We start from the raw sequence: 72089 nt of genomic DNA on the forward strand, positions 1-72089 counted from the left end.
TATTTATTCCTCTCCTGCTTGAACCTCCCTCCCATCCCCATCCCACCCTGCATCCCAACCCCCTAGGTCATCATAGAGCACAGGGCAGAATGGATGAACAAATTGTGGAATATTATTCAGCAACAAAAAGGAACTCCTATTACAAAAGAGCACCATGAATCTCAAAAATATGCTGAATAAGGCAATCACAAAAGAATACACACCATTTATTTTCACACATATAAAGTTCTAGAGCAGGCAAACCATATCTTTAGAGATATAAATTAGATCAGACGGGGGAAGGGGTTTGACTGAGAAGGGGCACAGAGAATTTCAAGGTTGTGGAAATGTTCTATATTTTGATTGGGGTGGTGGACATGCTATTGTATACATTTGGCAAAACTCAGGAACAGTACTTTTAAAATGGGAAAGTTTTGTCTAAGTTAAACCCCAAAGTGTAGACTTTTAAAAATAATTTTTAAATAAAAAGCAAGGTGAAAGTTTTAAGGAGAGGTAGATAGGCAAAATGCTACAGAAAGAGAGAGAACACTGAGAAATGAAAATAACTTCGATCCAAGAAAATCGTTACTGATTTTAGAAAATACTTCATTGAAAAAAAATGAGTAGAACCCAAGATGTAAGACATTTCAATCATATTTACATAAAATGTGAAATTCAAATAGGTAACACAAAGACTTTTCTATTTTAATCTGTTGTTGTTCAGTCAGCTAAGTTATGGCTCACTCACTTGAGAACCCAAGGACTTCAGCCCACTGGGCTCCTCTCTGTCCATGGGATTTTCCCAGGCAAGAATACCAGAGTGGGCTGCCAGGGATCCAACCCAGGGATCCAGCTGCTTGCATCAGCAGGCAGATTCTTTACCACTGAACCACCTGGGAGGCCCTTCTGTTTCTATTAGTGCTTCTCAAATTCTCATGTGTACATTAATCACCTCGAGGTTTTGTGAAAAGTAGGTTCAGATTCAGGATGTCTTGGGTGAGACTTTATATTCTACATTTCTAACAAGATCAGTCAGTTCAGTTGCTCAGTCGTGTCTGACTCTTCGCGACTCCATGGACTGCAGCATGCCAGGCTTACCTGTCCATCACCAACTCTCCGAGCTTGCTCAAACTCATGTCCATCCAGTCGGTGATGTCATCCAACCATCTCATCCTCTGTAGTCCCCTTCTTCTTCTAATAAGATACCAGGCCAATATTGCTGACTCACCTCCTATACTTCAAGTAGCAAAAATACAGATCACTTTTCTGGGGCACTGATAGTTTACGTTAAGTGCCAGTTTGGTCTAGAAGTTCGCCAAGTTCTACGGAATCCATTCCTACCACCAGTCACCTGTGGACTGACAACCTAGTCCTGTCTGTGTAAACAGTACAGGTGTTTATGATGTTCTGGAAAATAACAGCTAACCCCTGTGATCAAGTCCCCACCTCTGTTTCTAACCAACAGATAATCTGGGTTAGTCATTTTTAGGAGGCAAAATAAGAACTCTTCTGGTTTCTCTTCTCTACACTATTGCTTGAGTCTTACAATAGAAAATGTAAGTCAAAGTGTTATATGAATCATAACCTTAAAAGAAAGAATGCCAAACAGAAACCAAAGAGCGGCAAAAGAGATCTTGAGTACCTCGGTTTTCTAAAGGGGCGGAACCTAAAATAAGAGGTGGGGCTCCGGGATTATCCTCGTGGGCGTGTTAGGAATGCGCCATATTACAGGGGAGGGGAGCCCCATTTCTACAACAATCTTAAAAATAAAACTTCTGGATTTGAAATTACCCCTAAATGACGAAAACTTGAAACACAAACTTTTCTCCCATTAAACTCGTCAACCGGCACCTAACTCAAAAGTTCAGCGATACTATTTTGCCTCGGTCTAGCGATTTCACCCAAAGTTCTCCCCGCGTATCTCTGGCCGTGTCCCCCAGCCCCGTCACTTTGCGGCCCACGCGGCCCCCGCCCGGAGGCAGTAGTTTCCCCTACGCTAAAGGGGGAGGTGATAACGGACTCCTGTATCTACTTGCCTCGAGGAGGGGCGTGTGAGACACCGAACGGTGAGACATCCGGGCCAGGAGACGCGGGATCAGGAGGAAATCCGAGCCGAGGCCGCGGCGTCGATGCAGCCCGGGAGCTGCGGGGGTTGGCGGCCGCCGATCGAGCGCGCGGCTTCGCCCTCCGCGCCGCCCCTCCGTTCTCCCCTCAGAGCCTCGGAAGGATGGCACCGGCGGGAGGGGGCGGGGCTCCCGGGAGGGGGCGGGGCCCGCGCGGGCTTTCTGCTCGGCTGCGGCCGGAAACAATAGTGAGGAGCCCGAGCCGCGCGGATCGGCGGTGGCTTCGGTGGCGCGCGAACCCGGACGGTAAAGCTCCCGCTCCCCCTGCCCGCGCCCTGGTTCCCGACCCCGCAGTCCCGCCGCCTTTCCCTCTGAGCCCCGCGGCCCCCGTCTCTGTTGCGCGCTTGGCGCCCCGACGGACGGTCGGGGAGAAGGACGCGGCACCCTGAGGGGCGGGCGCGCGCCCCCAAACGCCGGAGGCCGGGCGGGAAGCGCTGAGTCCGTACGGACCGGCTGCTGGGGCTTTCGAACGCCTTCTCCCCGGGTGGGAGGAAGCCGCAGGGCGAGAGGACGCGACGCTCCCGCCGGCCGGGCTCTCTGGGATCCAGCACCACCCGCCCCCAATCCCCGGCCGGGCTTGGCCATCCCAGCTCCTCCGGCCGTGCCCGAGCCGCTCCGCTGAGCCGCTGCCCGACCTTCCGTGCGGATGCCGGGGACACGGCTGGACCCCCTCCCTAGTGTTCACTTTTTCCACGTGCATTTTGCCTACCGCGGACCTGGAATAACAGACCTCGCTGCGCCGAGCTAGCGAGACGCATCTAAGGTTCCCACAATGAAGTAAGGAGAGCGGTGTCCCGAGCGCGTCGCTCGTCCTCCCTTCGACAGCGTTAAGTAGGTTGACAGACCCCGGTAGCTGAACAGGCCGCGCTGCTAAGCTCTTTCCGCGCCTGGTCGGGGATGGAAGCGGTCTAGAATACCCGAAAATTGTTCTTCATCAGCTCCCCTCAACTAAATACAACACAGGACCAAAAAAGGCGTTTGGGCACAGTGTCACTTGCGGCTGGACTTTTTTACTAGCTTTGTGTCCTTGGACAGTAAAAGTATTAGTGTAGCGATGCTTGTTTCGTGCGGCTGTTGCCTTAGATAAACTGAAAAGCATCCTTCTCTTTCCTAGAAGTTCCTACTGTTGCCGTGATGACAAGTACTTGAAATTGTGTAACTTTGTTTTTGTGTTTCTTAATAGGGGCATTATGAACGAAGAGGAGCAGTTTGTAAGCATTGATTTGAATGATGACAACATCTGCAGTGTTTGTAAACTGGGAACAGACAAAGAAACACTCTCCTTCTGCCACGTTTGTTTTGAGCTAAATATTGACGGTAAGGACACAGGATAAATTCATTTTATGCCGTGAACTTTACAGAACTACTTCATGCTGAACTCTGGTTATAAGGTAAAACTAAAGTTTCTTGAATGATTGTAAATTGTGCCAAGCGGAAATCTGTTAAAGGTTTCTGGAAATGAAACTGAAGGTAGCACAGCTATGAATTTAAGAGAAACTTTTTTTTTTACTCCCACAGTATTAACTCAGTTTTACTAATATAAAAATGAGTATTGACTGCTAAACTTTTCTGTTTTGAGAGCTTATTGAGTTGTCAGATTTTAACAGATCTGTGTGTTTTGTTTTGGTTTAATATTAAGAACTAACATAACCAACCATTTACATTGATAGGCAAATATAATTTTGTTGTTTTGGCCGTACCATGCTAGTACATAATTGAGGTGAGCTGTAATTTTTTCTCCAGTGCTCTTATTATCTGAAGCACATTTTTAAATTTTTAGATAACTTTTCAATGATCACATACACCTTTAATAATTTTTAAACTTTAAAAAAGCTTTTAAAATGTCTCAGTAATATCTCTAACAGTACACAAATGAGTTCTCCGAATACTTTTTTTTAAATCTCTATTATTAAAGTTTTTAGGTTGATGCACAGCTAATGTGCACAGCAAATGTGTCTGTGGATATCAGTAGTTTGCCTCCAAGAAACATGTGGGGTACGTTTCCTTAATCTTGATGTTACCTTGATAAATTCTGATTTTTTTAAATATTTATGTCACACAAAAAAGGATCTTAATATTTCTGATAATAAGTTTGCCTTCCATTTGAATTTTGAATTGTAATATACCAGTAGAGAGATTTTATTAGACCTTTAGATTAATTTTTATTCTTTACTGGTTCTGTTTATTAAGTAGGAGATAACAAATGTTCTTTCCATTTGAAAAAAATAGGATTATCTACCTTGAGATTCCTCTAAGACTTGTTTTTCAGAAATTGTTGGAGGCACCAAATTAATATATTTAGATACTCTGTAGTAAAAGTCAAAATTATAACTATAAATAGACTATTAAAAACATGTAGAGTTAATTATATGACATTCATTTTCCATCTAAGATATTGGTTGTGACAGTTTTGTCATTGTACTCTCAGAAGTGTAGTTGCTAAACATGACAATCTATGGAAGAACATGGATTTTCTGTGGCTTCCATAAAACAATATTGGCCCTGTATATTCTTTTCCATTGAAAATTTTGGTTCTAGATGGACAGAAACAGTGGAAATGACTCAGCCCAAAGTTGTGTTTACATTGAGGAAAACTGACAGCCAGGTAGTGGGACTGTTCAGGGTTGCTCTGGTGGTGATGGCAAGCTGTTGTTTTGTCCCAGGCCCTGCACTAAGCACCTTATGTGGATTATGTTATTCAACTCAGAATAGCTCTGTGATGGCTACTGTTATCCATTTTAAAGTTGATGGAGCCTAACCTTTAAGACCTAGAAACTGCACTTTGAGGTTGCTCAGCAAAGAATGACAGTGCTCGACTACGGAAGCCTGGCAATCTAGTTCTAGTATATGTCCTTTTAATTCCATTGATCTACTGTCAATAGTTATTTTAGTTGATGGGGTAATATTAGAAACCTATTTTCCTGAATCCTAATTGCTGTCCTTGATATTCAGCCAGCCAACTTTTAAAATGTTTTTGAACATTTTTGTCCCCTACCAAATTCTAAGCACAGTACCAATCAATAAATGTTTGATAAGTAAGTGGGGCTTTAAAAAGTGTGACATTTAACTTTCCTACTTTTGGTATAACCTTTCTGTAGTGTGGTAATGTTGCTCTCACTTGGTTTCTTAGCTTTCTAACTGCCAAGTTTCCTCTAAAGCCTTCTATTCATCTTTCACCTAAGAGGCTAGTTAAAAGTTTTCTTGGAATTTTTTGAGTCCACAGATTCATAGTAAACAAAAATGTTAATATCTTACACCTTCTGGATTGTAGCTTATGTCAAATCAAAACTAGCCTAATCAAATGTTGCTTGCATAAAATTAAAATTAAGCTAATCAGATTTTTAAAACTGTGCATACATATATTTATAAAATGAAAATGAAGAAAGAAATAAACTAATCTTGTAGGAAAGATTTCATATTCTGAGCATGGCTCTAAGTTGCCTTTTTTCTGTATCTTTGCAGTACTTACAAAGAAATGAGTACCTACATTTTATATACTTTGAAACCAGAGATGATATACTTCAAGAACCTAAGAAATACACTTTAAGAAAATTGATTTGGGCAAGGGGTGGGGAGGGACACATAATTCACCATTGGAATTACTTGTCTACTTCTAGGAGTAGGACAAAGATGCATAAACTTCTTAATACTTATGACCTGTCCTTGGCACCAAGACACTATATACATTTTATGCATGTATAATCAAATACATTAATGTGCATCATAGTTCATGGTACTCAAATCTTTCTAAAGTTCTTTACTGACTACCATTCCCTAGGCTATTAAGGCTGGGAAGAAGGTAGCCCAGGGTAGTCAGGAGCCAGTCATGAAACTCAGCTGTAATATAGCGCAGTCAGAAATGAAACTAAAGATGGGGGGTGGGGGAGATCCAGGGCTACAGTCTGTTACTTCATAGTATCAGTTTTCATTTTGTGCCAAAATACTGTGCGAGTAATTAGTATTTTTGTGTATATATGTGTTAGTCATTCAGTGGTGTCTGACTCTGTGCGACCCAGTGGACTAGCCTGCCAGGCTCCTCTGTCCATGGGATTCTCCAGGCAAGAATACTGGAGTGGGCAGACATTCCCTTCTCCAGGTGTTCACCCTGACCGAGGCTTGAACCCAGGTCTCATGCATTGCAGGCAGATATTTTACTGTCTGAGCCTCTAGGGAAACCCTTAGTATTTTTACCTTCCTCCTCTAATAATTGACTTCCTTTTCATTCAGTAAAGAGGAGCTTTTTATAAGACAGAGATCAATTCCTCTTATGCCAAAGTTTTCAGTGTGAGTTGATCTTGCTAGTTGATTAAGCAAGCATTTCAAATAATTACTAGTCCATCCTAGACTGTAAAATCCATCTCAGACTTCATTCTTCCCTAATTGGTTGAACCTTCTGGAAACTTTTTTGAAAACAGACCCAAATTGAGATCCTTAGTAATCTTTCCAGCAAGAAGTCTGTAGATGTTTTCTCTTAGTTAAGGCACTGGTGAACCCAGTGCTCACTTTTAATCTCATTTTTCCTTGATTCTCTGAGTCTTTGACCAAAAACATTGTTCCCATGGCCAAAAGTCATGGAGCATTTTGAATCTCATATTAAATCCCTGATTTAGCTTGGAAGTCAAGACTGATTATTAACTACTCAAAGCCTGTCAACAGCTCTTCCCTTTGTCTTGGTTTTAACACATCAGCATCTTTCCACTTGAGTAAAGGCCCACCACTTTACTTGTGATAGGGAGGCTGTATGTTGCTAACTCCATCTGGCATTAACCTCTTTCTCTTGCTTCGCATAATGACAAACATCATGCCTTGCTATTAGCTAAAAGAGCACTTTTAAATATAAAGCCTGATGTGACTTTTGAATTTAGCTTAGCTGTCTTTATGCTTAGAAGTACAGATGAAGAATTAATTTTTTAACTGCCTTTTAATGTCACTTTAAATAAATTTGAGCACTTTTAAAATGGCTCTAACGGTAGAACCTCTTTATTTGGACAGGAGTTAGGAGGGATGGAAGTGAAATTGTAGGTTTAATTGGTGATAACTTTATAGAATCTTTCTTTAAAAAGATAAAGCTAGGCTAAGCCACATCTAGTAAGCTAACAAGCCATATCTGAGGAGCCAGGTTCCAGATTCTTTTCCCTGTCCTAATTTTATGATGGCCTCATTTTAGTTACTTCCAATTTTTTCTCTTTTTAACTTCAAACTTTCTAATTCTAAAGTTTAGGATGAATTTAAAATTGAGATCATATATGAATTTTGGTTGGAAAGATATACCCATTAGAAATTAAGTCTGGCTATATGTAATAGAAAATCGAAATAATAATGATGAAATAGTATAGAATGGATATTTACATATCTCATAGTAAAAGAAGTTGAATCTGGAGTCTGGAGTCTGGTAGCTCCATGATCAGAAAGACTCAAGCTGCTTCTGTTTTACTAGTCCACTTTCTTTAACACATATTTGCCATCATCAGTCATCTCATGAGCCATGATGGCTGCTGGAACTCCAGCCATTGCTTCCTTATTCTCAGACAGAATAGAAGGGGCATCTGACAAAAGGTACATAGTAGCCTTCTCTCCTGAATCTATAAAGGAGCTTTTCCTAAAGTCCTCCTTAACAATTTGTTATACATTCCACTGCCCTTTCAAGAGAAGCTACTCCAAATAAAATCAGTATTTTACAAAGAAAGGAGCAAAAGACATTGATTGTTCACCTAACAAGATCAGCCATAGAGAGGCCTCCTAGTAATTGAAGGTTACCATGTTGAAAGCAAACTATTTGAGCTACAACTAAGACCAACAAGTAAAGCTCCGGTGATTCTTCTAACCCAGGAGTTTAAAATGGAATGGATTTTTACAAAGGAAGCATTGTATTCTGAGGATAGGCATACAGCCAGATCTCATATGAACCTGTTGCACAAAAGCTATGAGAATTTTCAAGTTTCTGACCCATCTCAGTACATAAAATATAATGGTTAATGCTACTGCTCATTATACATATGTTAGATACTATAAATTTAGGAAAACTCCCTGCTTTCTCCCAGCCTCTCTTCTTGATACACTAACATGGTAATTCCATCTTCCTCACACCTTTCCAGTTCAGTTCAGTTCCTTAGTCATGTCCAAATCTGCGACCCCATAGACCACAGCACACCAGTCCTCCTTGTCCATCACCAACTCCCAGAGTTTACTCAAACTTGAATCGGTGATGCCATCCAACCATCTCACCCTCTGTCGTCCCCTTCTCCCACATTCAGTCTTTCCCAGCATCAGGGTCTTTTCAAATGAGTCAGCTCTTCCCATCAGATGCCAAAAATATTGGGAGTTTCAACATCAGTCCTTCCAATGAATATTCAGGACTGATTTCCTTTCAGGTGGACTGGTTGGATCTCCTTGCAGTCCAAGGGACTCTCAGGAGTCTTCTTCAACACCACAGTTCAAAAGCATCAATTCTTCAGCACTCAGTTTTCTTTATAGTCCAACTCTCACATCCATACATGAGTGAAAAACCATAGTCTTGACTAGACGGACCTTTGTTGGCAAAGTAATGTCTTGGCTTTTTAATATGGTATCTAGGTTGGTCATAACTCTTCTCCCAAGGAATAGTGTCTTTTAATTTCATAGCTGCAGTCATCATCTGCAGTGATTTTGGAGACCAAAAAAATAAAATCAGTCACTGTTTCCATTGTTTCCCCATCTATTTGCCATGAAGTAATGGGACCAAATGCCATGATCTTAGTTTTCTGAATGTTGAGTTTTAAGCCAGCTTTTTCACTCTCCTCTTTCACTTTCATCAAGAGGCTCTTTAGTTCTTCTTTGCTTTCTGTCATAAGAGTGGTGTCATCTGCATATCTGAGGTTATTGATATTTCTCCTGGCAATCTTGATTCCATCTTGTGCTTCCTCCAGCCCAGTGTTTCTCCTGATGTACTGTGCATATAAGTTAAATAAGCAGGGTGACAGTATACAGCCTTGACATACTCCTTTCCCAATTTGGAACCAGTGTGTCATTCCATGTCCAGTTCTAACTGTTGCTTACTGACCTGCATACAGATTTCTCAAGAGGCAGGTCAGCTGATCTGGTATTCCCATCTCTTTCAGAAATTTTCAGAGTTTGTTGTGGTTCACACAGTCAAAGGCTTTGGCATAGTCAATAAAGCAGAAATAGATGTTTTTCTGGAACTCTCTTGCTTTCTCGATAATCCAGCGGATGTTGGCAATTGGATCTCTGATCCTCTGCCTTTTCTGAATCCAGCTTGAACATCTGGAAGTTCTCGGTTTACATACTGTTGAAGCCCGGCTTGGAGAATTTTGAGCATTACTTTACTAGTGTGTGAGATGAGTGCAATTGTGCAGTAGTTTGAGTATTCTTTGACATTGCCTTTCTTTAGGATTGGAGTAAAAACTGATCTTTTCCAGTCCTGTCAGTTCTGAATTTTCCAAATTTGCTGGTATATTGAGTGCAGCACTTTCACAGCATCATCATTTAGCATTTGAAATAGCTCAACTGGAATTCCATCACCTCCACTAGCTTTGTTCATAGTGATGCTTCCTAAGGCCCACTTGACTTTGCATTCCAGGATGTCTGGTTCTAGGTGAGTGATCACACCATTGTGATTATCTGGGTTGTGAAGATCTTTTTTGTATAGTTCTGGGTATTCTTTTTTTTTTTTTTTTTTACTTTATTTTACTTTACAATACTGTATTAGTTTTGCCATACATTGACATGAATCCACCACGGGTGTACATGCGTTCCCAAACATGAACCCCCCTCCCACCTCCCTCCCCATAACATCTCTCTGGGTCATCCCCGTGCACCAGCCCCAAGCATTCGATTCTTACATGATAGTATACATGTTAGAATGCCATTCTCCCAAATCATCCCACCCTCTCCCTCTCCCTCTGAGTCCAAAAGTCCGTTATACACATCTGTGTCTTTTTTGCTGTCTTGCATACAGGGTCGTCATTGCCATCTTTCTAAATTCCATATATATGTGTTAGTATACTGTATTGGTGTTTTTCTTTCTGGCTTACTTCACTCTGTATAATTGGCTCCAATTTCATCCATCTCATCAGAACTGATTCAAATGTATTCTTTTTAACCGCTGAGTAATCCTCCATTGTGTATATGTACCACAGCTTTCTTACCATTCATCTGCTGATGGACATCTAGGTTGTTTCCATGTCCTGGCTATTATAAACAGTGCTGCGATGAACATTGGGGTACATGTGTCTCTTTCAATTCTGGTTCCCTCGGTGTGTATGCCCAGCAGTGGGATTGCTGGGTCATAAGGTAGTTCTATTTGCAATTTTTTAAGGAATCTCCACACTGTTCTCCAAAGTGGCTGTACTAGTTTGCATTCCCACCAACAGTGTAGGAGGGTTCCCTTTTCTCCACACCCTCTCCAGCATTTATTTCTTGCAGATTTTTGGATCGCCGACATTCTGAGCATCTTTTCATGTGTTTGTTAGCCATCCGTATGTCTTCTTTGGAGAAATGTCTATTTAGTTCTTTGGCCCATTTTTTGATTGGGTCGTTTATTTTTCTGGAATTGAGCTGCATAAGTTGCTTGTATATTTTTGAGATTAGTTGTTTGTCAGTTGCTTCATTTGCTATTATTTTCTCCCATTCAGAAGGCTGTCTTTTCACTTTGCTTATATTTTCCTTTGTTGTGCAGAAGCTTTTAATTTTAATTAGATCCCATTTGTTTATTTTTGCTTTTATTTCCAGTATTCTGGGAGGTGGATCATAAAGGATCCTGCTGTGATTTACGTCGGAGAGTGTTTTGCCTATATTCTCCTCTAGGAGTTTTATAGTTTCTGGTTTTACATTTAGATCTTTAATCCATTTTGAGTTTATTTTTATGTATGGTGTTAGAAAGTGATCTAGTTTCATTCTTTTACAAGTGGTTGACCAGTTTTCCCAGCACCACTTGTTAAAGAGATTGTCTTTACTCCATTGTATGTTCTTGCCTCCTTTGTCAAAGATAAGGTGTCCATATGTGTGTGGATTTATCTCTGGGCTTTCTATTTTGTTCCATTGATCTGTATTTCTGTCTTTGTGCCAGTACGATACTGTCTTGATGACTGTGGCTTTGTAGTAGAGCCTGAAGTCAGGCGAGTTGATTCCTCCAGTTCCATTCTTCTTTCTCAAGATTGCTTTGGCTATTCTAGGTTTTTTGTATTTCCATACAAATCTTGAAATTATTTGTTCTAGTTCTGTGAAAAATATGGCTGGTAGCTTAATAGGGATAGTGTTGAATTTGTAAATTGCTTTGGGTAGTATAGTCATTTTCACTATATTGATTCTTCCAATCCATGAACATGGTATATTTCTCCATCTATTAGTGTCCTCTTTGATTTCTTTCACCAGTGTTTTATAGTTTTCTATGTATAGGTCTTTAGTTTCTTTAGGTAGATATATTCCTAAGTATTTTATTCTTTTCATTGCAATGGTGAATTAAGGAATTGTTTCCTTAATTTCTTTTTATACTTTCTCATTATTAGTGTATAGGAATGCAAGGGATTTCTGTGTGTTGATTTTATATCCTGCAACTTTACTATATTCATTGATTAGCTCTAGTAATTTTCTGGTGGAGTCTTTAGGGTTTTCTATGTAGAGGATCATGTCATCTGCAAACAGTGAGAGTTTTACTTCTTTTCCAATTTGGATTCCTTTTATTTCTTTTTCTGCTCTGATTGCTGTGTCCAAAACTTCCAGAACTATGTTGAATAGTAGCAGTGAAAGTGGGCACCCTTGTCTTGTTCCTGACTTTAGGGGAAATGCTTTCAATTTTTCACCATTGAGGATAATGTTTGCTGTGGGTTTGTCATATATAGCTTTTATTATGTTGAGGTATGTTCCTTCTATTCCTGCTTTCTGGAGAGTTTTTATCATAAATGGATGTTGAATTTTGTCAAAGGCCTTCTCTGCATCTATTGAGATAATCATATGGTTTTTATTTTTCAATTTGTTAATGTGGTGAATTACATTGATTGATTTGCAGATATTGAAGAATCCTTGCATCCCTGGGATAAAGCCCACTTGGTCATGGTGTATGATCTTTTTAATGTGTTGTTGGATTCTGATTGCTAGAATTTTGTTGAGGATTTTTGCATCTATGTTCATCAGTGATATTGGCCTGTAGTTTTCTTTTTTTGTAGTATCTTTGTCAGGTTTTGGTATTAGGGTGATGGTGGCCTCATAGAATGAGTTTGGAAGTTTACCTTCCTCTGCAATTTTCTGGAAGAGTTTGAGAAGGATAGGTGTTAGCTCTTCTCGAAATTTTTGGTAGAATTCAGCTGTGAAGCCGTCTGGACCTGGGCTTTTGTTTGCTGGAAGATTTCTGATTACAGTTTCAATTTCCATGCTTGTGATGGGTCTGTTAAGATTTTCTATTTCTTCCTGGTTCAGTTTTGGAAAATTGTACTTTTCTAGGAATTTGTCCATTTCTTCCACGTTGTCCATTTTATTGGCATATAACTGCTGATAGTAGTCTCTTATGATGCTTTGTATTTCTGTGTTGTCTGTTGTGATCTCTCCATTTTCATTTCTAATTTTATTGATTTGATTTTTCTCTCTTTGCTTCTTGTTGAGTCTAGCTAATGGTTTGTCAGTTTTATTTATCCTTTCAAAGAACCAGCTTTTGGCTTTGTTGATTTTTGCTATGGTCTCTTTCGTTTCTTTTGCATTTATTTCTGCCCTAATTTTTAAGATTTCTTTCCTTCTACTAACTCTGGGGTTCTCCAATTCTTCCTTTTCTTGTTGCTTTAGGTGTAGAGTTAGGTTATTTATTTGACTTTTTTCTTGTTTCTTGAGGTATGCCTGTATTGCTATGAACTTTCCTCTTAGCACTGCTTTTATAGTGTCCCACAGGTTTTGGGTTGTTGTGTTTTCATTTTCATTCATTTCTATGCATATTTTTATTTCTTTTTTGATTTCTTCTGTGATTTGTTGGTTATTCAGAAGTGTGTTGTTCAACCTCCATATGTTGGAATTTTTAATAGTTTTCTCCTGTAATTGAGATCTAATCTTAATGCATTATGGTCAGAAAAGATGCTTGGAATGATTTCGATTTTTTTGAATTTATCAAGTTTAGATTTATGGCCCAGGATGTGATCTATCCTGGAGAATGTTCCATGAGCACTTGAGAAAAAGGTGAAATTCATTGTTTTGGGGTGAAATGTCCTATAGATATCAATTAGATCTAACTGGTCTAATGTATCATTTAAAGTTTGCGTTTCTTTGTTGATTTTCTGTTTAGTTGATCTGTCCATAGGTGTGAGTGGGGTATTAAAGTCTCCCACTATTATTGTGTTATTGTTGATTTCCCCTTTCATACTTGTTAGCATTTGTCTTACATATTGCGGTGCTCCTATGTTGGGTGCATATATATTTATAATTGTTATATCTTCTTCTTGGATTGATCCTTTAATCATTATGTAGTGGCCTTCTTTGTCTCTTTTCACAGCCTTTATTTTAAAGTCTATTTTATCGGAAATGATTATTGCCACTCCTGCTTTCTTTTGGTCTCTATTTGCATGGTATATCTTTCCAGCCCTTCACTTTCAGTCTGTATGTGTCCCTTGTTTTGAGGTGGGTCTCTTGTAAGCAGCATGTAGAGGGGTCTTGTTTTTGTATCCATTCGGCCAGTCTTTGTCTTTTGGTTGGGGCATTCAACCCATTTATGTTTAAGGTAATTATTGATAAGTATGATCCTGTTGCCATTTACTTTATTGTTTTGGGTTCGGGTTTATACACCCTTTTTGTGTTTCCTGTCTAGAGAATATCCTTTAGAATTTGTTGGAGAGCTGGTTTGGTGGTGCTGAATTCTATCAGCTTTTGCTTGTCTGTAAAGCTTTTGATTTCTCCTTCATATCTGAATGAGATCCTTGCTGGGTACAGTAATCTGGGCTGTAGGTTATTTTCTTTCATCACTTTAAGTATGTCTTGCCATTTCCTCCTGGCCTGAAGAGTTTCTATTGAAAGATCAGCTGTTATCCTTATGGGAATCCCCTTGTGTGTTATTTGTTGTTTTTCCCTTGCTGCTTTTAATATTTGTTCTTTGTGTTTGATCTTTGTTAATTTAATTAATATGTGTCTTGGGGTATTTCGCCTTGGGTTTATCCTATTTGGAACTCTCCGTGTTTCTTGGACTTGGGTGATTATTTCCTTCCCCCCTTTAGGGAAGTTTTCAACTATTATCTCCTCAAGGATTTTCTCATGGTCTTTCTTTTTGTCTTCTTCTTCTGGGACTCCTATAATTCGAATGTTGGAGCGTTTCATATCATCCTGGAGGTTTCTGAGATTGTCCTCATTTCTTTTAATTCGTTTTTCTTGTTTCCTCTCTGATTCATTTATTTCTACCATTCTATCTTCTATTTCACTAATCCTATCTTCTGCCTCCATTATTCTGCTATTTGTTGCTTCCAGAGTGTTTCTGATCTCATTTATTGCATTATTCATTATATATTGACTCTTTTTTATTTCTTCTAGTTCCTTGTTAAACCTTTCTTGCATCTTCTCAATCCTTGTCTCTAGGCTATTTATCTGTGATTCCATTTTGATTTCAAGATTTTGGATCATTTTCACTATCAATATTCGGAATTCTTTCTCAGGTAGATTCCCTACCTCTTCCTCTTTTGTTTGGTTTGGTGGGCAACCCTCCTGTTCCTTTACCTGCTGAGTATTCCTCTGTCTCTTCATCTTGATTATATTGCTGCGTTTGGGGTGGCCTTTTATATTCTGGTAATTTGTGGAGTTCTCTTTATTATGGAGCTTCCTCACTGTGGGTGGGGTTGTATCAGTGGCTTGTCTAGGTTTCCTGGTTAGGGAGGCTTGTGTTGGAGTTCTGGTGGGTGGAGCTGGGTTTCTTCTCTCTGGAGTGCAGTGGAGTGATCAGTAATGGGTTATGAGACGTCAAAGGTTTTGGAGTAACTTTGAGCTGCCTGTGTATTGAAGCTCAGGAGTGTGTTCCTGTGTTGCTGGAGAATTTGTGTGGTATGTCTTGTTCTGAAACTTGTTGGTCCTTGGGTGGAGCTTGGTTTGGAGGTATGGAGGCATTTGATGAGCTCCTATTGCTTAATGTTCCCTGAATTCAGGAGTTCTCTGATGTTTTCAGGCTTTGGACTTAAGCCTCCTGCTTCTGGTTTTATTTTTACAGTAGCCTCTAGACTTCTCCATCTATACAGCACCGATGATAAAACATCTAGGTTAAAGATGAAAAGTTTCTCCACATTGAGGGACACCCAGAGAGGTTCACTGTTTTTGAAGACAATGGTCTGCTTTTCTGGTTGCCTGATGTCCTCTGCCAGCCTACAGAAGTTGTTTTGTGGAGTTTGCTCAGTGTTGAAATGTTCTTTTGAGGAATTTGTGAGGGAGAAAGTGGTCTTCCCGTCCTATTCCTCCGCCATCTTAGGACCGCCTCCTTCTGTGTATTCTTGCCACGTCTTCTTAATATCTTCTGCTTCTGTTAAGTCCACACCATTTCTTTCCTTTATTGAGCCCACATTTGCATGAAATGTTCCCTTGGTGTCTCTAATTTTCTTTCAGCTTTCCAGGGAAGATTGCTTTTCTACAGCTGGGTACATCTACCACTGCTCCCCTTTTGCTCCATGTGGGCCCTGGACTCAGACCTGGCCTTGACTCTTGACTCTGCCACTTACTAGTTGGGTTTTCTTGGCAAGATACGTAAGTTCATTGTGTCATACTGGCTCTCAAATGTTACCAGTAAGAGCAATTTTGTGTTTTCATTTCTTAATCTTGAAATTATTGTGCCAGAATCTAATTCAGAAGGCTGAACTCCAGTTGTTGCCGTTTGTTCCAAGAATACTTGGCAGTATAAGCAGTGGTGCTCAGATGTATTTGTTTGCTCTTGATACTCAGAACGAAGCTGCAGAGTGTTTCTCCCCACTCCTAAACTACACATCTGTATATGCAGCTAATCAGTAGACATCCTCACTTGTATAGCCCATAAGTACTTCACACTGCATGTCTAAAAGTAAAGTATTATCCTAAATACTGCATGTATTTCTTTTCAAAATGAATGAATAAATAAGCAAATTCCCCCTCCATCCCTGCAACAGAAAATGTTGGGGTTGGAAGTGCACTATGGAAAAGGTGAAGACATACATGCCTGGCTAAAATACTGGAGAGGTGGTGCCACAGCAAGAACCTGCCTGCCCTAATTTTTAAAAAGTTGTTAATACTTCTCAGAGCAGCCTTCCCTGCCCCCCAGCCCCACTGTCAACCCCCGTGTTCTTTTCCTCCTAGCACCCTTTTCTTCATGGCCCTTGCTATAATTTGTTGCTGTAACTATTGGTTTATTTCTTTGTTTCTTTGTGTTCCCCCTCCTCCATTTCTAGCTCCATAAGGACTTGAGTTTGAGCCTGCTTTATTTACTAGTGTATAATTAGCAGTACCATGGGGATTGGCCAGAAGTTATGAATGAGTATTTGAAATCTCTGATTGATGAGTGAATTAGCCTAAAGGAGACTGTAGAGGACTGTCTTTTTTTTTTCTGTTTTTCCCTTAATCTTGCCCACAGTGAAATTCTTCTGCTATTTTTCTGCCCTTCCACAGAATTGTCTGAGATCTTTCTAGAGTCTCCTAAAAGCTTTGTGACTCTTACTAATAGAACTTTGTATTATATTCAAAAGAAAAATGTAGCAAATAATATTAACAGTGATATCTGGTTATTTTTTTGCCATCAGGAGGATAGAAAACAGTATTTTTTCCTCCACAGACCAATAAGTCTTAAACAGGACTGTGCTTAGAGTGGGAGTGTCTACATTCATTTACATGCTGCAAATCTTATTATTCTGAACACCTCAGCAGAGTGGTGTTTGCTCATGATGATGACTCCTTCAAGGTGTTTGATGATCTGGAGTGCTTGTTAAGTCTGTGATAAAAGTATGCTCTTTAAATCAGTGATTTAAAGTTGAAAACAAACAGTATACTACCCTGCATATCTTATTAATAGAAGCATCATGATTATAAATAAAGCATTTGTTACAATGGATAAAAATGACATTCTGATTCAAATTCATTATTCATTTCCACCCAGTGTGTTGGCAGAGATGAAGAGAAATGTTTTATGAGTTATCCAGAAACAAATTAAATCGAGATTGGAAATCTTTTAATTGTTAGGTCAAAATTATCTATCCTCAGTAAAGGGATACACTTTTCATGATTGAAATAATTTTATAATAACTGTTACTAGAAAGCTGATAAAGAGAAATCAGCTGCCCAGAAATAATTTTTCTGTTGCATACAAAATAATACTGCCTGTGAAGAAAGAAGACAAAGGTAAATTTCTCTACTTAGGAAGAAATAATGACTCTCTGGTTGGAGAAGCTAGTCCAACTGTCAAATACTTAAGGGATTTACGCTTTTAGGTAAGTGACTTATCTAAATAATAGGTATTTATCAGCTATTCTGTGTTCCACATGCATTATTTCATTCTTAATACAGCTATATGAGATAGGTGGTAGGTTATCCCAATTTGATAAATGAGGGAAGTAAGGAGAGAGTCTGGGAGGCTAATCTAGAATCACACCGCTTGGAAGTCCAAACCTGATCCCAAAAGTCCAAGTGCCTAAATCATTTCTGCTTCCAACGAAAATTACATGAACTCTTAAGAAATCTCAGAGATACTAAGTAACTTGTAGGCAAAGTTACAGATGAATTACACCAATGTTAATGTTCAAGCAAGGAACAAAATTTGGGTCCCGAGAAGTGCTTGCTTTTTAAAAGCTATTTCTACCTGTGATGCTGTTTAATTAATACACATTTGGTGGAATATCCAAAAGTAGACATTTTTCATGACCTAAGAGAGTAGGATGATACAGTCTCCATATAGGTTGTAATCTAAATAGTCTGTCAAGAAAATGTAGTCTTCACAGCACGTAGATTAGATCATCAGAGAAGAGGGAAGGACTGGGAAGAAGAGACACACACGACAGTCATGCTGCCCAGAAGACACAAGGAGGCTGAGCTATAGACTGACCTTTGCTCCGGAATCGTACAGGTGTCAGCTCGTCATGAGGCAGTGTTCTGACGCTCCTCTCCATCCTTCCAGCCATTCAAGTAACAGAGGCTAACATACTTAGCCTGATTAGCATTCCTCTCGAGAGGGAATGAATTCTGAGTAAGTGGAGGCAGACAGTACGAACTAACGTAAAATTATCAGCACCGATCCTGGAATCGCACGCTGTCTCCTTCGGTAGGTGAGCCCGAAATACTTCCCAGAAAGAGAAGCAGCAGGCGGTGAGACAGCATAACTTCGCACGGCACTTTAGATGTTCACAGGCGCTTTTGCAGCGTCTTAAATTTAATTTTTACCTTTTAAAGAATGCTAACACCAATCATGAATTTCAAATAAGGTGTTAACATGGAAAATGTAACAAGTAATTGAAATCTAAGTGCCTAAGTAACATTGCAGAAGTATCAAAATGCTGTCACTTAGAGTTCTAGTTAGAATGAATTTAAATCATTCTAAGCCAGTTTGGCACGCCATCTATTAGGATTTTGATAAGGGGAATAAGCCCATTAAACACCAAGCCTTGGATTTATAGTTTGTAATAAGGGAAGACAGTGTCTGTTTACAAATAATTTTAAACTAGTGTATCTATTTCAGTTAGCTTTTTGGCATTACTGTCTCAACTGTATAACAGCAAGGCAAAATAATGGTTTGTGGCACCCATGAAAATCTGAATCTCAGAGTCAAAGCTATGTTCATAGAGATTTTTATACACATTCATTCAGTAAATGTTAATTAAGCAACTACTGTGTGCCAGCAATTGTTTGGTAGCTAAGGATAATACAGTTAACAAGAATAAGTTATATGGTGTATTAGAAGGCAATATAGAGTCATTTGCCTTTTATGAAGGATAAATTTAGTCACCGTTACATTTTTCCAGGTATTACCTTATTTAAAATTCACACTTAGTGTTCATTTTCTACATGAAATGGAGATTAAATTTAATAGTAAAAGCACCTTCCAACCACCAGAGTGCTATTCAAATACACTTGAATGACATCCTCAATGTCTAAAACTCATGATAACTGATTAAATAATATTGCCATGAATTTAGTGAATGATAATTGCTAGTCTGTTGTGAAAACAGCGTTCACACATAGAGGAAGTCTGGTGGTATTAAAGTATCCTTTATAACCTTGACCATGTTACTTTGACTCATTGGAATAATTTCAGCATGCCAACAATCAAGTTCAGTTCAATGTCAGTCAACATTTTGGCTGTATTTATACTGCAAAGTAGAACAAATACAGTATAATAATTCCTATGTAATGTATAAAACAGTTCTTAAGAAAACTTAGTTTTTGATTACCAACGTATTTACTAACCAAATGAAATAGCAGTCATAAGTATCTGAGGAAAGAAATTAAAATATCACAATTCTCAGTCGAGACTAATTAAAGCATACTTTAATTTCATGTTTCTTACACCCTGTCTCTCTTTTCTACCACCCACTCTTCATTTATTCTTGCCTTCATTTGTTTTATCGTATACTGACACATCATCTTGAATACTTACACTTATCTGCTCCGTAACCTGACAGATTGACCAAAAAGATTATTAGAATGGCAGAAATGCTCCTGTCTCCCATATTTATAAGAAAAAAAATCAAGGGAGAAGTCTTCCCTCTCTGTCCCTTACGCTATAGTTCTCACAAGAGCAGTGTCCATTCAGTGTCTCCTCTGTCCCTCCTCCCCACTTCCTCTTCAGTGCCCCTGTAATTGGCCTCCTCTTTTGCTTTCACCAGTGACTTCCTAGCTGTCAACACAATAAAGAGTTTCATGTCCTTGCCATTTTCAAAATCTGACATTTAACATTTCCCTCTTTTTTGAAACACTCAGCTCCCTGGATTCTCTTTTAAAATAGCTCTGGCCTCTTATTTCTGCCTTCTTTTCTTCTTCTTCAGTTCATTAGCTATTGCAGATCCCTGAAATACTACTGTTTCATTGAATTCTGTCCTTGTTTTTCTTTTCTTCTCATATTTCGCTATCTATTTCTTTCATTGCATGAGCTTCAGCTATACCTTTATAAGCTAACGGAACTCCATAAACATATCATAGGCCAATTTTCTTTTAAATTCCAGACCTATTTATCCAACCACCTTATAGACCTCTCCATTTAGATATTCTACAGGTGTTTTAGACGCTAAAAGACACTTGCTCCTTGGCAGAAAAGCAGTGACAGACCTAGACAGCATATTAAAAAGCAGAGACGTTACTTTGCCTACAAAGGTCCATACAGTCAAAGCTATGGTTTTTCCAGTAGTCATGTATGAATGTGAGAGTTGGACTATAAAGAAAGCTGAGTGCCGAAGAACTGATGCTCTTGAACCGTGGTGTTGGAGAAGATTCTTGAGAGTCCCTTGTTCAGCAAGGAGATCAAACCAGTCAATCCTAAAAGAAATCAACCCTGAATATTCATTGGAAGGACTGATGAATCTAAAGCTCCAATGCTTTGGCCTGATGCGAAGAGCCAACTCACTGGTAAAGACCCTGATGCTGGAAAAGACTGAAGGCAGGTAGAGAAGGGGGCGATGAGATGGTTGGATGGCATCACCGACTCAATGGACGTGAGTTTGAGCAAACTCCGGGAGATGGTGAAGGACAGGGAAGCCTGGCATGTTGCAGTCCATGGGATAGCAAAGAGTCGGACACAACTGAGTGAACGACAGCACAGGTATCTTGAATTTAAGTTTCTCAGACTAAATTTATCTCCTCGTTTCCATATACACATGTGTTTTTATTTCCTTCATCTTTGGTTCACATGGAATTCCAGGTCCAATACCCCAGAGATTGTGTTTCAGTAGATCTACAGTTGAGTCCCAGAATTTGCATTTTAACAGGAATCCCAGCTGACTCTTAAGCAGGTGGTCTCGGGACCAAACTTTGAAAAACCTGTGAATGAATGGTTCCAGTTTCTTCAGGACTTCGCATGTAAAGTTGTGCAGTTGAGGTGATGGGTTGTGGCTGAAGTCTTACCTAAGCTCTGCATTTCGAGCTGTATACCTTGATTCCTTCTACACTACCACCTCAAGACCCGCTTAGGTTTATAGACTTGATCCCCCTTCCCTGTCACTACCCCACACCCCTGGTTCTCTCAGTATCACCAGAAGGGTCTTTAAAGTGCTAATCTGATATGCCATTAATTTTCTTAGAACTCTTCACTGATTCCTTACCATTTTCTTCTGGTTAGACTGTTAACTCCCTAACATGACACATGAGACATTTCATGACCAGGTATCTACTTAACTAGCTACCTTCATTACCTCTTCAAAGGCACTCTACAAGCCAATTATCCATGCCCACTGTCTCTCCCTTCCTCTAGTTTCCTCCATTTCTTTCTTACTTCCATACTTTATTTAGTTCCCTGTGTCTTAAACACAATTGACTTCGCCTTCCTCCTAGTATGCAACTGCCTAAAGTGTATTGATATTAAATAGAGGTAATAAATTACAGTTGCCAGTATTCACAGGGCCACTTCAAGGATCACAAAAAGATAATAAGTGTAGGAGCTCTTTGGTAAATATATCAGCAGCATGTGGTGCAACTGTTCATGTTGATTTAAATTGAAATATAGAAGTGTTTTGTTTTCATCTCATCTGAAAAGATGAAGGTCTTCTGAAAAGATAATTCTGACTCATTTGTGTATTGAACAACTCTTCCACTGCCAAAATAATTCAGTGTTTTACATACATTGAAGTCTGACTTTATTCTCAGTTTTGGCCGCACTGGGTCTTAGTTCCTTCATGCAGACTCTTAGTTTCAACGTGTGGGATCTAGTTTCCTGACCAGGGGTAGAACCTGGGCTCCCTGCATTGGGAGGGCAGAGTCTTAGTCGCTGGACCACTGGGGAAGTCCCTTGAGTTTACCTTTTTTATGATTTGGTTTTCAGTAGATTTTTCTGCTCTAGCCCCCATAATTTCCCTCATGTAGCAGCTGCCCTAGTGGCTCAGTGGTAAAAGAATCTGCCTGCCAAGCAGAAGACGTGGGTGCAGTCCCTGGGAAGATCCCCTGGAGAAGGAAATGGCAACCCACTCCAGTATTCTTGCCTGGGAAATGCCCTGGACAGAGGAGCCTGGCCGGCTACTGTCCATAGCGTCACAAAGACTTGGACAAGACTGAGCAATTAAACAGCAACAACCAAAGCTAATCCTTTCCCCAGTTTCTTTCAACAATATGAATTGTGTTCACATGTCAGTGTCTTTTTCCCTCAGTGCCTTTGAAGTCTTTGGGTCTCCAACAAGGATTTCCAGATAAAACTATGCAGTGGTTATAATCTGACTTCGGAGGAGGGGAATCTTTGATTTGAAAGTTATCCTTTGCTAGACACATTATAGCCTAAGGAAATTTTCAACCTCAAAAATATTCAGAATAATGGGATATTTTAAAACTGTGTATCTTTTATCATTCCAGTATTACAATTTTTTTGTTTTACTTAGTTCATTGGAACATACAGTATATAACTTAAAACCTAATTTGTCTTGCATTAAGACACTGTTTTCTTTCCCAAACCAAAATATTTCTTTATAGGCTTTTTAAAAAATGTTTTAAATTTTCACTATTTAAATGATGAAAGATTTTCTTTCTCTCATTGAAATGAAATTTCTCTCTTTTCATCTCTTTTTAATTTCATTGAAAAAGCAAACTATTACAGAAAAATCAAAATACAGGAAGCAGAAAGAATTTTAAGATTTATAATCCTACATATCTACCAATAATCTCTTAATATTTTTGGTGTTTTATAAATTATTTTCTGCAGTAGAGTATGCATGTATACATAGTAAATTGTGTTTTAAAATGAAATCAGACTATATATACCATTATAACTGGTCTTTTAATTTAATATATCAGAAACATCTTTTTCATATCAATGGATAAAAAGGTTGCACTGCATTGGACTGTAATTTTTATAACTCTGTTTCATCATGGAACGATTTTATTGGACACTAGCTCTCCAAACCCTTTCTGTAAATCAAAGTTCCTTTTACTCTAGAAATGCTGTAATTCAATTATAGTACATAATCACAATCTGTCTTTTTTAGCATTTTTCAGTATGATTCATCAATTATTACCTTTTTGAAAAATCTTTAGTTGTTTAATCAAATGGCTTTCCCATCAGCTTTAATTTTTACCATTTACTACCTATAGTAGTAACTGAATTATAAATGACTTCAAATTCACTTGCTAGTAAATCTCTATTAGATGCTGCTGTAAAGCATTATATAAGGAATAGTCAACTAAAATTTCAGGAACAGTGATTCAGATATATGCAAAGAAGTTGAGATACAAAACATGTTTTATAAATAACTGCAGGACAGCTTTTATTTTGTTTTTCTTATTTGTAAGAAAATAAATCAGGCAAAACCTTAACTAGGCAGACGGCAGTTTAGGAGATAAAGGGCAGAGTTCACATAGCTATCACATTTCTTACTTTTGAACTCATAAATTTCTTTTGTCATAATGGTTTATCCTCGTTCATCCGTGTTATTATGAATGCCTTTTATCTAGACTTACCTTTTGTTTAAGTAATGTGTATCTTTTTAACTTTGCCTATTTGGGGGAAGGTTTTACTTAGAAAAATGGAATAAGTAGAGGGTTATTACTTAGGTCAACTGGGTTATTTACTACAAGTTTTTATAACTTTTAATTCTTTGTGCCACTTAACAGTTATAGTCTAAACATAGTATTTTTAATGTGCTAGAAAAGCAGTTTTAGCTTTTTATATTCTGTGCTACTATGAGCTTAATATCCTAAAGATGGATAACTTCCATTCGTATTCTTTTTCCAAATACCCTTGTACTTCATCAGTTATCTATAGACAAGCTCCCCTGTCCAATTTGGTAACCTTGCCACAATGTAGTGATTTAAATTTAAGTTAATTAAAGTTAAAATTGAAACCTTAGTTCCTTGGTCATACTCGCTACATTTCACATGCTTGGTAGCCACATAAGGCTAGTGGCTATCGTATTGTATAGAGCACAGAATGAGAACACGTCCACTATCACAGAGAGTTCTATTGGACCTTTCTCATTAAAATAGGTAACTAAATTTAAGAGCAGGATTGAATGTAGATTGTTATTTTTTGTACCCAGTTAGTAATAAACAGTTGTTATGTAGGTGTGTTTCTCCAGTTTCCCAACTGTTATGATGAAAAAGTAACATTCACTGAGAAAGGTTTTCTTTTTGATAAATTATTTGCAGTTTATACATCCATCATTACAAGAATTCAGTTCTACTGTGGCTTCATTGGTTATTTGAGGTTGAGGTTTATCTTTTAACGTCAACCTTCTGAACTCTTTGCTGATTGAAATTTGCCCTTATAATTCGTTTATTGGATTAAGCTGCTTTGACTAACTGCTTAATCCTTCTCTTCACACACACAAAAACCTTTGGCATAAACATCTCCTAAACTGAAATATGCTGTCCACAGACCACCTGTTGGTGTATCTTTCTTTAAGGCAATGATTCTCAAAATTTGGAAAAGCAAGTTGCTGAGCCCATCTGTGTATTGGCTTAGTGCAGTTTCCAATAATTCCATCAGTTTCCAATAATTCCATCTGTTTCCAATGCAGAGATAAGCAATTCCCTGTTCCTTTCAACAGTATGTTGGGTATTTGAACATGACAGGCTCTAAAGTGATGTGAGGGGGAGGGAATGGAGCACTGTTAACCACAGAGCCCACTGAGGCACAGAGGACAACTGATAAAATTTTCCAAGAGGTAGAAGCCTGTCCTGTTGCGGATTTAAGGAAGTAGGTGCCCCAACTATTCATCCTCACCTTCCCACCTGCAGGCTAACCTGCCTTTCGTTAGTAAGAGCGTAGACAGTCTGAGCGTCCTCCCACTGCATTCCTGTGACTGGTAGTAGATCTACAGGTGATCACTCTTGAATCATGGCTTGGCTGCTGCTTGATCATCAAATGCAGAGGAGCCTGGTCGCTTGGGGTGTCCAGCCATTACTGGGACAGCCATTACCTACACAGAAGCAATCCAGACCTATGTCATTACAGTGTCTCGGTGTAGTGTGAGAGTCACTAACCAGCATGGCTGTGCTTGCCGCTGGATAAGTCACAAGCACCTGCATACTCCCAAAGGGAAAGATAAGGACTGTTGAAGAGCAGTTGCCCAATTTTCAGGCAGTAGCTGCTTCTCATTATTGGCCATTTGCTGTCAGATCTTCTGATTTTGTTTTTAAGGGAAACCAAGAAATTGAAAACTGTAAGTGAATCTAAATTTTTTAAAAACATTTATAGGCTAAACAGAACTTGCTACAGTATGGATCCAGACTTCAGGCTGTGGGCATGCCACCTCTACTTCCAGAAAAGTGAAGAGTGTTAATCACTCAGTCATATCTGACTCTCTACGACCCCATGGACTGTAGCCCACCAGGTTCCTCTGTCCATGGAATTCTCCAGACAAGAATACTGGAGTGGGTAGCCATTCCCTTTTCCAGGGCGTCTTCATGACCCAAGGATCAAACCTGGGTCTCCTGCATTGCAGGCGGATTCTTTACCATCTGAGTCATCAGGGAAGCCCCAACTTTTTCTCTATTCTTTTTTTCAGAAATGGGAACTTGGTCCTCAGAAACAAAGGCATAACAGCTCCTTCCTTTCCTTCTACGTTCAGTAGAGTTTAGCTGTTTGCTCCCGTCTTTACAATTAACACTTACTGAAAAAGTGAAAACAGTGATACATACACTTTATTTTTTTGGGCCCCACAATCACTGCAGACAGTGACTGCCACCGTGAATTAAAGACACTTGCTCCTTGAAAGAAAAGCTATGACAAACCTAGACAGCATATCAACAAATAAAAACCAGAGACATCACTTTGCTGACAAATGTCTATATAGTTAAAGCTATGATTTTTCCAGTAGCCACGTATGGATGTGAGAGTTGAACCATAAAGAAAGCTGAGCGCGGAAGAATTGATGCTTTCGAATTGCGGTGCTGGAGAACACTCTCGAGAGTCCCTTGGACTGCAAAGTGATCAAAGCAGTCAATCCTAAAGGGAAAGCAGTCCTGAATATTCATTGGAAGAATGAAGCTCCAGTACTTTAGCCACCTGATTCGAAGAGCTGACTCATTGGAAAAGACCTTGATGCTGGAAAAGATTTGAGGGCAAGAGGAGAGATGGTTGGATGGCATCATTGACTTAATGGACATGAGTTTGAGCAAGGAGATAGTGAAGGACAAGGAAGCCTGGCATGCTGCAGTTCATGGGGTCGCAAATAGTCGGTCATGACTGAACAGCAGAGATGTACATGAACATGTAGGGTCTTGTTCTCCCATTCCTAGCAACCAGGATAAGATCAGCATGAAAAGAAAACACCTTAACTCTTGGAAGATTATTTATGCTGGGCAAATGTGAGCCTCCATAAAAAAAGATTTTGAAGCAGTACTGTGTGAATTGTTGCACAAATGTTGGTTATGTCTGGAGGCAGTGTGCTTAAAATTTCTTCACAGCCTGTTAACCTGAAACTTGAATCATAACTAAATTATCTTGCCTTACTTTAAAATTAAGAAAGAACACACAAACCGACCATTTGGAAAACCAGTACTGCCGGTTCTCTCATTTTTTATTTATTTTTATTTTTTGAGGCTGTAGTAAAATTTGAAATGCTTACTCCCTTAGAGCTTTCCAGTCTCCTGCTGATATGATAACAGGTATTACAGCATCCAACAGTTGGTTGTGTTGTATTTGCTCAACCTATGGAATACCAAATTATATGAAGTCAGTCCTTTGACTGAGAAAGGAAATATAGCAGTCACATTCAGAAGGAAGACTAATTGACAGAGTAAATATGCATATGGCAGTCAGATGATATGAGTCGAGAACCTGTGAAAATAAGTGTAGTCGGCTGAGAGATGGTACTGTTTGATAGGACCAGCTGGGGAACCAGCAGGAAAAGATTGCTTTGCTTATCTAATTACCACCAACTCATAAATAAGATCTTCAAGAGGCTAAAAGGGAAAAGCAGAAGGTGATGGGACATGTCGTAGAACTTAAGTGTTTGGGGTTCTGTAGCTGTTTTTTAGTGCCATTTGGAGTATCATCTTGTGAGAGGACAAACTGTTACTACAATAAGCATATTAAATATATGCATGGAAACATCTTTATTTTAAAAGGGTGACAATGATAGGCCAACGAGAAGATCTACATTTGAGTGGCTTTTGCCCTTTTATGGCTTTAACCAAGTTTTCTTAAAACAAATTGATCCTAGAAAAGAATTTAAAGAATAGAAATGGAGATAGCATGGCAGATGGGTTAGTGGGAGGGTTTTCAAAGTATGTGAGAATGGTATAACAAAATCAGAAATGAAAGTGGGGAAAGACGTTATAAAGAAAACTATTGAATAGAAACAGCTTTAATTTTTTAAAATACCATTGTTCATACAGAAATGTCCACCTAAATAAATTTCCAAAATATTGTCAATTATGGTTGCCAAGTAAGGTCTTGGTTCTCTACTAATCAGGAACTCAAGACCCAAAGTTACATAGCCATCTGTGTGATATGTTTTAAAGTTTTCCTAATACTTAGGATGTCAATTATATTGGTCCTCAGAAGTTTTATTAGGAAGCTGTAGTACAGTTTTCGTGGAACTGGTTTGGAAATTACTTGTAAGTCAGTTTCTGAAAAGTACCAACTCATTTAATTGCATTTAGATTCATTTCCTTTAAAAACCTGCTGAAGAAACAAATTAGTGCTCAGAGCTGTTAACACTTGTAAATGCAATTAAAATTTATAAAGTCAGTTGGAAAACTCACTGGGATCTCTGATAATAGCAGTGGTTATATTAATTCTAACTGATTAGGTGAAAAAAACAAAATCACTTCAGGAATTTATAAAATGACACATATATTGTTGATACAAATTGAGTGGGCTACTCACATTCTTTTCTAGTAAAAAAGTGTATGAAGTGTCAGTATATTAAATTTCCTGAATTGGGTATTTTAAACTATCTTTACAAGACAAGTATTTTCAAATTAAACTTTAAAACTGATTCAGGTTTTAATTTTTTTTTTAATTGAGCTAAAGTAGGTATAGATACAGATCTGGATGAATGAGCTACAGTTTACATAAAACAGCCTTGTATATTCACAGTATGTATATTTATAATAAAAATAAGTAATTGAGTAGAAGTTCCTGATTTTATTTGGCAGATTGAATGATGCCACTGGAATGCATCTCTGTATATCAGTGCCACTCATCAGTTCTTGGGATTAATGGCATATTAAACCAAATGTAGGAGTAACTTCACTGGAAGATGTCTTTAACTTCTGTGTGTGTGTGTGTGTGTTCACTCAGTCACATCCAACTCTTTGTAACCCCATGGACTATAACTCACAAGGCTTCTCTATCCATGGGATTTCCCAGGCACGAATACTGGAGCGGGTTGCGATTTCCTCCTCCAGGGGATCTTCCCAACCCAGGAATTGAACTTGGGTCTCCTGCATTGGCAGGCGAATTCTTTACCACTATGCCACCTGGGAAGCCCAGTTAACTTCTAAGAGCCTGCAAAGGTGCACAACCTAGTTACCTTGCAGATGGGCAAAACTTCATTGCAGTAGACCTCAAATAATAATTGGTAATAAATTTTAGGTTTGCTTTTTAAATACAATTTTAATTTTCCTGTATTCATGTAATGACTTTTTCTTGAGTACTTGCTATGTGCCAGGCACTATGATAATAAGGATGTACATAAAGCAGATAGTGCCCTTTCTCACAGAATTTACCTCTAGCAGCAGATAAAGGCCAGTGAAGAAGCAATTTTAAAATGTGGTGCCATTAGCTGAGATGTAACTGGTTAGAAAAGGCTTCTTAGAGGAAGGAAGAACTAGAGAGGGAACGGTGATGAAGACCCAAATAACATAGTGGGAGTGGTAATGGGGTGAAGGAATATTTAATGTGCTAGATTTTAGGGGGAAGAAGTCTATTAAGATGGACAGTAAAACATCTAGGATGGGGCACATGGAGGAACGGTCAAAGAGGACACCCAGGTTTCTTCCTTGAGCAGTTGGGTGTGCCAGACTCAGGAGGAGGATTGGGTGTGGGTCTAAGAATGGAGGAAGAGGCAGGGTGAATGTAAAGAGCAGTTGGGACCTCTAGGGGCATGGCAACCCCCTCCAGTATTCTTGCCTGGAGAATTCCATGGACAGAGGAGCCTGGCAGGCTCCAGTCCCGGAGATCACAGAGTTGGACATGACTGAATGAATAAGCACATGAGACATCTAAGTAGAAATAGTCCCACATTCAAAACACTTCCTGTCATGACACTTTTTTGTCTTTTATAGGGGATTTTTCACCTGAGTGTCTGACTCTGAAATTTACGTTTACATATTTTCACAGTAAATTGAATATTGTTGTTCTCTGACTTGCTTTTCATCTCAGCTGATTACCAGTACACATGTAATTGTGTGTTTACTGGGCTCCAAACATTCATTTGGGTGGGGATTTAAGTAAAAGTTAAAAAATTATTTCTGAAGAACAATAAGTTATATTACATAAATTACTAAGAAGAAAGACTGGATTCAAAAAATCATTAACTTTAAAAGCCCACATTATTCTTCAGATAAACATTTATTATATTATTAAAGCTCTGGGGCACATTGGAAAATTTGTTGTTTCATATTTTTGTCTTTTTTTTAATACAACTTCTGAACATTCCAAATAAATTTTTAAAACTCAAAAAAAAACTAGCAGCAAAGAATAATGACTTTCTTTTGGCTTCCCAGGTGGCACCAGTGGTAAAGAACCCACCTGCCAGTGCAGGAGACGTAAGAGACATGGGTTCGATCTCTGGGTCAGGAAGATCCCCAGGAGGAGAGCCTGGCAACCCACTCTTGTATTCTTGCCTGAAGAATCCCGTGGACAGAGTAGCCTGACAGGCTATGGTCCTTGGAGTCACAAAGAGGCAGGCACGACTGAAGCAACTTAGCGCAAATGCACATGGCCTAGTTTAGAATCCTTTTATACACAGAAGGATTTCCTCTAATATATAGTAAAGGAAAAATACAATTTACAACGTTTCGATTCAGCTAAACCATTGCTACATAGATTAGTGCTGTGCCAGTGGACCGAGAATGAGACCATTTACAGTTTCAGGGATTGGCCAGCTCTCTGTTGGCAGTGAGCCCTAAGAGAGTAAGAAAGCTCCTTAAAGAATTTCCCAAAGTTAGTAAAATAAGCGAGCTTCAGGTTCTCTCTGCCTAGCAGTCAGTACTAGAATCAAACAGCAGAATGGAGGTATTTCTTTTTTTTTTTTTTAATTTCTTATTTTATCTGTAATTGATACTAACTACCTTTTTGTCTTATTTATGATATTAAAACATACATAATATTATAAAGTACTTTTAATATTTTCATTTTAATCAAGATTTGTGCACTTGCTTTCTATGTTAAGGTTTCAAAGGCATACACACTGTTGTCAAATAGAGCTTTGAAGTTTTGTACTTGAATATTTTAATTTTGCAGGAATTTGACCTAACCAGACAATAACTGGTAAAAAGTATATACACACACACTTGCAGCACAGGCACCAAAGGGGTAAATAAAATGTGTATGCAGTTGTTTTAAGTTTGGTGTTTGCACTCAGTGGAAGAAACAAGACTGAGATAGTTGAGTTTACCTGGTGAGGCACGTCTGCTTAATTAGACTGTTGGTATTTAAGAGCGGTACCCCCATAGCTTACTTGTGAGGGAACTGACAGCCCAGTTAGTACTGGTTTTGGCAGGACCCACCATTGGCTGATGTGATGTTGTTTTAGAACAAGTTAGTATTTGTGAGTATTTTGCACCTGATTTAATACTGTTAAAATATAAATACATCACTATCTTAGTATTAGCCAGGGTTTGCAAGTCAGTGAATAAAATTATTACAACTTCAGCTTTTAAAACAATGGATGAATACAGAATGTAATTTTTTCTGATGACTCAGTTAAAACGTTTTTAAGCTAACACCTGAGTGGCTCTCAACTTCCTGTTTTCAAAGCTAAGCAGTTCAGACTGCTTAATTCTTGCAGGCATTAATTTTCCATTCCACATCCCATGTTCACCTTCAATATGAAAGCACTGCTGTTTTATTTTAAATGGTTTGAACTTACAAAAATGTTATCAATGTTTTCTATATTTCAAAGTATGTTGTATATTTGAAAATGTATTCTCTCTTAAAAAAAATAGAGATAGCACACTTGAGCTCTACTAAAAAGCTGGAAATGTAAATGTGTAAGATTTTCCATGATTTGTGTTATATAATGAACATTTGTGAGTTGAAGAATTATATTGGCTGTTGTATCTTGGTAGATTGAATTTGTTGCTCTGTGAATAAGAATTGTGTGTAGTGCATTTCTTGATAAAGTTTTAGTAAGTATTTAAACATGTGAAAAAATTTTAGATGTTTTTATTTTCTTACTTGAAAAAATCAAAACAGTTCTTTGACTTTTTGAGGCTTTTATTAATGTATATTTTTCTGATTCTGGTTTATGTTTCCCCAGTAAAAATATAACTGTTAATTTTAAATCATGATTTACTATGTCTTTTTGTTAGGGAAAAAATTGTGAAGCATTTCTCTTATTTAACCTATAACAAAAATTTTTACAAATGTGTAACTTCAGGAGAGCTAGTAAAGAATGCTTTATAATGTACAGGTCAAGATTCTGTAAGTATAAATTGCTGGTTCAGTGATATTTTTTAATATTATGCAATAACATGCCTCTGGACTGAGATTGAAATTGAATCATTAAGTCCTTAAGAAAGGCTTTGCTATTCATAAGAATTTAATATTTCTGCTATTCAGAATTTATTGAATATATAGTTAAACTGAAGCATAAATTATTAGGCTATGTCATTATTGTAATATATACATGTATGTTATTAATACTAATATTCTTTAGCATTTTTCCACTAATTTGCAAATTAATCGGTGACTCGGTATTTTACTAAGATTTGTATTTTTTAATGCAGCTTATAGAAAACAAAATTGTGTCAAGTCTTCTTTTTTTTCTTTAGGAATACCAAAATCTGATCTCTTGCACACCAAATCGTTAAGGGGCCATAAAGACTGCTTTGAAAAATATCATTTGATTGCAAACCAGGATTGTCCTCGATCTAAGCTTTCAAAAAGTACTTATGAAGAAGTTAAAACTATTTTGAGTAAGAAGATAAATTGGATTGTACAATATGCACAAAATAGGGATCTGGATTCAGACTCCGAATGTTCTAAAAACCCCCAGCATCACCTGTTTAACTTCAGGCATAAGCCAGATAAAAAGTTACTCCCACAGTTTGACTCTCAAGTACCAAAGTATTCTGCAAAGTGGATAGAAGGAAATGCAGGTGGCCTCTCAAACTGTACGCAACGAATGTTGGAACAGAGGGAGAACACAGGCTTCGGGCTTGCTGTGTTACAAGATTCGGGTAACACGTTATGCCACAACAGTGTACGGTGGCCTCATAGTCACAACCGGGAACAGAAAAAGGAAAAGACAATCTCTGGTCCAGAGGCTCATGTCCAGACCCAGCATCCACATTACAGCAGAGAGGAATGTAAGTATAGGGAAAAGGGGTAAAGATTGGCGTTTTGTTGGTTCTTTATTATTTTTTTAATGTTTTATATATGTGATATGTCAAGAATTTTGCTGTGGAAGTACAGATTTGGTTAATTTAGCATTTAAATGACAGGTTTACCGTGGCAAAAATGCCATCATTTCTTTGGAATATTCCTTAGTATGTCCTAAAACTACTGGAATTCTAGAGTCCCATCATTTGTTTTGCCATTTTAAATTATTAACAGAACGGAATCAACAGATTGGGAATTAGAAAGTTCAGGGTTCATATAGTTTAGAAGTAGAGCCTCCACCATTGACAAACACACACTGTCATGTTGCTGATCCCTACAAGACTAATTGGGGCTGGTATTTCAAAAGCAGAAATCTGACATTTTACCAAAGGCTAAAGGTAACGTGTGCACCTGGAAAAAGTGACTCATTCAGTCTGCATGTATTTCTTCAAAAACACACAGGAGCGGAGTTAATTTTAGTTAACTTAGAATCAAGTGATTTTAGGGCTAGAAAGGCACTTGGATATATTTTTATATAACTCCTTGATTCTACATCTGAGTTATCTCCAGTTGTATATGTAGACGGAGACAAAGGTAGTTCCTGGGGTGGGAAGATCCCCTAGAGTAGGAAATGGCAAACTACTTCAGTATTCTTGGCTAGAGAATTCCATGGACAGAGGAACTTGGTGGGTTACAGTCTTATCGGGTCACAAAAGAGTCAGACACAACTTAGCGACTTAACAACAACATATAGCTAGATAAATTGATTTTCAAACTGTTTCCATAGTACATTAGTCTTTTTCAAGCTACACATCATGAAGCATGTGGCACTTTAGCAAAGTCAACTCAATGGGTAGTAACTAGCCCTTTTTAAAAACTGAAACAGCATGAGAAATATCAGAACCCATTGGACCTAATGCTAAGAATTTTTCAGTGAACCTTTTATTTCAGGTGGAGATAGACCGGTTGTGAAATAGACTGGTTGTGGATTGTGGGCAGAATTTGAAAACCCAGCCCTTTAGGAGTTAATGAATGAATCCTAGGGTCCTGTCAAATGTCATGTTCAGAAATAAGTGCAGATACTTTTTTTAAATAGGATGTTGTGTTGATGGTGTAGATAACTTATTTTCCCAGGTTGTCATGGTAGTAATGAATGTATTTTCATGTTTCAGTGAATTCGATGACTCTTGGTGAGGTAAAGCAACTGAATGCAGAGCTCCAACAGCAAATACAGGGTAAAGACTCATGTCGGTATTTTTTACATGTGCCAGGTTTGATACAGAAAATCCCTTATTAGCATTATTTGCGTTTAAACTTAGAAATGATCCTCTTAGAGTTTCCAGAGCAAAAAGAATTTTTCTTAGTCTTCTCTGTGACCAGCTGGTGAAGTAGATTCTTTTTCTGGTGAAAACAGAGACTACAACTTAATCTCTTACTAACATGTTTTTCTTACTACCCACTATTGTGCGAGCCACTACACAGGTGTGCTCCTTAGCAGATTTTTAAGGCAGGCAGTATTGGCCCGTTTTTTTTGTTTGTTTGTTTTGTTTTTAATTATTATTAACTCTTCCAAACACAAAAGTAGTCAGAATAATGTAGTGAAACCCTCTTTCCCAATTTCAGCTAGCTAATTTTCCTTCTTCTCTACTTATACCCATTTTCCTTCCCCTACCCCAACCTCTAGCATGGATTATTTTGGAACAAATTCCAGACAATATTTTGTTTTGTTGTCCATAAATGTAATAGTTTAGAATTTCTCTAAAAGATAACATTCTTTTTTAGGCAGTCACAACCCCATCTCTTTAAAAAAAGAACAGTAGTTTGTTAACATCATTCAAGTATGATGCTAATACAGTTAACAGTGTTCAGATTCCCCAATTGTCTTTTTTTCTTTTTCCCCTACAATTAATTCCCATTTAGGTGAGGAAACTGCACTTCAGAAACCTTAAGTTGCTTACAGTTGCTTCAGTTGCTTACAGAGATCTCACATAAGCAACAGATTAAGGATTCTAATTCCTGTCCTTTTAACTCCAAAGGTAGTGGTCTTTCTTGACCACACAGCCTCTCAGGATAATAACATAATAATAGCAATTTACATTTATCAAGTACTTATCCTGTGACAAGTACTTTACAAGTATGATCTTATTTAATCCTCCCAGTGACTTACTTTCATTATTGAGGTTATTCCATAAGAGGAAATTAAAACATAGTTTAAGGTCCTTGCCTGAGAAGCATAAGAGTCAGAACAGAAATTCAAAAATTCAGGTAGTTCCAGACCTGGGTACTAACAGGCACTTCACTATCCATAAATCATATTAGAAATTCATTGAACCTGCTTATTCCTTGTGAGGAAAGGATCTCAGAGGTGATTGTAACTGTCATCTCTGCTGTGCATCTGGGTCATTGCTTAGGACTCGCAAGTTTCATTTGATGGAGAACACTATATTCCAGTTGGCTATGCAAAGTGTACAACTTCCTAGGATGATCAAAACTCAGCTGTTTTCTTGGTTTCAAACTACTTTCGTTACAAACACTTGCCCAATGCGTTCATTTCAGCTTAAGTACATGAAATATAAATCATAGATTAGCTTTCTGTGTATTAAAAATAGAATTACTTTTTAAATTTTTACAGAAGTTTTTGAAGAGTTAACCCACCAAGTGCAAGAGAAAGATTCTTTAGCCTCAGAACTCCATGTCCGCCACGTTGCCATCGAACAGCTTCTCAAGAACTATTCCAAGTTACCATGTCTGCAGATGGGCCGAACGGGATTGAAGTCACACCTGCCCATAAACAACTGAACTCAACTTACACTTACTTCCCATGCTCTGCCATTTTTTGGTCTGCTGGGCATGTTCACTTTGAAGAAGTTGAAGAAAGTTATGGTCAATTATTTTATGGTCATTAAATTTGCAAAGATTAAGGCAGTATTCAACATGTTTGCCAAATAAAGCAGACCCATTACACTCTAGTCTTCTAGGGTTAATCATTTTGATTCATTTGGGGAATCTGTTTTCCCATAATTACAAAACAGCCCTCCCTAATTTATACCACATGTGACTACTTAAATATACTGTTACAGTGTGATTTTATTAAACATGTTTTAATGTAATTCACCTGTCAAAACAACAGAAGGTTAACAAAGTTCTTATATTAGTCTAAATTACTAAAGATAACATTTAAGAGGGAAATGGAATTCATAATATCACCTCTTATTTATTGAGCAATATTTTAATAAGAAAATTTTATATATAAAAATGCTATTTTAGGTACCTTTTCATTCTCTTTATAATGTGTATTTGAATGGCTCTGTATATTATAGTTACACTTCGTGTGTGAATATGTTACCCATATTCCCATCACTGCATTTTATTCTCTTAATAATGTTTTTACAGCTGTTATCTTGTTTTCCAAAGATAAATGTATTTTGGAATAGAAATCTATCTAGTTAACTGTTTTGACTTCTGATAACTCTTATGAAAGAGGAGTTAATAACTTTTTAAAGCAAGTATACAGGAAAATGAAAGACATTATTTTTTTCTAACAAAAGCAATTATGAGTTCAGGAAGAAAATACTAATCTAGTTTTTGTATGTCAGCTCATCTCTATAGAAGTAAAAGCCTATTCTAGTCAGTATTACTTTCAGTAATGACTTTCATGTGTTAGAATTTGGACAAGAGTTTAAGTCAAGCCTCACTTCCAAGTCAAATGTAGTATCTATCTTCAAATTTAATATGCCATGAAACTGTTGTCCTGTCTTTGAAAAAAATTAAAATCATTTTGTGTGCTCGATAAAAGTTCAACAATTCAACTGTCCAAATTCTGTTAACATCATTGATAGTCGTGCCCAAAGAAAGCAATTTCTAAATTTTAGAATCTAAAGGAAAAGAGAAGATTGCTTATAACCGAAAAGTAAAACTCTAATTCAAAAAATTAAGCTCCTTTTTAAGAAGATATTCTTGTTAGTTGCTTCTCATGTTTCCAAGAGTTCTGAACAAATAGGTTTTCTCAAACAAATAAGTTTTCAAACCATATAGTTTAGTAAATGCTATAACCAATGCAGATTTAAAATGGGCTCTAAATTCTGTTTTCTGCTGGTACTTAGAATGTATTTATGAGACAGGATCCTTTGCATGAAAGCATCAACAGAAAAGCCCATTAACTTGGCAATTTCATACATAAAGATATGAATAACTTCTGCCTTAAATTTGGCAGCCTGCCCTGGCTTGGGTCACTCAGATTTTAGTCTTGAACACAAAGAGTATTTGACCAAGCAAAGAAACGCCTCCATCTAGTAGAAAACAAGTTTTTGTCATGCTAAAATGTAAAATGTGTTAAATTTGCCTGAGGATACTAAATGATATGTTACTGATTTTTGTCTTGTTTTCTTTGAAATGTGACATAACTGCTTTTTGGAGGGAGCTTTTGAAAGACACTTTGCATTTCTCTCGATTCTTTGAGTCATCCAAAATGAATTTAAAATCCAAGGAGTGGGGAATGAATTCATTGCCTTAGTTTTGATAAGCTTTAAATTGAATGTGTGCAATATCAAAAATCCCTACAAATTGTAAGTTGAATAGAGATCTTTCCTGATGCCAGTAAGTGTCTCAGTCCTTCGTTGTTATGGACAGATGTTCAGATTTGACTTCACTCTCTTTTTTTGGCATAATTCATTAAGGATGTTACCAGCCAGTGTGCTACTTGCACACATTTGAGCTTTTATTTAGATCACTTAGGGACAGTGGTAAAAACTGGGGATGTGTTGCCTTTGATAGAAGCAGTAGCTTGTTTCCAGAACAGCAGGCATATGGTACAGTCCTGAATACAACAGTGTTATCCAAAGAAAGTGTTTGCTTATTTCCGGCAAATATGTAGCTTTACTACTGAGTTTGGCACAATTCATATAGGTACCAAGGTCCTATTTGGAGACTCTGATTTACTCCATTTAGATATTTATACGTAAGCTCTTCAAAGGCACGGTGCTCTTAAAAAATATCTGTGGTGCTGGTACTCACATTAGTACTTGATTTGGATGGATATTCTAGTTTAAAAAATTTTTTGACAAGAGTATTTTGCAGAGCAGTTTATCCAAATATTTGGTAAACTTATTTTATATTCCTATGTTTGTTTTCTTGAATATGCAGTTATTCTATATGCTAAAGCAAGGATAAGGGATAGAGTTGAGTTCTACCTTCAGAGAACATGAAATACTGCAGATACTGGTTACCATACTTGGCCATTTTTTGCAGAGTTGTTAGTACTTTTTGAGGGTGTTTAGAAGAAAATCTCACCTGTACTTTCAGTTTCAAAAATGGCAAAAAAGAGATTGCCAGTCAGCCATTACTGACATTTTAATAGCTTATATGATTAAGAAGAGTGAAATAAGACTAAAATTTTTTCACTTTAGATTCATAATTAGGCAAGTTGAATTAAGTTTAAAAAATTGGTTTGAAGTTGACAGTGATTTTGACAACACAAGATTTTTCTCTTTAAAGATTTAAAATGCTGTCAGCCTTTTAATTAAGCTAAAAATCTGTTTACTTAGCGATTATTACCCTTTGATCCTAGTATTTAGTTTCCAAATTAATCTTTTGAAAGGCATGCACTTTCAAACCAGACCAGTAGTAGATGACGCATTCAGGCAGCCAGATAGTGTTCCATTCCATTATGTAGGTTCTTACAGTGTTGGGAGCAAAGAAATGATTTTAGTTTTTCAAATTATATGTTCATTTCACCAGAGAGTGCCCATTTTTATATACATTTGAGGATTATTTTTAAATAAGTTCATGCTGGGAAGTGATTTCAGAAATATAGTCAAAATATATTATTGGCATCTTGAGATTTCTCAGGTGTTTTTATTTTACCATACTGTTTACCACTGAAAATGGTTTACAGTTCAGTCTTTTTTGTTTATATATTTTTTTACCTTAGTGTTTATGCTGTTGCTTTCAGTCAGTTTTGCTGTGTGTGTGTGTGGGTGTGTGTGTGTGCGTGTGTTTAATTAATTTGGGGGGATAGATGTGTGTGTGTTAATGTTTACAAATTTTGGCTTTATTTTGTTTTAGAAGAAATCTGCTAGTGTTATTAATGTTGTAAAATGTAATACAAAATGGTATATGCTCAAAACTTCGGTAGGAACTTTTAAAGAATAAATTATTTGTATAGTTCAGTAAGCAGTTCAGGCTAGTGACCATAAAATTAGGTTATGTGACATAAAAACTTTCAAATGGTACAGTGTAAAGTTCTTGTAGTGTTATTTTTATGCCGAAGTAAGATGTTTGAGTACTTTTAAAGTACTTAATAAAAAAAGTTTAGTACTCAAGTATCTTTTGTTCAGATGTGGCTGTAAAACAAAGAGAATTGATTTCAGTGTTCAATTGCGTTTTTAACTTTAGGTTGGTGGAAATAATTATTTGAGGACATTTGTGGTGGAATGGGAGAGAGTTCATTGACCAAATAATAAGGTAATGAAGCCCTGGCACAAGTCAATGTATCTTGGAGAAGAGCTGTAATATTGTGGCTGGAATAACAGGGTTCTGTCCATCGTCTCGGTATTTTCATCCACTTCATCCTTTCATAACTGCCCTTATTAATAATGTAGCCTCACCTATTAAGCAACTTGATCACCTTGCTATGAACCATATCATAGCAAGTCTCTAAAACTGAGAGATCTTTAACACCTAGTTTGTAACATCCACTTTTCATACTCTTTTTCAGTTTAAAAGAATCCAGATTACTAATGCATTTTAGTGATGTTGAATTAGTCCACAATTTTAACCTTGCCAAATTAAAACATTCAAAAATCATGCAAGTGATTATTGCCCTCCACCCTCCCTTCACAAAGTGTTACTTGGAGCTTCCCTCAACTGCACCAAAAAAAGAATTTTAGTGAATGTGTTTCTTCTTTCAAACATATAGAATGTTTATTTCCATCCTACTGCCTCCAAAAGAAGCATTTTAGAAAGTATTCAGTAGTGACTTCTGTTAAATGCTATTCACACTTTTACAATTTGTGTGTGTGTTAACCTTGCTTTAATTTGAGCAGAAATTCATACAAAAGTGTCTAAGATGTTTGAGAAAAGAAAATGAAGCTGCCGTGATGAAAACCAAGTTGGTTTCAAAAAAGTTTATTTAGACATTACTTGGCTGTTATACTTTCCTTTTAAAACTGCAATAATTTATATATTTCTATTGCTCTGCTTTGGAACAGTAACTACATATGCTTGTCTATTTTTAATTTTACAAAAATAAAATAAATATTTTATTATCTGTTAGCTTTAGTGGCTATTTTTAAGTGTCTGTATATTTTCTCTAAATTATTGACCAAGTGAAAAGTTTCATTTTCAGGTTTAGGAAGTCTATACTTAAGAATGGTTATCTAACAGTTTCTTAATTCTTTGTGAGAATCTTTCTTTGATAATATTCCCTATGCCCCAAGAGTTCAGAAGCAGAAAATAAGATTCTTGTGGCTTTCTAGATGCCTGTCCAACTTTTTAAGGCTTTAAGTGTGTTAAGTTTTAATAAGTGCACACAACTGTATAACCATCCCCTCAGGATGCCTTTCATATCTCTTCCTTCTTCATTTCCTTTCCAGTGTCCTGATCTCTGTCACCGTACTTTGCATTTGTCTGCCTTAGAACTTTACATAAATGTTATTCTACAGGATGTACTTGTTTGCCTCTGGCTTTTTTTTTTTTTTTTCCACTCAACTGGCTGCTTTAAAACTCATCTGTATTAGTGCAAGGATCAGTAGTTCATTCCCTCTTTTTTTAGCTGACTAGTCTTCTATTGTATGTATTATAGTTTGTTTATCCATCCATCCTGTTGATGGACTTTGAGTTGTCCCAGTTTAGGGTTCTATAGATAAAGCTGTTGTGAATATTTTTAAATTGGCTTTTAAAAGGATACTAAAGTAGAAATTATTCAAGATTACTTGTGGTTAGCACTATGAATCTGAATATTTTTCAAATTACCACTTTTCCCACAAATGATTTTTAAAGTAATTTATATACCTGTAGTATTAATTTAAAATTAGGAAACAGTTGTTCAAGAGATCAGAAGTAGATTATAAAATAACGGGTGTTTGAGAACTTAAACATTAAGTTCTCTTCAAAGTCTAAGACCACTTTTCCAGAAAAGGCAATGAAGACCAAAAGAGTCTGGTTTGGAGAAAGTACTGGAAAAAGCACCAAACCACAAGCAAAGCTGTTCTCCTGTTTAGCTTTAAACTATTCTGTGACATTAAGGAAATACATCACGTAAAGTCTGAGTTCACTGAGCTACAGCAAACAGTTGGTAAAATGTAAGCCTAATGCTGCTTAATCATTTTTGTTCCTGCCCAGGTTCTGAGCCTTAAGAATTTTCAAATTACTTGTAAAATTATTTGTTCACCCTCGTTATTAAATGTCATTATAGAACCCCAGATTTTTTACAGGTGTTTCAGAGACTGACAGGCAGCAGTGAGTATGTTGATAAAACTTCTCTCTGTCCTCCACGAATAAAACAGGGGAGCTGCCAGCAGAACGCCTTTTTCATTGTTATATATAGGTGTTCTAAATTATTTGTTAAAAGGCTTTTAAAAGTTTTATCTTTGGAATCTGATCTAGATGATGTTTTAGAGCCCTCCTGTCTTAAGTTCCACACGACTTGCAAATAAGCATCAGTGGATTTTACTTTTTCAGGGAAAGGGGGTAGGAGCATGTGCTCTGCATCTGAATTCTGGTGCTCAAATAGCACAGACCACTTTTACCTGTGGAGGCAAAATTTTCTCCCAACCTCCCTTGCATCTGGGACACTCCACCTAGTTGGTGAAGCAAAGAAATGGTAGGCGAGGATGAGAACAGCAGCGTCTAACCAGCAACAGGAGAACATCTGGTGTCTCATACCCACTGCAGGCAACACGTAAGCTCCTGGCATCTGGGCTTGAGTAGCCATTGTTCAGAGGATTTGACCTAGTAGCGGAGTAATGACCTTTGTTGCTGCCTAGTTTCCAAGCTTCCTGAGCAATCTCTGCCCATTGAATCAATTCCTTTTCAATTTAAATCAACCAGTCGCCTTCTCTGGCTTGCAACTGAGAACGCTGTTAGGCCTCACTTCAATGCTTTCCCGCTCTGAGATCTTTCAAAATTGGTTCCTAAAAGTGAACCGCTGGGAACCACCCCTTATCTAAGCTGCCCCTCAGAACCACATGGTCTGCCTTTTGGGTTAGCTGCAACTGATAGGAAGGTTCTGAAGAGAAACCTTTTAGTAACATAGATGTCTGTTTTCCTGTTAAAAGTGTTGATTGTTCACGGGGGGTGACGACTTTGGAGCACTTCTCTTTCTCTCTCTCAGTAATTCTCCAGCATGAATTACTGAAAGTACTCACATTTGTATCTACCAGGATCTTAGAGGAAGTAATATGAGACAATGCTAATCATAACTTTAGCTCTGGGCTTGACCTGTGTTCTCTCAGGTCATAGTGAATGACCCCAGCTCAGTAAGCATATGCTGAATGAAGGACTGAATGATGAGACTCCAGAGGCACACCAAGACTGCACATTCTCCATGTCAATTGTCGTCATTGTTGCACAGTTGTGTTCAACCCTGCATGGACTGCAGCACACCAGGCTTCCCTGCCCTTCACTGTCTCCCAGAGTTTGCTCAAATACGTCCATTGAGTCCGCAATGCCCTCCAACCATCTCATCTTCTGTTGCCCTCTTCTCCTGCCCTCAATCTTTCCCAGCATCAGGGTCTTTTCTAATGACAGTAGCTACAGGAAAAATAAATAAATGCCTAAGGCCGTCATCCAGTGACTCAATACTGCACATTCCACATACCCGACTCTCCACAGCATCTCCGTGACTCAAGCCTTTGATGACTCGTACTTGTTCTGTCTCTATTTCCCCTCCAAACCAGTACGTTCTCTAACTTAAAGCTTCATGAAACAGATGTCAAGCAGCTGCACCTCCAGGGTTTCTCAATGACTAGGTCAGGCGTGGAACCCAAAAATTTCATCTAATGAATTCCCAGGTGATGCTGATCCTGCTGATCTACATGGCATTCTGCAAACCACTGCTCCAAAATCATCCACTGCCGAAGTTTACTTCACAAAAGATACATTACTACTTTCCTCCTCAGACGTTTCTTGATTACTACTGCCTAGAGAATAAAAATCAGTCAGTCCTCACATCTCGACATTAGAAGCCTTCATCACCTGGCTCCCACCTGTTTTTAATTATTTCATCAAATTGAGATCATGTTCCAGGAACTCAACAAACCCTATAGGCTTAGGGTCTGAGAGATATAAAAGCTAACTATCGGCCAACTGAAAAAGTCTGCTTGGAGGCTAAGGACTGAAAAAGGTTCACTGGATTTAGCCACCAGGATTTCAATGAGAACAGTTTTGCTGCACCTATGGGAGCAAAAGTAGATCATAATGAAGTGTGGGTGGGGCGGTAGGATAGTGGATTTGGGTTATGAGCTCCTAAAGAGTCTAACCATAAAGTTGAAGTTACAGTGGTGGGTCCAAAGTTCTGTTTCATGTTGGGAAGTGGTGGAGTTGGCCAAAAATTTTGTTAGAAATGTTACAGGAAAAACGAAAGAACTTTTTGGGCAACCCAATACTTAAGCATAAATACTGAGAAGACAGATCTGGAAGAGCTAAAGATGAAGAAGCAGCAGTAATCAAAGGAGTCAGGTAGTACTGAAGAGGTGAAACAGTGCGGCACACCTAGAACAAATTGTCTTCAAGGAGGTCTAGGATCATCTCAGGCTTTGACATTGGAGAGAAGTTAAAACCACAAATGAACATATTTGAGGGTGATTCACTGGAGAGTAAGTTGAAAAAGTCCCTATCTGGCTGTTCCCATTTTCTGTGAGAGAAAAGGAAAAGATGATGGGGTCAGAAGCTCGAGGGAAGTGGTGATGTGCTAAATAGCTGCTTCTGAAGGAATGAGAAGTGTCTCGCTACAACAGGAAGGGTTGCCACACTGTTTGGATGAAGTAGAGATTGGCACCCATGACTCACCATTGATTGAATTTCTCTAAATTTGCGTTCAGATTTTGTTACTGTAAATACAGAGGAGTATTTTTGCAATTGGAGTAAACTGAAAACACTACTGAAAACAGAATCAGAAACTCAAATTCGTGGCTCAAAAATTCACAAAACACCACCCAATAGATAAAGTTTCAAGTGTGGGGAGAATGAGAAATTTGAAAAGCTCCTATAAATAGTATGTAGCTTTAAGCAATAATTTTCACTTGTCCTCTCAGTAATTGGTCCAACGGGCAAGGTCCTAAGGCTGTTTTGAAGGACAAGCCCTTACAGGTCAGTTGGTATCAAGCTTCAGCAGAGGGAAGTGGGGAAATTTGAACCTAGATAAAAGGAGTTTGTTGAGAGGCCATCAACCTCCTCACAGGACGTGGAAGAAAGCCAGAGCATAGCTAAACACAGAGTTACAGATCTGTAACTTCAAAGGAAAGGAAGGGAGATATAAAAGGAGAAAGGCTCTTCTGGGGGAAAGAGCCAAGTGAAACGAAAGTGATGAAGGCAAAAGAGGAAGCTGAAATGAGCAAGGCCATTGCTGAACTGAAATTCGGGAACTTGGGGCCTAACCCACCGCTGCCGCTCCTGGGCTCCACTTCACCTCTCTTGGCCTCTGTTATCTTGCCTGTCAAATGTGGGCTTGAACTTGGTGATCTTCAAGGGAACTTCCAGCTCTCACATTCTGTGAAGATAATGAGTTTTAAGAAGCCTGTGATGGACAGTTTCCTCAGCCTCTGCATGAACAGTAGAGCTGAGCTGAAAGGACATAGGAAATGTGCTTTCATTTAGAAGAAACTGTGAGGTGCTTTTACAGCAAGATATTTCTATGATCATCTGTAACAAAAGAGATAGGACACAAGAATGAGCATGGCTCATAAACAACCCTACAATTCCCTACGTGCTGTTTATAGGAAGGAAAAAAAGGACTGTAAGTCCCATTTGATACCTCATTACTTTCCTACTTTCTTCTATCAGGGAAAAATATTTGGGGAGACTCTTCTCTCACTATCAAAAGCTGGGTCACCCACAGTACAGCTCCTAAAGACTGGCTCAGACACTGGGAAACTGAAAAACTGTAAATAAAGAGGAGCTATGCGTGAAGCTGTTCGGTAGGACATGATCTTTTCAATCAATAAAACTGTCCTTTATTTTGAGATTATGTTTTTTCTATCATGAGAGTAGAAAATTTTCTTCATGAAGTGATAACAGTAGATGGTAGGTTTCATTTTTATTTGTTGGGATTTGAGTCCCTACATGGTAAATATTAAAACCGCAGTCTTATGTTGGTGCATGATTCAGGGTTCTCCAAATAAACAAAACCAATAAGGATAGGTAAACAGTTAAGTGGGTAGACAGACAGGTAGGTGAAACTGTTACTCAGTCGTGCCCGACTGTGATCCCATGGACTATAGCTTCCTAGCCTCCTCTGTCCATAGAATTTCCCAGGTAAGAACACTGGAGTGGGTAGCCATTCCCTTTTCTGGGGGATCTTCCCGACCCAGGGATTGAACCTAGATAGATACACAGATAGACAAACAAGACAGATGGGCTGGGGAAGGAGTTGAATGATTTAAAGGAACTGGCTTACACAATTGTAGGGGCTACAGGCTGGAAATTTATGTTGCAGTCTTGGACCTGAAAGCAGTCTGGAGGCAGAATCCCTTCCATCTCAGGGAAACTTAGTCTTTTCTGTTAAGGCCTTCAACTTATCAGATGGGGCCCACCCACATTACGGAGATTATCGAGCATAATCTGCTTTATGCAGTCTACTGATTTAAATATTAGTCCCGTCAAAAAAATATTTTCACAGCAATATCTCAACTGGCATTGACCAAACTACTAGGCACCAAAGCCTAGGCCAGTTGACACATAAAATTAACCATCACAGTTGGTTGCTAATTTTATTTTAATATTCCATGAACCTAATAAGTCTGGAAATCACAGATCTGGCATAGTCTAGTTGGGGTCTGCTGTCATAGGAGACCACAAAATACGTGGCACTAAAGGGATCTCATAGCTTTTCTTTGATTTGCCTTTTTTTTTTTTTTACAAGAATGTTTTCTTCAAAAAAAAAAAAATCCTTTAAGAACAACTAAGCTGCAACATATATGAAAGTTGAGCTGCTTCTACTCTGTGTCAAAGACCGTGGAGATTATCCAACACAGCATGCTTCACATCCTTCTCCACATCCTTCTCAGTTACTATCCCCCCCAGTCCACCAAAACTGCCACCCCGAGCCTCCGAAGCAGTTCTGAGTGACCTACAGGCCTCGGGATCTACAAAGTACTCATTAGAAACTGATCTGGTCTCACCCACATAAAATGGCCTAAATTACTAAAGAAACTTCCAAACCATCTATAGTCCTTATTAGCCACAGATGCAAAGACTGGACCCCAAACCTCCTGATTCCATTTCCAGAGTTCCTGTGATATGATATCACCTCTGCCTGGGCTCCTAGCTTTTATTTCTATTACACAAGATCTTCTGTTTGAGGGAATTATAGGATATATCTCCACACTCTGAGGGACCACAGAAACAGCCAGGAAAGGAAAACAAAGGGCAAAGAAAAGGTGGGGCAAGTTTTCCCTGCTAAGCAAAACAGGGTTTAGTCTGAACCATGACAACTGCTAGTGAATCCTGAGGGCACCTTATCTGCCCCTATTCTGGAACACAACCAGGATGGGCTACAAAGACAGTTCCCATCAGAACCTAAGACAGCGAGTGCCTTTCTTACATCAAAAAGCCAATTTTAGCAGCAGTCAGTCCTAGGAAATGTCAAAGCTTATAAATGCCCATTGCTTTTCTTAGAAAATAAAGGGAAACACTCCACTGCTCCTGACTGATTCTTCAAAGCAGACGCAATAAAGTCATATATTATCATAGTCATACAGACAAGGGACTGTGCACAGTGTTGGGGGGATTTCCTCTGTCAACAGAAGGAAATGGTAATAGTGTGTAAAAGCCCCAAATATATTATATTATATTATATTATGTTATATTATACCTCTTCTGTAGAAATTACATACGTCTGTACCATACCCTAGAACCAATGAGAAGAAGGCTAACATAGGGGGTCCCAGCAAAAAGGGTCATTATGAAACCTAATTCCAACCTCATATGGAGGTGAATTTGAAATGGAAACCTAGTTAGCTACAAAGAAACTTTGAACAAGATCTGAAACTGTTAAATAGCCCTCTTCTTAGTCATTCAGTTCAGTTCAGTTTAGTCTCTCAGTCGTGTCCGACTCTTTGCGACCCCATGAATCGCAGCACGCCAGGCGTCCCTGTCCATCACCAACTCTTGGAGTTCACTCAGACTCGCGTCCATCGAGTCAGTGATGCCATTCAGCCATCTCATCCTCTGTCGTCCCCTTCTCCTCCTGCCCCCAATCCCTCCCAGCATCAGAGTCTTTTCCAGTGAGTCAACTCTTCCCATGAGGTGGCCAAAGTACTGGAGTTTTAGCTTTAGCATCATTCCTTCCAAAGAAATCCCAGGGCTGATCTCCTTCAGAATGGACTGGTTGGATCTCCTTGCAGTCCAAGGGACTCTCAAGAGTCTTCTCCAACACCACAGTTTAAAAGCATCAATTCTTTGGCACTCAGCCTTCTTCACAGTCCAACTCTCACATTCATACATGACCACAGGAAAAACCATAGCCTTGACTAGACGGACCTTAGTCGGCAAAGTAATGTCTCTGCTTTTGAATATGCTATCTAGGTTGGTCATAACTTTTCTTCCAAGGAGTAAGCGTCTTAGTCATTACCAGTAACTTAATACTCATTAGAAGTAAAAGGAGGACCTATTCAATTACCCACTGCTTGAGACTGCTGGAAAGCAAGAATTCATGTCTGCTGCAGCATGCTGCTTGGCCACATGTCTCGGGGTGCTGAATTCTGATAAGTCAACTTAGGTAAAATCTCATTACTAGAGATGCTAGAAATACACCAGCAAAACAACCTAAGAAAGAGCAGTAAGTTTGTGTTGTCCCTTTTCCTTTCCTTCTGGAACAATTCAGTCCAAGAGCTATTAGGTGGGACAAACAAATGCGGGGAGGGCGGGGGGGGAGGGGGGGAGGGGGCGCAGCCCCCGGGGCACTGCTGATGGGGGGTGTTAGACTTGAAGTAGGTTCTTATGTAGGTTGTCAGACTGACAGAGGATAAGGAGGGCACCCATGGGGGTGTTAGGAGAGATAAGGGCCTGGATATGGGGGCTCAGAGCCTCAGTGGGCTAAAGAGGCTACCTGCAGAGGAAAGAGTGGCAATGGAAAATCATGACACACAGAGAGATTGATCAGATAAGTAAATATATTAAGGATAATGGGGGCCTGGTTTCTCATTCCTGAAGGAGTTAGAAAGGGAGTTTCAAATGGAAAAGACTAGAATGAACCCTGTGGATCTAAGTGAAATTGAAGATAATGAGGTAAACTCATCATTTTCAAATAGATACCTAAATACACAGATGCATACACATGGACACACCTGTGTTTGTTCACTAAGAGGTTCTGAGAGAGTGACCTCAGACAAAAGCAATGGGTACACTAGAACTCAAGTGTTACTCTCTAAAATCATTCTCCATTAAATCAGCACCCCTTTGGGGGAAATGACTTGATTTTGGAGCTGAGACGGGGTATAGGGAAAGAGCAAATTAGCCAAGATGGAATATTCAGGCTCTCTTGCCCCACGTTTTGTAACTGCTGCAGTCACTTACAGCACCGCCCATGTGCATCAGGAGGTACTCGCTTGGTCACGGGTTTTTTGTGTGCTTTACGCATACGTGACCCCACCCATAAAGCTGCGGGAATGACCACTGCATCATGGCTGTGTCTGCTGGGTCAGCCACGAGAGGAGAGAATATAGCGTGAATACTGCTCTGGCTGCTGCAGTCAGCCAGGAGAGAAGACTGTCATGGCTGCTGTGTCAGCCAGGAGAGAGGCTGTGTGCAGTTATGATGTGTTGTTATGGCTACTGCTATGGCTGCTGTGCCAGCCAGAAGAGAATAAACATGTCTGCAGTTCCCATGGTGTCTCACATCTTCTTCCGGCCTTCCAACCTCTTAGCTCATGCCTTGCCTACCCTGGGTTCAGCGAACAGTGCCCACAGTATGAACAGCAAGACAACTGGCACTGTGAACAGGATGAAGAGCAAAACACAGGGAAAGAAGAAGATAGGCCTTTTTGCCCCCAAAAAGGGCTCAAAAAAATGATATGGACATGTCAAATACACAGAAGCTATGTTGAAGAGGATCCACTGACCAAATAAGAGACAATTTAAGTATCAAAATAATTAGTGAATCAGTTGAGTAAAATTTAAAAATATGTGTTCATACTGTTTCTTAAAAAATGAGTGAATGGAGAGTTCATCATGAGAGATGGGAGAGTTACCGATGCCAAAAATTTGACCTCTGTGAACCAGTGCCAAATCAAATTTTGGAGACAGAGTTTTGAGTGACATAGAAAGAATAGCTTTATTGCTTTACCAAGAAGAAAGGGACACTGAGGGCTCATGCCTCAAAAACCATGTGTCCCGACCTGGGAAGATTTGGGGAGGAGTTTTACAGCAATGATTCAAGGGCAGGGTTGCTGACAGCATTAGAGAGTCTGCAGGGCCTACACTCACTTAATCTGGCCTCGGGTAACCTCTTAATGAGCTCCTCTGGTTCCTTCCGGCCTCTTCAGAATGAACAATGCTGAGTCCATTTGCTGGGGGTTTTAGTTCTATAAACAGCTCAAATATATTATTATGTGTATCCCTTGAAGTAGAACCAGGACCCCAAGTTTGCGCTATTGTTTCTTAGCTGTTCCTCCCTTGTCTGCCCTCCCTTCCCTGATTAGCAACTGTTTGAATCTGCCCTTCAGGACTCAAGGAAGGTCATAGTGGCTGGAATTTGTTCCCTTGAAGAAAGGAATGGGGGAAGACAGAAAGGCTACCATGCCCACGAGCCCCCCCAGAGTCCTGCTCAGTTTCACGACCTCATCTCAAATTTATCTCCCCCCGAATAATTATTATTTACAAAGAAGAAAAAGAAAAGGTTTAAGTCTCTACCTTAATCAACTGATAAAGCCATATCAGGAATGAGGGTAAAAATAGGAATGAGCATGAGACTGCTATTTTTCATAAGAAAGTATAATTGATTTTTTAAACAATATAAATGTGTAACTGTGATAAAAAATATTACTTTGGAAAAATTTTAACAAAAATGCTTATCTGTTATTCTTAGGTCTTATTCACTAGAATAAGACCTAAGAAAGCCAGAAAATAAACAACAAGTATCATAAATGAAGACCATTCAATGATAACATAGTATTTGAAACCAAAAAAAAACATGAAACAGTATTTATGAAGCAAAAAAAAAATATGTAATGGCTCTTAAAACTCCTGATCCTTAGAGTTTAAAATATTATCAATTTGAACAAAGCAATTCAAAAAATTTAGTGAAAAATATTATGAGTTATTGTTGGTAATAAAATACTATCTAGTTAACATTTGTAGAGTCTTAACATGCATTCATGCTAAGTCACTTTCGTTGTGTCCGACTCTTTGTGGCCCCATGGACTGTAGCCCACCAGGCTCCTCTGTCCTTGTTACCGTTCCCTTCTCCAGGGGATCTACCCAACCCAGGGATTGACCTGAGTCTCTTACTTCTCTTGGCAGGCAGGTTCTTCACCACTAGCGCCATGTGGGAAGCCCTTGTAGAGTCTTCAGTTCAGTTCAGTCACTCAGTCACATCCAACTCTTTGCGACCTCATGAACCACAGCACACCAGACCTCCCTGTCCATTACCAACTCCCAGAGTCCACCCAAACCCATGTCCATTGAGTCAGAGATGCCATCCAATCGTCTCATCCTCTGTCGTCCCCTTCTCCTCCTGCCTTCAATCTTTCCCAGCATCAGGGTCTTTTCAAATGAGTCAGCTCTTCACCTCAGGTGGACAAAGTACTGGAGTTTCAGCTTCAACATCAGTCCTTCCAATGAACACCCAGGACTGATCTCCTTTAGGATGGACTGGTTGGATCTCCTTGCAGTTCAAGGGACTCTCAAGAGTCTTCTCCAACACCACAGTTCAAAAGCATCAATTCTTCAACACTCAGCTTTCTTTATAGTCCAACTCTCACATCCATACATGACAACTGGAAAAACCATAGTCTTGACTAGACAGACCTTTGTTGACCAAGTAATGTCTCTGCTTTTTAATATGCTATCTAGGTTGGTCATAACTTTCCTTCCAAGGAGTAAGCGTTTTTTAATTTCATGGCTGCAATCTTACTGAAGGAGAAAAACTCTTCTTAGTGTTTTATACCCATTATCATGTTTAACGCACAATTTCACTATGAGGGGAGTACAATTATTATACCCACTGTACAGATGAGGAAACTGAGGTAGAGACTTCAAAAATCAAGCAGTCAGACGGATGAACTCAGGGAGTTTCCCTCTTGTGCCTATGCATTTAATCATTACACTGACAGTTTTAATCCTAAATTCTAACCTTTAGTGTTTTTCCTCCTCAGGTCATCTAAGATCTAGTAATGACATCTGTAACAGCTATCTCTGCCACCATGAGTATCTCAACCTTAAATCTAACCCTGCTATTTAATGCCTTAGTTATTAAGGAGACCTCTAATTCTTCTCTGTTATGCACTGAATATTTGTGTCCCCCCAGATTTCACATGGTGACGCTCTAACCCTCAATGTGATAGTGTTAGGAGGTAGGGCCTTTGAGAAGTACTTAGGTTTATGTGAGCTCAAGAGGGTGGTATTAGTGTCCTTATAGGAAAAGAGACCAGAGCACTCTCCCATCTCCCTCTCCCCCTCCTTCTCTCACTCTCTCTCTCTCTCTCTGCCTTGCGAGGACACAAGCGAGAAGGTAGTCATCTCAAGTCAGGAAGAGAGCCCTAACGAGGAACCAAATGGCCAGTAACTGATCTTGGTCCTTTCCAGGCCCCTAGAACTATGAGAAATAAATATCTGTTGTTTAAGTCACCCAGCCTATGGTATGTGCTATAACAGCCTGATAAATGTACTATCCCTAGAGTTGGACACAACTAAACAACAACAACTATATATATATATAATGATATGCAGACTCTCCCCATGTTGATACATACTCAAGGCTATCTCCCAAGTAAGTTTTCAAAGACAGATTTATCAATGTCACATTCCTACTTAAAAATATGTAAGGGTATGGTGCCTCAGGGCAGGATTCAAATCCTTCAGGAGGGTATTTGAAGCTTCATACCCTTGGACTCAATTACTTCTACTAACTTTATTTCTCACTATACTTTTCTCTGAAATGTTCCCTCCAGCCAATTACCCAAACACCCCCAAACAAATGTTTGGAAATACATCCTCTATCTCTCTGCCCCTATGCATTCTTTCTGGCCATTTCTGGAATCCCCTGCCCCTATTCTCTCTCCAGAAACTTCCTTTTACCTGTTCAGACTCACTCTAAGTATCCAATCTTTTGAAAATCTTTAGCCAAATCTCTGTGCTCCCATAAGACTTTGCTTATAGCTCTATTTTGACAAGCATTATTTAGGGTCAGTCTCCACCAAAACCAGGCTTCCCTTGTGGCTCAGCTGGTAAAGAATCTTCCCGCAATGTGAGAGACCTGGGTTCGATTCCTGGGTTGGGAAGATCCCCTGGAGAAGAGAAAGGCTACCCACTCCAGCATTCTGGCCTGGAGAATTCCACGGACTGTATAGTCCATGGAGTTGCAAAGAGTCAGACACGACTGAGCAATTTTCACTTTGTTGTACAACATAATTTTTCACTATTTGCATATACCATAAAAGGATGACTACAGTATGTCTAGTTAACATCCGTCCCCATACATAGTTACAAAAATGTTTTTCTTGTAATGAAGAATTTTAAGGTCTTTTATTAAGTGCTACTATGTACAGATGCTCAATACCAAAATCAGATTGAATATATTCTTTGCAGCCAAAGATGGAGCTCTACACAGTCAGCAAAAACAAGACCAGGAGCTGAGTGTGGCTCCCATTGTGAACTCCTTATTGCAAAATTCAGACTTAAATTGAAGAAAGTAGGAAAAACCATTAGACCGTCCAGCTATGACCTAAATCAAATCCGTTATGATTATACAGTGGAAGTGACAAATAGATTCAAGGGATTAGATCTGATAGACAGACTGCCTGAAGAACTATGGACAGAGGTTTGTGACATTGTACAGGAGGCAATGATCAAGACCATCCCCAACAAAAAGAAATGCAAAAAGGCAAAATGGTTGTCTGAGGAGACCTTACAAATCGATGTGAAAAGAGAAGTGAAAGGCAAAGGAGAAAAGGAAAGATATACCCATTTAAATGCAGAGTTGCAAAGAATAGCAAGGAAAGATAAGAAAGCCTTCTTCAGTGAACAATGCAAAGGAATAGAGGGAAACAATAGAATGAGAAAGACTAGAGATCTCTTCAAGAAAGTTAGAGATACTAAGGGAAATTTTCATGCAAAGATGGCCACAATAAAGGACAGGATGGTATGGACTAACAGAAGCAGAAGATATTGAGAGGAGGTGGCAAGAATACACAGAAGAACTATACAAAAAAGATATTCATGACCTAGATAATCACGATGGTGTGATCACTCACATAGAGTCAGACATCCTGGAATGTGAAGTCAAGTGGGCCTTAGGAAGCATCACAATGAACAAAGCTAATGGAGGTGATGGAATTCCAGTTGAACTATTTCAAATCCTAAAAGATGATGCTGTGAAAGTGTTGCACTCAATATGTCAGCAAATTTGGAAAAGTCAGCAGTGGCCACAGGACTGGAAAAGATCAGTTTTCATTCCAATCCCAAAGAAAGGCAGTGCCAAAGAATACTGAAACTACCGCACAATTGCACTCATCTCACATGCTAGTAAAGTAATGCTCAAAATCCTCCAAGCCAGGCTTCAGCAATACGTGAACCGTGAACTCCCTGATGTTCAAGCTGGTTTTAGAAAAGGCAGAGGAACCAGAGATCAAATTGCCAACATGCGTTGGATCATTGAACAAGCAAGAGAGTTCCAAAAGAATATCTACTTCTGCTTCACTGACTACGATAAAGCCTTTGACTGTGTGGATCACCACAAACTGTGGAAAATTCTTCAAGAGATGGGAATACCACAGCACCTGACCTGCCTCTTGAGAAACCTGTATGGAGGTCAAGGAGCAATAGTTAGAACTGCACATGGAACAACAGACTGGCTCCAAATCAGGAAAGGAGTACGTCAGGTCTGCATATTGTCACCCTGCTTATTTAACTTATATGCAGAGTACATCATGAGAAACGCTGGGCTGGACGAAGCACAAGCTGGAATCAAGATTGCCAAGAGAAATACCAATAACCTCAGATAGGCAGATGGCACCACCCTAATGGCAGAAAGTGAAGAGGAACTAAAGAGCCTCTTGATGAAAGTGAAGGAGGAGAGTGAAAAAGTTGGCCTAAAACTCAACATTCAGAAAACTAAGATCATGGCATCTGGTCTCATCACTTCATGGCAAATAGATGGGGAAACAGTGGAAACAGTGGCTGACTTTTTCTGGGCCCCAAAATCACAGCAGATGGTGACTGCAGCCATGAAATTAAAAGACACTTACTCTTTGGAAGAAAAGTTATGACCAACCTAGACAGTGTATTAAAAAGCAGAGACATTACTTTGCGTACAAATGTCCATATAGTCAAAGTTATGGTTTTTCCAGTGGTCGTGTATGGATATGAGAGTTGGACTATGAAGAAAACTGAGCACAAGAATTGATGCTTTTGAACTGTGGTGTTGGAGAAGACTCTTGAGAGTCCCTTGGACTGCAAGGAGATCCAACCTAAAGGAAATCAGTCCTGAATATTCATTGGAAGGATGGATGTTGAAGCTGAAACTCCAATACTTTGGCCACCTGATGTGAAGAGCTGACTCATTGAAAAAGACCCTGATGCTGGGCAAGACTGAAGGCAGGAGGACAAGGGGACAACAGAGGATGAGATGGTTGGATGGCATCACCCACTCAATGGACATGAGCTTGAGTAAACTCCAGCAGTTGGTGATGGACAGGGAGGCCTGGCGTGCTGCAGTCCATGGGGTCGCAAAGAATCAGACACAACTGAGCCACTGAACTACTGTGTACAAGTATTGTTGTAAACATTATATATACAGTCATTAATCCTTGTAACACTATGAGCTAAATATAAAGATTGGGAAATGGGGCCCCAGAGAAGTCAAACAACGTACCCCAATGTTACAGGACTAGTAGGTGGCAGAATAAGATCTTAACCCAGTTACCAGTTTCAGCCACATAATCAGCAAAGTTTTCTTCAATTTTCTTACCTCCTTTTCCTTATAGGGATATTTGGTTGCCCAGAGGACTTGTATGATGAGTGAGATGAAATAAAATGGACAAGCAGAAACACATATGGATACTTGCTTTGCAACAATATCATTGCAGAGCAGTAGGTACAGAAAATCTGCAATAAATATATATCTACATGTATTCCCCCACCACCCCCCACCCTGAGAATTAATCTAGAGGCAAAAGGCAAAACAATAGGACTTCCAGAAGATAAAATAGACAAATATTCACGAACTCAAGGTAGGAAAGACTTCTTCAAGTGTCTGCCTGCAATGCAGGAGATCTGGGTTCAATCCCTGGGTCAGGAAGATCCCCTAGGGAAGGAAATGGCAATGCACTCCAGTACTGTTGCCTGGAAAATTCCATGGACAGAGGTGCCTGGTAGGCTACAGTCAATGGGATCGCAAAGAGTTGATCAGGACTGAGCAACCTCACTTCAAAACCTGAAAATGCCCTATGGGCAAGGACTACATCTCCTTGTCTTTGTATCCTCATCCTTTACACAGACAAGACAGTTACATAGCATCAGTGACTCAGTGGAGAGATAGTGGAGGACAGGGGAGCCTGTATGCTGCGCTACACAGGGTCTCAAAGAGTCAGACAGGACTTAGTGAATGAACAACAACCACCCCTGCACAGGGACCTGTAGTAGACGCTCATTAAATTAATTTCGAGGGAGTGAGCGGAAGTTAAGAATATACTCTTTCCAAATTTTGACGGCCATTAACTCTGGCCAGAGTAGTAGATGATTTTAATGAGCAGGGTTTTATTTTAGTGATAATCTTGCTTATCTAATTTCTGAACCCTGCAAATTTCCTGAAGTTGCACATCCAGTTCACTGATCAACTATCAAACTGAAGGATAGCTTGTCATTACATCCGCAGTGAGTCAGTTGCCTGGGGAAAAGTACATGTCACACATTTACATTTTGGCCTCAAGGTAAAAGCACTTTTTATTTTCTGAGCAGGGCAACAGTCGTGAAGCCTAAAACAGTAAATTTGATGCTGACTGTGGTCAGTGATGAAAACCGAGTATCACTTACAAAACTGTACAGGGTTTTTTGGAGGCATGTTCCCGGTCTTGGGCTGGTATATCTGACTATCATTAGTCCTGATGAACTGCCAAATCCCTAAGTCCCACACAGATGACTTGTACAAACAGAGCCTGTAACAAGCTATTCAGCCAAAATGTTTCTTTGAGAATTTTAACTGCTAACTGTATCACTGGTGACCTTAAAACTTCTACTCAAAGAAAAAGCCTAATATTTATATGAAAGCTTGTTCTGCTGCAGAGGGGCAAGAGAGATGGCTAAGGAGATGGCTAAGGAGAGGTCACTTAGGAGTCTTCTGTAATAGTCTAGATGAAAGGAGACAAAGTCACTTCTTTGAAGTACCCTGTTGTTCTATTATATGAAGTCCAGCCTGCCATACCCAGAGACACATGAACACACACACACACACGCATATGCCCACACATACGCACACATACACTCACTCTTTCAATGTCTGTGTTTACCAGCACATTTGAACTTACAGTTTATGTTCTTTTCTGGATAGCAGGAGCATAAAAGAAAGAACACTAGACTAAAAATCAGGATATATAAGCAGAGGAACTTGGAATAAATGATAATGACAAATAATAATCACAAAAAGTAATACAATAATTACTAAATATTTACATATATTAAATGAATTATTCCTCTTAATCAACCTGAGAGGAGGGGACTTTTGCTTTACAGGTGGGAAACAGACACAGCAAGGCTGAGCTGACCACAGCATACGGCTGTGCATGGTAGAGCTGGGAATTGAGATCATACATTCTGGCTATGTCTGGGCTTGTAGCCACCAGCTCCAACAGCACCCAATTCTAGTATCTATTTAGAAAACGTATCACCTCATCACTTAACGGTTTTTCCCATTTGTCTGGGTTTCTAAGCATCAGGAGATTTGTCTCCAAGCAGCCCTCATCTTAAAGAGTATCTATATGAGAGGAGAAATTATATAAATAGTTATGTAATATTATTAAATAGACTACAACAGAAGTGATCCTTTCATTTAAAAAGTAGGAGACAACGAATAAAAGATGCTGTTTCTTCAACTATCTTTCTCATGCCTATTCATAAACTTATCTTTAGGTCATAAAAACTCCCCATTTTGTAACAGGCACATAAACAAAGACCTCCTGTAATTCAGTGATTTTATATCCCATCACCCCACACATTGGCTTTAATCCCACAAAGTGAAAGTAAGAAACATTGAAATCACTGTGGATTTAACCCTTCTGTTACCTAAAAGTGCTTTCACGGGAAAACCTCTAGAAGCACTATTCAACTCACTCATCACTCTGGTAGGACAGCATCTCCTGATATGAACAGCACCAGCAAGTGCTGTTAGTAATTAAATTAAACCACATGAGAGCATTTGAGTGTGCTAGGCGAGAGAGGTCCCTAGGAGGTCTGTAAGTGCTGAAATGTCTAGCAACCTTATCTCAGCAAAAATGTCTGATCAACTCTCTTTGCCTCATAATTTCCCAACTCCATTTTCACCAAGATTAAACGGTAGGATTTTATTTCTTGACCCAGAGTGGGAACGTGTCTGACTGCAGCTGTTTCTCAGTCTGCCAGTTTTATGGGACAGTGGCTAGAGTGCATTGAGTTATAAAACCACAACCAGGCAGTAAATTACAAGGAGGAAAACAAAAACAAATTTTGCTGAGCATGGTTGGGTTTTTTGTTTGTTTGCTTGTTTTTAAAGTGGATGAATCTATTTTAACTCAGTCTGAATGAGCGAATAATAAAACATTTCTTAGAAATGTGTTACCACACTTGATCTTTATTTTGTCTTTAGTTTAGCAACAGAAGCAATCTTTGAAACAAACAGTTTCCACATGGGTGAAGGTAAGCTGAGAAGAGGCCAGTGTACCAGCAGTTTTGACAGTTACCAAGTAACCCTGTCTCAGGAACTCAGAATTTTGCTTTTGAAACTGTGGACAAACACACAGGGGAGAGAATCAGACTTAAATATTCCAGCCTTCTCAGCTGTCTTTGAACTGCGGAAGGTTAGCAAGCAGCATCTTTTGCTCATGGAGATCAAAAGTTTTAGGAAGAGTCAATGGGGAAAGGAGACAGTGCAATGTCATAAAACAGACAAAAACCGGTCTCTGCGCCAAAGAGTGTAAAGACTATGGGGGCTTTGGGCGGGGGTGTGGTGAAGAGGCTGAGTATTGGCCTCCCATCAAAACTCTTTCTAATTTTTCAAACCACTTCCACCCCAAGAGCTGGAGCAAAATTGGACAAATGAAGGCCACAGCAACTTTCTACCAAAGAATAAAGCACAAAACTCAGTACTTTCTCTGCTTGTTTCAATATCCCTGCTTCCTTTAGTAATGACATAAGCAATCACCAGTTCAGTTTAGTTCAGTTGCTCAGTTGTGTCCGACTCTTTGCGACCCCATGAATCGCAGCACTAAAATGGACTGGAACGGGTGAATTTAACTCAGATGACCATTATATCTACTACTGCGGGCAGGAATCCCTCAGAAGAAATGGAGTAGCCATCATGGTCAACAAAAGAGTCCAAAATGCAATACCTGGATGCAATCTCAAAAATGACAGAATGATCTCTGTTCATTTCCAAGGCAAACCATTCAATATCACAGTAATCCAAGTCTACGCCCCAAACACTAACGCTGAAGAAGCTGAAGTTGAACGGTTCTATGAAGACCTACAAAAAGCAATCACCAAAGGCTGCTTATTAAATACTATGTGTGTTAAACTATAAAAGAAAAAAAAAAAACCCAAAACCTCATACATGAATGCTCTCCACCTATTCACAGCAACCCCCCATTATTCAAAACAACACTGAGGGAAGAAAACTGAAGTGACATTATCATGCTTCATAGGATGGAAATTAATGGTTTTATTCGCTGGAGAATCTGGGGTTCTAAGAATTTTTTGTTTCTCCCAAGCCCACAAACTTTCAAAAGTTCTGTTGTAGCGATTTTGAGAACAGAGAGAGGTTCAAGGTCAAAACTGCCCCCAGCAGTTTGCACAGAGGAGCTCTGAATCTTTGGGAACTTTCCTTTTTAACAAGGTCTCAGATGGTAAAGAATTGGGAGGGCTAAACTTTTATACCTTATTTTGTTAAGTCAAATTAAAATGTTTCGTTAATATAGTTATACAATTCTTAAATCTTACATAGTTTCTTTAGAAATAGATTCCCTTCCACCTTCTGGAGAGTTAGCAAAGTTGTTTGCATAACAAATAACCATCAGCAAAAATCTTCATCAGAAGACAACTGACTCTTCCTAGAGGTTCAAGAGGTCTGTGAGTTTTGAAGATGATTCACCTGCAATTCAGAGAAGGCAATGGCAACCCACTCCAGTGTTCTTGCCTGGAGAATCCCAGGGATGGCGGAGCCTGGTGGGCTGCCGTCTATGGGGTCACACAGAGTCAGACATGACTGAAGTGACTTAGCAGCAACAGCAGCACCTGCAATTATGCTGAGAAAACTAATTAGCTCTTGTTTGAGAGGGTTCTGTAAAACAAGGCTTTTTCAAGGATCTTAAAAAAAAGTGGAGAAAAAAAAGAAACCAATACATGGGGATGGTGAGGACAGAAATTATGCTCTTTAATAAAAATGTTAAAGAGCAATCTGCTCACTACAACAAATAGAACCATGTAGTCAAAACAGTTACATCTTGGAATGGGAGAAAGACAGTGCCTGATAGAAAAAATAAGAGCATATAGAAACAATCACTGCTCTCAAACACTTTTTAGGCCACCTCTTAAATCCTAACACAGTAGTCCCCCCTTACACATGGTTTTGCTTTGCATGGTCTCGGTTACCCTTGGTCAACTGCAGTCCAAAAAGATTAAATGGAAAATTCCAGAAATAAGTAATGTATAAGTTTTAAGTAATAGGTCCCTTCTGAGTGGCATGATGAGCTGTCATGTGGTCTTGCTCCCTTCCACCAGGGGTGTGAATCACTGGGTTATCAGATTGACTGTCACAGTATCACAGTGCTTGTATTCAAGTAACCCTTGTTTACTTAATAATGGTCCCAAAGTGAAAGAGTAATGATGCTAGGAATTTTGATATGCCAACAGGAAGCCTTGAAGGCTTCCTTTAAGTGAAAAGGTGAAAGCTCTCAACTTAAGGAAAGGAAAAAATTGTATGCTGAGGTTGCCTATGGAATGAAAGAATGTATGCCTAAGGCCTATGGAAAGAAAGAATCTTCTATTCGTGAAATTATGAAGAAGGAAAAAGAAATCTGTGCTGTTGTTCTGCTGTCATATTTCAAAGTGCAGAAGTTAGGGCCACAGTGCATGAGAAATGGTTAGCGAAGGTGGAAAAGGCATTGAATTCGTACAATAATATATTTGAAGAGAGAAGGGCCGCATTCACATAACTTTCATTATAGTGTATTATTATATAAGTTTTCTATTTTTATTATTAATTATTATTGTTACTCCCTTACTGTGCCTAATTTATAAATTAAACTTTATCATAGATATGTATTGTTATATAGGAAAAAACATAGGTTTCCCAGCTGACATTAGTGATAAAGAATCTGCCTGCTAATGCAGGAGATGCAAGAGATGAGAATTTGATCCCTGGATCAGGAAAATCCCCTGGAGTAGGAAATGGCAACCCACTGCACTATTCTTGCCTGGAAAATTCCATGAGCAGAAAAGCCTGATGGGCTACAATCCATGGAGCTGCAGAGAGTCGGACATGACGGAGTGATTGTTCACACGCACATATACATAATAAAAAACATAGTACAGGAAGGGTTCTGTACCATCCATAATTTCAGGCATCCACCAGGGGTCTTGGAGTGTATCTCCCACAGATAAGGTAGGACTACTGTATCTTAATTTAGTAGCCCTGGAAAGACCTATAGAGACTCTTCCATTCTGCTTGACAAACTTAGAAGGAAAAAATTGAGGCCATTCTGAGAAGCTTATCTACCACTTCTGGAGACAGTCCTCAGGTTCACCTCCCTGTGTGAAATCTGTCTTAACCCCCCAGGTAGAGAGAGGGACTCTTTTTCTATGTTCTCAGAACCCTTCTTTCTGTTGCTACCATTTAGCACATGTCACAACCACATCATTATTTCTTTACATGTCTATGAGCACCAGTTGATAAGAAGGGATGAACTAGTACTCATGTCTGTTTGTGTGTTAATATCCTCTGTGCTTGCATGAAAAGATGATCAACATCACTAATTAATAGGGAAACACAAGTCAAAACCACAATGCAACATCATCTCATACATGTTAGAATAGCCGTCATCAAAATGGCAAGAAAAAACAAGTGTTGTGCACTGTTGGTAGGAATGCAAACTGGTCCTGTCATTATGGAAAACAGCATGGAGGTTCCTCAAAAAATTAAAAATAGAATATGATTCATCTATTTCACTTCTGGGTATTCATCCAAAGAAAACAAAAACACTAATTTGAAAAAATATATGCATCCCTACATTCATCAAAGCATTATTTACAATAGCCAAGATATGGAAACAACATAAGTGCCCATTAATGGATGAATGAACAAAGATGTGGCATATAAATACAATAAAATATCATTCAGCCATTAAAAAGAATACAACTTGTCATTTGGGACAACCTGGATGGACCTTAAGGGTATTATGTTAAGTGAAATGTCAGATGGAGAAGGACAAACACCATATGATTTCACTCATGCATAAAATATAATCATAATAAATAAATGAACAAACCAGACAAACCAAAAACAAACATATTGATACAAAGAACTGAGCAGTGGTTACCAGAGGGGAAAGGTGGCAGAAAGGTGACAAGTAAAGGAGGTCAGCTGCAGGATGATGGATAGAAACTAAACTTTTGGCAGGGAACATGTACTGCTCATGAAATTTACATAATGCTATAAACCAATGTTACCTCAGTAAAAAGAAAATACTTTTTTAAAAAAGGATCCTCTGTGCTTAGCAATGTCTGATTCAAAAAATGGGTATTAACTAATTGATTGCTCAATTCAGTGACAAATTAATAAATTAATGCATAAGGAAAATAAGGCCCACATTTGTTAACCAGCTACTTCATATCACACAGCTGTGTGTATGTGAATCACTCAGTGGTGTCTGCCTCTTGCGACCCCATGGACTATAGCCTGCCAGGCTCCTCTGTCCATGAGATTCTCCAGGCAAGAATACTGGAGTGGGTTGCCATTTCCTTCTCCAGAGGATCTTCCCGACCCAGGGATCAAACCAGCAACTCCTGCACTGCAGATAGATTCTTTACAATCTGAGCCACCAGAGAAGCCCCTTTGTATCAAATTACATCTCTTCAAAGGCCTTTAAAAATTTTTGGATACATAATCCAGCAAAGGGTTTTATCATAACAAGAAAAGAATTCCATAATAAAGCTTGGTAAAAACCTTAGCTCATAAACCAAATGTTAGCCAAAATTAGATATTTTCTTTTTTTAATATTTAAACAATAACATCATGCTAGAAGAGAATCTGAAGCTCCAGAATCAATGCCAAAAACAATTTGGTTCAATTTTTCGACATAATTGTTTATCTGGGGGATCTAGCGCTGTGCTGGGAACAAGGACACCAAGATGGATGGGACAGATACTGGCTCCCAGGAGGTTTACTGTTTAGTGGAAAACAGAGATTCCTTCCTTTTTTTTTTAAATAAATGTAATTTCCTCAAACAAATGTAGTTTAAAAAAATAAGTAAAAGGGAAAAGATGTAGTAAAGGGGGCAAACAGCATCCACTCTAATCTCTGGTGAGCTCTCTTTCTTGGTGGAGGGCTTTGCATTCAATCAGCAGGGTGCTTCTTTCTCAGAGCTATCCACTGCTCCGCTGCAGGTGACAGACTCATCATGGTGTTCTTAACATTCTTTCTTAGGCTGGCATAGTCCATATACACAGAAGGACAAGCCAACCCTTCACCACTCTGTTACAAGGAGATAAAAAAAGCCCTGCCATAACAACATGGAGAGAAAAAAGGGCCAGGAAAATCAGCTCTAACACCAATCTTCTGCTCTACCATCTATACCTGCATCATCGGCTCCCCGACAACACCTCACTCAGTCTTTCCTTGGCATTTGTTTTCTCTTCCAAAAATGGCTAGAATCTTTGCATGGCCAAGGCTAGGACCAAGGTCATGGACATGTGACCTGGCCACTCAGAAGAGCCCCATATTTGCTCTCTGCTCTGCTGTTGCCACCTTGAAATTCTACATAATTTTTTATCAAAGGATCCCTCATTTTCATTTTGCACTGGATCCCACAAATTATATTCTTATGACCCCATTCTTTTCAAATGGCACTAGGACTGTACCAGAGAAGAATAAACTTGACTCCCAATAGCCTAAAATAAACATGATAGCCCATTCTCAAGGCTCTGCTCCCAGGCTTGACCTTTAAGGTATAATAGAAAGGTGCAGAACAGAAAATAAGAGGTTTATAGGAACATTGTGACCAGACCTACCCAAACAACTGCAATAACAAAGGATTCCAGGGCCAGGAAGTCTGCAACAACTAGCCATATACTCTCTTCCTCACCTTTTAGTATAAAAGAAGCCTGAATTCTAACTTGGGTCAGATGGTTCTTTGGGATACTAGTCTGACATATTCTCCATCTGCTGGCTTTTTGAATAAAGTCTCTGTTCTTTCCCCCAATACTTCTTCTCTCAAATTTATTGGCCTGTCATGTGGCAAGCAGGACAAGGTTGGACTCCATAACACGACCACACGGGTTCCCTGTCAGCAGAGCACATGACCCTCGTGTGGTATATGGCCACCCATGCTGCATCACAACAAATTTTTACTGATGTCTAAACCGTGACTGGCCTTCAAGTACTACTGTCCTTTCTCTAGTTAAGCACTAGAGTAAAAAGATTTGTTTAGATTCCTTCACAGGTTCAAGGGAGCAGTAACTCCCAAACAATGCCTATCAGGAAGGTTGGTCTTCTCATCAGTCACAGCCCACTGACACACTGGCACAGTCCAAACTGTTTCTGAGTCTCTCCACCATCCTCTTGGGTAAACAGATCAGGGCTAACTGGACAAAAGTACCAGAGGCTTAATTATGTTGCTAGCCTGTGGTTGATGCTTTTGAACTTATGTTGTTGGAGGAGACTCTTGAGAGTCCCTTGGACTGCAAGGAGATCCAACCAGTCAATCCTAAAGGAAATCAATCCTGAATATTCACTGAAAGGACTGATGCTGAAACTCCAATACTTTGGCCACCTGATGCAAAGAACTGACTCATGGGGAAAGACCCTGATGCTGGGAAAAATTGAAGGCAGGAGGAGAAGGGAACGACAGAGGATGAGGTGGTTGGATGGTATCACCGACTCAAGTGACATGAGTTTGAGCAAGCTTTGGGACTTGGTGATGGACAGGGAAGCCTGGCGTGCTGCAGTCCATGGGGTCACAAAGACTCAGACATGACTGAGCAACTGACCTGACCCTGTGACTACACTCACACAATCACTATAGCTTAGTACAATGGATCTAAAAATCTAGTGCCTGAAACTGGGGTATCAGTATCACCTGGGAATTTGTTAGAAATACACAATCTCAGACACATTGAGTCAAATTTGGGGATGAGGGACAGGAACTTGAGTTTAAGAAATCCATGCGGGTGATCCTGACGGCATTAGGAACCACTGAGCCATTAGAAATGGAAGAAATAATATCTTTTGGTTGCAAATACACAGCATCGATATGAAAAATGTTCTCCACCATTCCACTTAGAGGAAAGTTACACTATTTTATTCATTCATCTACTTTAATCATAATTGCTTTTATGCTTATGCTAAATATATTTGTGGATGTGTAAGCCCCTCAGATGACTCAGGCACTACATTGGATATAAAGATAATGGTTTGTGTCATGAAAGAGCTTATAATCTAATGCAGAAGAAGACAAGAGGCAAATTCATAAAGAGCTATTTATAAATAGCTCTGCCCAGAATGCTGGATGAGAAATTCAAGAAAGTGCAACGTGCATTTGGCTAAGGCAGAAATTACATAGTATGTTGGAGCGAGGTTAGGGAAAATTTAATGAATGCACAGTGTAGCTGACATGTAGTAAGTGGGAAAGAGAACCTTCTAGGCACATGAAGAGCAAAAAGAAAAGAGGTGAAAAAGAAGAGAGTGCATTTCAAGCATGCCTGTGTGCTCAGTTGCTCAGCTGTGACTGACTCTGTGACCCCACGGACTGTAGCCCACCAGGCTCCTCTGCTCATGGAATTCTCCAGACAAGAATACTGGAGTGCGTTGCCACTTCCTCTTCCAGGGGATCTTCCTGACCTCAGGACTGAAACCACATCTCTTGCCTCTCCTGCATTGGTGGGAGAATTCTTTACCACTGAGCCACCTGGGAAGTTTAGAGTTTATTTTGAGATGAGCATCTAATTCTGTTTCATTAGAGTGTAGAATCTATGAAAATGATTAATCTGAGAAAGCAAAACAAAATACTAGAGTGGGGTCAGCTTTTGGAGGGACAGTCCTGATAGCGAGGTATTCTCACTTCTGATGAGTGAGAACAGTGTCCCGAGTCCGTAATAGAGGCAAGTAGAACCAGCTTCTCAAGTTCTCTATCTCAGCCACATCTCCACCTGGGATGACCACCAAAGCGCTTAAGCTCCTTGAGACACTGTTTTGACAAAGAGAAAACATACTTGTCCTATTTCACAGGAAAAAATGGGATGAGCAGAAATGAGTTGAAGTCATCTGGAGACAGAGCTACGTTCCTAGACCCACTGCTGGGGAGACCAGATATTTCTTCATGGCTCTTGCGGCCAATGCACAGGATTTGTAAGTCACTTTTTTTATTCTTTCACATCAGATTCCTTCCTGGCGAATGAGGACTTTTTTTTTTTTTTTTTTTAAGTCAAGGGTAATTTGTAGTTTGGAAAGTATCCTGGACAAGGCTATGTTTAAGCTTCCACTTTTAGACACCAGGCTTCCGGCTCATCCGTCCCCACTCCCATCTCCTGCGTGGTGCTGTGGATGGACTAATGGGTAGCCATGGGCCTCTTTAAATCCAGGGACGAGATATCTGTGACAACATGATGGGTTGTGAGGCAAGGGAGGACTATCATTTGTTAACTACCTTGCTAGCTGTTTCTGTCTATTTCATTATACTCACTCTTTCAGACTTTGCTAAGCCTAGGCAAAGAACTGTGGGCAAATTATAAAAAGGCAAATAGTCAATTTATAAATATATATATATATATATGTATACTTTAAAAATTCTCTTTTGAATGTTAGTTCTTATGGGCAAAGAGCATCTATGGTTAATTTTGAATAACATTTGAATGATATAAGGTAATTTGCTGCTTTGAGGGTCTCGGGAGCAATACTAAAATAGCTGAGGGAATGTAAATTACTACTATTTCTATGAACAGCATGTTGGCAATGCCCATCAAAACTTAAGTGTACAGTTGTGTCCAACTCTCTGTGATCCCATGGACTATAGCCTGCCAGGCTCCTCTGTCCATGGAGATTCTTCAGACAAGAATACTGGACTTAGTTGCCATTCTCTTCTCCAGGGATCGAATCTGGGTCTCCCACATTGCAGGCAGATTCTTTACCATCTGAGCCACCAGGGAAGCCCTATCAAAACTTAAAGTGCATGCAAAATGTGAGTCAAAATTCTATTTCAAGGGCTTTATCATACAGGTGTACTCAAATAGGCAAATTGGCACTGTACAAGATTGTCCAATAAAATATTGTTTGTATTAATATTTTTTTAAAAAGCATTAGAAACAACCAAAATGACCATAAATAGGGAACTGGCTAACTAAGGTATAGCCATAAATACTTGTTAGTCAGAGCAAAGAATGGGAGAAATGCTTTATGTACTGATATGGAGAAAGCTCTAATACACATGGGTTTTGACAAATGTGGTAGTACACTGTGATCAGTATATTACTGTAAAAATTTTTTAAGGAATTCCTATATATTTATCTATACAAAAAAAATGGGAACAAATGAAATACCATTGGCAACTATATGGAAAGAAACTTAAAGACATGAGATGGAAAAGAATTTCATTTCATAACCTTTCGTTCCTTTTGAGTCTAAAGTGAAAGTCACTTAGTCATGTCTGACTCTTCATGGACTGCTCTCCAGGCCAGAATACTGGAATGGGCAGCTGTTCCCTTCTCCAGGGGATCTTCCCAACCCAGGGATCAAACCCAGGTCTCCCACATTGCAGGCAGATTCCTTACCATCTGAGCCACCAGTGAAGCTCTTTTGAATTTAGACCTGTGTTATCAATTAAGAAAATAAGTGAAATAAAATAAGAATTCTAAACAGGTTTTAAAAAATGACTAAATTATTAGCCTGAAAAAATTCTAATTTTTCTTAAGATAATCATTCTAAAAGACTATCAATTTTGAAGCTCTTTTTATTCTAGAAACTCAATGAAACTTCTCCACACTAAAAATAATGTATTTATATCCTGCTAAGAAAAACAGGATGAACCAATTTTCCTTCTTCACCCTTACCCAAAAGAGTCAAGGCCAAAGAAATGAGCCAGTAAGGAAAAAAAGTCATTGGAATAGCTATCATGAAAAATACGTGAAAGTGTTAAAGAGGAAGATTCATTAGGCCAAGTATTTATTTTTATGTCCCTCGTTTCATAAAAAGATGTCATTGGACTTCACAAATTATAAGCCACACAAAAATGCAAGGTCCATAAGAATAAACCAGTTGTTCAATACAGATTAACTAGTCACTCACTCAATGAGCACACAGAGTTTGGTCATGAAACCAGAGAAAGCCATTGCATGTGACATCATAAAGAAAAACACCATGCCAAGTAATGAATAACTGACCCAACAGTAGCCTTTCAGCAGTCAATATAAATTCACAGTGCTGCTATTTATAATAGCTTTAAAAATAGGCAGAAGCCACAATCACAAAATATAGCTGAGTATAAGCCATGGTACAAGGACCAAAACCCAGTGAAATCTAGATAAGCAACCCTGCCATAACCCATTTAAGTTAACCGTGGATTTCAGCTCATCTGAGGAAAGGAGGACTGCATATTTTTAAAGCTGTCATCCAAAAATCTCTCTCTCTTCAGCAGACTTTTGCATCATACTCATTGGCTGGGAATTTAATGTTATACTTCTTGACAAGTGCCTGGGGACATTCTCAGGTGCTGCTTTAGGACAGAATGATGGGTTTTAATCATCAACAATGTAAGCAATGAATTAACATCTTTTAACATAAGCTGAAGAGTGTTTCCTTACCCTTTAAAAGCAGAAGATCTAGCTACTTCTGTGAGTTGATAAAAGGGTCAAGGTTTCCCTTAAGAACATTTTAGGGCCATTCCAACATATGCACGAATGGAGGACTGATGCTTAAACCTTGACTGAAGTTCAATATTTTTGCCTGAAAAAGCGAAATACATGTATAATCAAAAGTTCATCTTATAGTACTGATGAACCTATTTGCAGGGCAGCAATGGAAACGCAGACATAGAGAAGAGACTTACAGACACAGTAGGGGAAGCAGGGGAGGGAGACAAACTGAGAGAATATCATGGAAATGTATTACCACATGTAAAGTAGATAGCCAGTGGGAATTTGCTGTATGACACAGGGAGCTCACACTGGTGCTCTGTGACAACCCAGAGGGTTGGGATGGCGTGGGAGGTGGGAAAGAGGTTCAGGATGGAGGGGACATATGTATACCTAAGTATGAGTCATATTAATATATGGCAGAAACCAACACAATATTGTAAAGCAATCATCCTCCAATTAAAAATAGATCAATTTTCAAAGAAAGTTCATCTTAGTCATTTTGTAAAGCCAGAAATGCATTGAGAGAACATTTGAGTAAATGGCTTCATGGTAAAAGACCAAAAATAAACAAATTACAAAATGTACATCTTGATAACTTGGAAGTCAGATGACTTATATACATGTAAGCAAAAGCTAATTGAATGTTAGAGGATGCTTAAATAAGAAAGCTGATTTGGCTATATTTTATTTGAAGGTGGTTTTTTTTTTTTTTTGGCAGTGTATCAGAATAAGTTTCAGTCTTGTTTAACGGGACAACCAAATTAACAATGACTGAAATAAAAGAATTTTATTTCTCTTTACATAAAAGAAGTTTAAAGATAGGTAGTTCGGGGATGGTACATTGGTTCAGTAGTCAAGGGACCAAGGTTCCTCAACCACCCTTAGCATCCTAGGATGATTTTCACTTGCAAGGTCACCTGCATGGTCCAAGATGGCAGCTACAACTTCTGCCAACATGCCCAAGTATGTAGAAGGAGGAGAAAAGAGTGAGTGTTGGGAAAATATAATTAAAAACAAAATCTTTTCCCAATCCAGAAATCATCTCCATAAAGGAAGTAGAGAAAGAAAACACTTGTATTCTTGAATATATATTACATCAGAATGTGATGTCATTAAAAAAAAAAAATACTGTCATTTGCACCAACATGGATAAACCTAGATGGATAAACCTAGAAGTAAATCAGAAAGAGAAAAGTAAATACCAAATGATATCCTTATGTGGAAACTAAAAGCAAAAAGGACACAGGTTAACTTATTTCCAAAACAAAGAGACTCGAAGACATAAAAAAAAACAAACTTATGGTTACCAAAGGAGAAAGGGGAGTGGCTGCTGCTGCTGCTGCTAAGTCGTTTCAGTCATGTCCGACCCTTCACAACCCCATGGACTGCTGCCCACCAGCCTCCTCCATCCATGGGATTTTCCAGGCAAGAGTACTGGAGTGGGGTGCCATCACCTTCTCTGAAGGGGAGTAGGGAGAGGGATAATTTAGGAGGTTTGCAATTAACATATACATACTACTATGTATAAACTAGATTACCAACACGGACCTACTGTATAGCACTAGGAACTATATTCAATATTTTATAATAATATATAAGGGAAAGGAATTTTTTAAAGCATCTATATATATATATAACTGAATAACTATATGTATATGAATAACTATATAACTGAATCTCTGTACTGTACAGCTGAAACTTACATAATAATGTAAATCAATTATACTTCGGTTAAAAAATTTTTCTAAAGAATGTGATGCCCAACACAGGCAATCCAAAAAGAGATTTTAAAAATCAGAGAGATGGGGACTTCCCTGGTAGTCCAGTGCTAAGACACACTCCCAACACAGAGGGCCTGGATTTGACCCCTGTTTGGGGAGTTAGATCCCACATGTCGCAACTAAAGTCTCACCTGCCACAACTAAGGCCAGCACAGCCAAATAAATAAATATATAAAAATAAATAGCAAAAAAACAACAGAGAGAAATCCCACCTCTCATCCACATAGCCAAGCAGATAGGACTCATTTCCTATAAGTTCTCAAGATAAACAATAACTAATCCTTAAGCACTATTTCACATAATTCATCCTACATTTACCTGGGTATTGAGATACCCATCTATGTTAGAGTCTTGGGTTTATGCAAAAGAAAAACTTCTCATATCTTTGTGTTAGAAGCTTGGAACAAGGTCAGCTAGAGTTGGGCTCCTATACACCTGCTGAAACTTGGAGATAGGAAGCTATCTTCCTTGGATGTTTACATGGAAAAAAGATGGTTCCCAAGTTCCTGATAAATGCATTCCTGGGTCAGAAAGTTGACAAAATGTTTATCTAGTGCACAAAAACATTTATTAATTTCAAGAAGAAAAAGTACATTCACTTCCACTTATAATTCTTAAAGGAAGTGCTCTAAGAAAAAAGAAAGGGAGGGAAATCTCTTCCTTACATTTCAACAAGGAGAATTAAGCCTCTGACTTTTGACTTTTGTCCTTACATGTGTCAACAGGCTTTAAGGGATGGTCTCATTTACAATAGAAAAAATATATAAAATACTTAGGAATTATCTTAACAAGAAATGAACAAAACTAAACATAGGAAATTTTAAAACCCTCTGAAGGACACAAAAGAAAAACTGATCAAAAGGAAAGGCATGCTTCTATTTAATCTGAAAAAAAATCAACATCATAGAAATGCCAATTAGCCATATGCTTTTTAACCCTTGTAATACAATAAATAATGACTTAAAAAAAAAAAAAACTAGATAACACTGTGCTGTGCTCAGTCACTCAGTATCCCATTCTTTGTGAACCCATGGACTGTAGCCTGCCAGGCTCTTTTGTCTGTGGGATTTTCCCTGTTAAGAATATTGGAGTGGGCTGCCATGTCCTTCTCCAGGGGATCTCTCTAACCCAGGGATCAAACCCATGTCTCCTGCAGCTCCTGCATTGGAAGGCAGATTCTTTACCACTGAGCCACCTGGGAAGCCTAGATAACACTGTAGTTCATTTAAAAATATTAACTAGGCAAAAGCAACAAGGAAAACTAACAACGAAGAGCAATACAGGAGGACTGATTCATGTTGAAATATATTGTTTTTGTTGTTCAGTTGCTCAGTCATGTCCAGCTCTTTGCAACCCCATGGACTACAGCACTCCAGGTTTCCCTGTCCTTCACCACCTCCCAGACTTTCCTCAAACTTATGTCCACTGAGCCGGTGATCCATCCAACCATCTCATCCACTGTCGTTCCCTTCTCCTCCTGCCTTCAATCTTTCCCAGCATCAGGGTCTTTTCCAGTGAGTCAGTTCTTCACATCAGGTGGCCAAAGGATTGGAGCTTCAGCTTCAACATCGGTCCTTCCAATGAATATTCAGGGTTGATTTCCTTTAGGATTGACTGGTTTGATCTCCTCACAGTCCAAGGGACTCTCAATAGCCTTCTCCAACACCACAGTTCAAAAGCATTAATTCTTCAGCCCTCAGCCTTATTTATGGTCCAACTGCTTCCCTGGTGGCTCAGACGGTAAAATGTCTGCCTGCAGTGCAGAAGACCCAGGGTTGATTCCTGGGTCGGGAAGATCCCCTGGAGAAGGAAATGGCAATCCACTCCAGCACTCTTGCCTGGAAAATCCCATGGATGGAGGAGCCTGATAGGCTACAGTCTATGGGGTTGCAAAGAGTCGGACACGACTGAGCGCCTTCACTTCACTTCTCACATCCAT

The 72089-nt window shown here is 39.0% G+C and overlaps 1 protein-coding gene across 1 annotated transcript; it reads left to right on the forward strand.

Moving 5' to 3' along the window:
• Window positions 1-3289: 3289 nt before the first annotated feature.
• On the forward strand, window positions 3290-35487 carry C1H21orf91 (chromosome 1 C21orf91 homolog). The gene is made up of 4 exons (XM_052648427.1): window positions 3290-3419; window positions 32139-32675; window positions 33861-33923; window positions 35321-35487. The coding sequence occupies exons 1-4, from the start codon at window positions 3293-3295 to the stop codon at window positions 35485-35487; spliced, it is 894 nt and encodes a 297-aa protein (XP_052504387.1). The 5' UTR covers window positions 3290-3292.
• Window positions 35488-72089: the final 36602 nt, after the last annotated feature.

This window comes from Budorcas taxicolor, chromosome 1 (genome assembly GCF_023091745.1).
Source record: "Budorcas taxicolor isolate Tak-1 chromosome 1, Takin1.1, whole genome shotgun sequence".
Taxonomy (NCBI): domain Eukaryota; kingdom Metazoa; phylum Chordata; class Mammalia; order Artiodactyla; family Bovidae; genus Budorcas; species Budorcas taxicolor.

Excerpts from the sequence above, each read along its gene's own strand:
- C1H21orf91 (XM_052648427.1), top strand. The coding sequence starts at position 3,293 with ATGAACGAAGAGGAGCAGTTTGTAAGCATTGATTTGAATGATGACAAC. Across the intron at positions 3,420-32,138 it reads TTTTGAGCTAAATATTGACG|GAATACCAAAATCTGATCTC; the intron begins GTAAGGACACAG and ends TTTTTTCTTTAG. Across the intron at positions 33,924-35,320 it reads GCTCCAACAGCAAATACAGG|AAGTTTTTGAAGAGTTAACC; the intron begins GTAAAGACTCAT and ends AAATTTTTACAG.